The sequence below is a fragment of the Rattus norvegicus genome, chromosome 7, assembly GCF_036323735.1.
Source record: "Rattus norvegicus strain BN/NHsdMcwi chromosome 7, GRCr8, whole genome shotgun sequence".
Classification (NCBI taxonomy): Eukaryota; Metazoa; Chordata; class Mammalia; order Rodentia; family Muridae; genus Rattus; species Rattus norvegicus.
In genome coordinates this window covers 76,452,993-76,525,081 of record NC_086025.1, presented here as the reverse complement: position 1 = coordinate 76,525,081, position 72,089 = coordinate 76,452,993, and the positions used below count along the sequence as shown (strand labels likewise).

Below are 72,089 nucleotides of genomic sequence, written 5' to 3'. Positions count from 1 at the left end.
AAGGAAACAGGAACTGAAGTTCTCCAGGGTAGACATAACAGAAAGTCAGTGTCTCGGGGCATTCAAAAGATTTTTAAAACAAATGTATCCAAGCTTACTGTGTTAAGGAGAATTTTCTTCACCATGACTAATACCCGGCACAAACAACTCAAAGGGAAGGAATTATTTTGGCTCACAGTTGCAGAGGTCTCTATTCACAGTCCCTGACTCATTTCTCTGTTGCTTTACTGAGACAGTACATCATGGCAGAAGGGCATAGTGCAAGAGAACTTCTCAGCCCTCAACAGCCCGGGAACCAAGAGAATATAGTGTGCTGGTGAGTTCCTCCTTTCCATTTTATTCCGTCTGGGTTCCCACCCCATTAGATAATGTCATTCACATTCAAGGTGCTCCCCTCCCCCACCTCAGACAATACACTCTGGAAACTGATTTGCAGACACACGGGGTGAACTTCACTAATCTCTTAATCCAGTTCAGTTGACATCAAGGTTAGGCATCTTAAGTCAACCTGATATCAAAAACCATGTTCTGCTGCCAAAGTCCTTAGTCCATCCATAATGTATTAGGCTAAGCTTCAGGAGTACCCAGAGTCATAGCAATTCCATTACTGCTCAGAAGTGCAAGTACAAAGCCTCCTCTGAACAATCAAAGCAAGCTAGTGTATCTATACACCTGCAAAATTTACAAAGGTAGCTAAGTGATTCCCACATACAGTGACATTGAGGGAACATCCCCACAATATCAAGACTACAACGGAGGTCAAATATTAAATTCTCTAGCCCCAGGTTAACAAGTGGCTTAGTGGGTAAAGACACCTGTCACAGAAGCTCACAGCCTGGGTCCAATTCACAGGACACACATAGCAGAAAAAATATCTCTTACAAGTTATCTTCTGATCTCCAATCCAAGCCTACTTCCCTATACACAAACTACAGAAAGATACTAAAAACCTTAAAAAAAAAAAAACAAATTCTGTACCTTCATGTTCAGTATTGGAGCGTGCGGTTGAATGATACAGGTTGTTATTGGCAGGTCAGGTGACCTCTCTCCTGTGCTGACCGCCTGCTGCTTACAGCTCTCCTTCACAGATATTTCACACTGCTCAAGCACTGGAATTACAGGTGTGTTCCATCGTGTGTAGCTTTTTAAAAACGTAAATGCTAGGCATCCAAACTGAGATCCTTATGCATCTTTGACAGCCATTCCTAGAACCTCAACTCAGCTTTTAGCTCAACACTTCTACCAGAATTTGGCTTTCTAAGCTCTCTTCATGTAACAGTTAAGGTGTGCCTTAATTTTTCCAAACTTTTCCCACAAACCACTTCAGAGGCTTCTCAACTATGTGGTTATACAGTCACAGAAAGACCTTACTTCTTGTAACAGGTTGTCTATGCTAAGTTGTCTCTTTGCTATTATGACAAAATACTGGACAGAAACAAAGATTCATTTTAGTTCAAAGACTTCAATCTAATGGTCCTTTCCTCTGTGTTTTCTGAACTTGGTGATACAGGACCTGTACTGCAGCAAAGCCTTTTAGCTAGGAAGCTGCCTTGGTTGGTTTTTCCTGAACGCTTGAGACAAGTAGAGTTATCTGGGAAGAGAAACCTCAGCTGAGAAATTGCCTCCAAAGAATGCCTGCAGGCAAGAGTATAGAGCATTTTCTTAGTTATTAACGTGGGAGGGGTCAGCTCACTGTGTGGTGTCAGTCCCGGGCAGGCAGTCCTAGGTTCTTTAAGCATGTAGGGCTAAGCAAATCATGAGAGGCAAGCCAGTAAGCAACGATCCTCGATGGCCTCTGCTTCAGTTCCTGAATCCTGATTTCTGCCTTGAGTTCCATCGGTGATGGAATGTGACCCAAGAGCTGTAAATCAAAATAAACCCTTTTCTTCCCGTGTTGCTTTAGGTAATGGTGTTTTACCACAGCAATAGAAATCCTGGCTGAAACAAAAGCAAAAGGAATATGCTTGTGATGAATAAATACTTTTTTAAACTCTAAACTCAATCTAATGGCTAGAACTTAAACAATAATTGTATGTTAGTTAAAAGTACTTTTCTGAATGTTTTTAATACATTATGTTTTGGTTTTCTAAGATATTTTAAAGAAATCATTCAAATTTCATCTTTATGATTCCAATTTAAAAGATGGATAGTATTTCATGTAGGTGAAAACTTAAAAGCCACATTCCTAAAGAAACTTTTGATAAATATGTATGCTGTCTATATTTTATTTCCTACTAAATGTTGTATCACTAAGGCAGTCACATACATGAATGAAAAATACTTTTTACTAGCCTGTGGTATCTCTCAATATAGCCAGTTCTTAAATTTTAATATTTGTAAAAATCTGCTGGTTTCCCTCCGTTTAATCCCTACATGTTCCCTTCTGTTGGCCTTTTTATTTCCACTTGGAGAGGTGTAATGAGAGAAGAAGAGTAGAAGAGGGGAGGAGTAAAGGCTGGCCATGAGCACTTGGAGGGAAGGGGTTGGGGGTTGGGGAGAGAAGGGATAGGGGAAGAGGGCAAGAGAGCAGAGAAGAGTAAGAGCAAGAGAGCTCCTGCTGTTGCCCTAGGTAGACTACGCCATGCACCCTTTCTCCATCACTTCAGGACTGCTTCAAGTTCATAATAAAAGACAATGTTACTCCAGAAGGTTTACTAAATTTCAATTGTGTACAAATTAACTATACATGGAACAGCAAAACATACAAGGAAGGCTTTCATAGTGTAACTATTTTTCTATTTCTTTTTTTAGATTCCTTTTTTAGATTCTTTTTTTAGATTTTTTTAGATTCTTTCTCTAGCCTTCAGATTATGCCCTGTGAACCACCCGACTATGTTGTCATTTGTGGAAATCTAATATTTATGAAATTCTTAAAAATGATCATCTTAAGACCTTTCTGACTAGAAGTCAACATCAGTCATGTACTACCAAGATCAGAATTTGGTATGCATTCTGGGTCAGACTCTACTATGCCTTGGGTATGCAAGTTAACAAGGAATGACACACAGCACTCAAAGTGTAAGACCCAATTCAAATGTGAAAGCAAGAAATGCATATTCATAATACCACAGAATGTGGCTTGCCTTGTTTCCAGGCTGAAATCTGTTTTGAGGACTGTGACTATCATACCACCTTCCGAGTTCTGTCCTTCCTGCTCATTTTGCACACAGAGCTCTGTAAATCACATTTCCTACATTGGTTTTCCTTTACAATTATTTTCTTCCAGTTCTCAAACCTGTAATGACCCTTACGAATCCAGTCCTTAACTCCCTGCACTACCCTCTCTGAATTAAAGTTTCCTTAGACTCTTATTTAAGAATTTTCCAGTCACAAGGTCCTAGAAGGTCATCATCTCACAAAAAGACAGTTGCATTTGTCTGAAAATGGACATGAAAGCCGATTTTTACATTCTCACTTACAAATGGGACACTTGACTAACTTGTAAGTGCTGCAGAGAAAACATGTGAAGAAATGTTCAACATCCATAGCCATTGGGGAAGGGCAAATCCGAATTATTTTGAGATTCCATCTTATGTCTGTCAGAACGTGATGGTCAACAACAATGACACAAATAGCAGCTTATGCTGGTGAGGATGTGGTGCAGGGAGAACATGCCTTCACTGCTGGTGAAAGTGGAAACTCATATAGCCACTACAGAAATCAATATTACTGTTCCTTAGAAAATTTGTAATCTGCCTACCTCAAAATCTAGTAATACCACTCTGGGGCATATACCAAAAAGATGCCCCGTCCTCCTACCACATGGACATCTCTCACTTATGTTCATCTTTCATAATAGCTAAAAACTGGAAACAACCCTCAAACAAATCATGGATAAAGAAAACGTGGTACATTTACACAATGGAGTATTACTCAGCTGTTAAAAAAAATGGCATTGTGAAACTAGCAGGCAAATGGCAGGAACTAGAAAAAAAATTATCCTGATCAAGGCAACCCAGGCCCAGAATGAGAAACAGGACATGTATTGAATTAGAGGTGAATATTAGCTGGTACGCACAGGATAATCACACTACAATCCACAGACCGAGAGAAGTTACAAAAAGAGCAGAGGTCTATGGGGGATACATGGATTTTCCTGGGAAGGAGAGCTAGAATAGATTTTGTGGATCTAGGAGCAGGTGGGGATGGGAACAAGAGAGATCAGGTTGGGTGGGAGGAACGGAGGGAGAGAGCACAGGGAGAGACAGGTGGAGGTGATGTGGAAATCTAGTGTACAGGAAACTTCCTGGAATTTATGTATCGAGGACTCGTAGTAATGGAGGTTATGGAACCCGAACTGGCCATCATTTGTACCCAGGCTAGGTTCTCAGTGGTGGGACTGGGACACCAACCCAGCTACAAAACCCATGATCCACTATCAGTACTGCCTGCAAAAATGCACAGGGACAATGGTGGCTCTGAGCTTGTGGGCGTGGCCAACCGATGAAAGGTCTAACTTGAAGTCCAAATCACTAGAGAGAGCTCGTTCCTGACACTGCATGGATGGCCTGGATTAGAAACTCAGAGATTAAAGGTGTAACCAAACGCAACTGGCAAAAATAAATATAAATAAATTAGTAAAAGGAAGGAAGGAAGGGAGAGAGAAAGGAGGGAAGGAAGGAAGGAAGGAAGGAAGGAAGGAAGGAAGGAAGGAAAGAAGGAAGGAAGGAAAGAAGGAAGGAAGGAAAGAAGGAAGGAAATGTTATAGATGGGTGGGTGCCTACTGATCATCAGAGAGGCTTCCTCGAGTAGTTGGTATGAGTAGATGCAGGAACCCACAGCCAAGCATTAGGTGGAGCTCCAGGAATCCTTGAAGAAGACGGGGAGGAAGCATTGTAGGAACCAGCGGGAGTGGGGACACCAGGAAAATGTGGCTCACAGAATCAACCAAGCAGTGCTCAAAAGAGGCTCACAGAGACTGAAGCAGCAATCATAGAAACAGCGGGGATCTGGATCAGGCCCTTTGCATACATGATGTGGTTGCTTGTTGGACTCCAAACATTGGGAGTGTAGGTATCTCTGACTTTTTCGCCTCTTGTAGGACCCTTTTCCTTCTACTAGTTTCCCTCATACACCCTTGATATGAAGGTTTTTACCTAGTCTTATTGTTTCTTGTTATGACATGTTTGATTGATATCACTGGGAGGCCTGTTCTTTTCTGAAGAGAAATAACTGAGCAGTGGATCTGGGGGTTGAGAAGAGGTTGGGGGCCAATGACTGGGAGGAATGGAAACCTATGAGAGGAGAGAATAAAGCAAAAAAAAAGTAAAAAACAAACAAACAAACAAACAAAAACATGGAGTTAAAAATAAAAGAAAGTGGGGTTGGGGATTTAGCTCAGTGGTAGAGCGCTTGCCTAGCAAGCGCAAGGCCCTGGGTTCGGTCCCCAGCTCCGAAAAAAAGAACCAAAAAAAAATAAAATAAAATAAAATAAAATAAAATAAAAATAAAAATAAAAGAAAATAAATGACCATCAAGGAATAAAGACAATTCCACCAAGTGCAACCATAGCCGGTGTGTGAGCCGAATCATCACCACTGGCCATCAGGAAGGCACGATCAGTACTGAGGTTTAAAGTATCTACTTCTGGTCTCTTAAAATGGGATGTATATGCCTCATCAGTGCTCAATGAAGGATGACACAAGAAAATGTTGAAATACATAAATGTGAAAAGTTTCTTCAAAATGATATTAGAACCGTTTTCTTGCCTGATCATAATTTTTGAAAGTATGTTACTACTTCTTTATGTAAAAGTGATGCTGATTAAATACTGTGGCGATTCTATCAAATTTGATTTAGATAGGAATAAATGCTGCTGCATATAGTACAATTGTGGAGATTTACTAATAAGTAAAACCTTTTTCTCTCACACCATCTTCACTGATCAAGGTTATCTAGAGGAAGAGAACACAGCGCATGCGTTAGAAAAGACAAGTTACTAAAATGGCTTACATGCTATGGGCTGGATGATCCAAAATGGCTGCACACTGGCAGGTTGATAACCCAGAAGCAGCTCAATGCACACAGTACATTTTGAAGGCCTGGGAGATCCCTGAAGAATCCAAGTTCTTCAGTCCACGGGAGAAGAAAGATTATGTATTTTGGTATCTGTGAAGGACGTCAGCTGCAGTAACAACAGTAGGATAGCTGTAGTCATCAACGAGAGGCAAAGCAGGAAGACGGTTTTCTCCTGCAACCTATCTTCTTTGTATGTGGGCTGAGGCTAGAAGGAGCTGCCCACTCTTGTAGAATGACTTCTTCCTCAGTAAACCTTCTTGGAAATTTCCCCTAGAGAAATACCCATAGAAATACCTTAGTGTATTTCAGATCCCATTAAATTGACAACACTAACCATTACGTCAAAATTTGAGAATAAAATACAGCAATTCTGAAAGGTTGTTTTTGCTAAAATATATTTATAACATGCCATGGAAAACCAGAAAATAAGCTTAAATTCTTGGGGTGTCAAAATCGTGCAATATTATGAAAGAGGTTATACATTCAAAAAGTTCAGAAATAACCATTTAATCAGTAGCATATAAAAGCAATTTCATGCAAGACTTTAAGATTCTTTTATTGTTTCAGGAAATGATACCTCATAATGTTCTATCACCCAAGATAACCACTACCAGATTTTATTGAGTACTGTCATGAAATTTTAAGTGTACTTTAAATGAGCAGAGATAAATACTTTTAATAAATAACTATGGTTATTTAAAATAAAAAATAGAAATAGAAGACAATATTAAAATTTAAATTAAATCTTCTCCTTAAACTATGGTCAGTAAAACAGTTTTTCCAAGATCAAGGGGAAAAATAAGAATTGATGTCACTTTTGAAATCATGTGTTTTATCTTTAAAAGAAAGCTTATCACATACTTAACATTCTCCTTAGATTCTCTTTAGATGTTATAGACTATAACAATAATCCCCAGTGATTTTAGCTGTATATTGCAAAAATGGTAGTAATAAAGATATCGTCCCACAAGTACATAATAGTAGATGAAAATTACACAGGTACTCCTTATACGTTTTAAAGTACATTGGAAATACCTGTTCTATACAAATGCTGTGCCTTATTCTTACTTTTCCACTGGCTTTATAAATGTTTTATTCTAGCAAGAAAGACATAAAACCTATCACTAAAATGTTTTGTTTTCTCCTCCTTATAATTGGGGTATGCCATGCAATGGTAGGACATGCTGGGAAGGTGACGTAGACTTTTAATCCAAGCACTTGGGAGACAGAGATTTAAGACAGCCCAGTCTACATAGCAAGTTCCAGGACAGGCAAGGCTATAGAGAAACCCTGTCTATAAAAAAAAAAAAGGACAGGTATAACGCTTTGCACATGGGATGCAAGTGCTCCCAAAACCTCCCATCCCCTTAGTTTCATCTTCATTAGAAGGGAAAGGGGTCTTCTTAGGGTGAAGTTTCACTGGCTGAGGCTTAAAGTTATATCTCATTTGCATGGAGAGACATTCCAGAAAATCGGTCCTGTAATTTTGCCAAAGATTATATGGCATTCTTCAGGTAGAAGATTGTGGGGTCAGACTCCACAGGTCAGGTGGAGAAGAGGTAGACTTGCTAAGAAAAAGGAGTACTCCATTCTCTGCCGGGCTCAGGAAAGCTGTTCCCACATGGTACTCTACCACCTCAGTATCTAGGTGCAACAACGTTCTATCACCCTTTTTGCACATATGTATCACCATATCTGGGACATGAAACATTGTAAGTACATGCTGTCTCAAATACTACAAACATTAAAATTAAAAAAGTATATAAAATTACAATGAACATAGTTTATATACCTAAACATTAGTTCTTTATATTAAGGACCCATATTAAAGTGTTTCTATATGCTTGACAGTTCTTGGGATGCCTGATGAGAGTCTGATGATGATCAAGCAGGACAATGTAGTACACTTGTACTACACTTGTTTTACACTTGTTTTACACTTGTAAAACTGGATTGAACTACAGTGTGTGATAAATCTAAAACAAACACTAGAATTAATTTTAAGAAAAAATGGTAGACACTAATAAATTAACTGTCATTTCGGACCTTGGTACTTTTATCATACCTGAAGACAGAATTTTTAAATTAGTTCATTTACACTTTCAGTTGCAGTTGGGTGATATAGTAACATGCCTGTAATCCCAGCACTGGGAGGTTGAGGGAAAAGGATCAAGCATTCAGAGTTAGGTTTGGTGATAGGGAAACTCTGTCTCAAAAATCTGAAAAAAAAAATCCCACTTGTTTTAAGTAAATGATCCATTATATGATATTGATGATTCCTCTTCAATAAACAAACAAAATCCAGACTTTCGACATGGGCTAAGTCCCCCATATTAAAATTCCAATTAAAAGCAAGTGCCCCGTCAGCTGACAGAGTGCAGCGTTCTTGGTCTTCTGGAGTTTTATATTACTATAAAAGCCTGCCATATGTATAGAGCAAGAGAACACGACTGCAGCTACGTTTTGTGTTCTTGGAATGAATAGACGCAAGTAACAAGAAGCTTCAGCTCGACTGCCAAGAAGTCAAGTTTAATTTGCTTTCTTTTCCCTTCTCTTCAACTGGCTGAAATGCAAGTTCCACTGCAAATGCAACAACCAGCAAACACAGATGCCATCATAAATATATATTGTGCCAAGCAGAAAACCCTACACTGACAAACAACAGAGCTCCCATGGCAACTGCAAGATACTCTGGGCCGCATAAAGGCATAAGGCAATATTTTAAATAAAATGTATGTATCCTCTAGAACTGAAAAGTAAGTTTGAGATTTTTTTAAAAGCCACTGACATTTACTGTAACTTGGTGGATAATTTTTCTGTCTGGTTCATATTCTTAGCAGATTGGGAAATTTCATAAATCTTTCACTCTGAATTTCTGCAAAATGTAGCTGCTGTCAAGAAGTTCATGCCGGGTTTTAAGCAAAATTTGTCATAATCAATTAAAAATAAACCGAGCATACAACTTTCAAATGTTGCTAATTAAATTCACAGTCTGATAACCTCACTTTGAGGGCTGAGAAGCTTAGCACTTCTTTGATACTCCTTGAGGACATCAGTTGGCATGGAGACAAAATAGGAAGTCAGCACACTTTCCTAAGCATTCTCTTCAGGACAAGTATGTGTTAGAGGAGCAGGGAAATTGAAACAAGAGACAATTCTTACTGGGAGTTTTTGCTCTAGTTGGTAGAAAACAGAGATACAGAGCACCAGAGAACGAAAGCGCTGTCTCAGAAAGCAACCGGAACCCAGTGTGGCCATCTTGTAAGCAACATCATTTGCCTCAAACATTCCAATCGCAAAGTAAAAAGCTGTAGTTGTTACAAGTGCAATTTGTCAGAACTATTGAGTAATAGGGATTTTTTTTTCAAAGATAGGAATGAGGATTTTGGTAGTTGTAAGTAGCTTAAGTTTCTAATTTTAAAGTTTTTTAATAGTTGTTGATGAAATCTTTATCACAATCTCTAATAAATATCAATGCTTTCTCTCTTTTAGCACTGCCCAGTTGAGCAGCCTAGAGAACGCTGAGCTCCCGGTGGGTGTTTTTGGTGGTGGTGATCGCACTGCTTACCACAGCCAGAGTTCTCTGGATTCACAAATGAAAGAACACACACAGCCTTTATATTTTGATATGCCATGACCAGCTCAATGACTGGGCATTTCCAAACCTCCCCGCAACTAGCACACACTCCGCACTAGTGTTCCTGAGTGAATACTTTCTAAATCTTTATTTAATCTTTGCTGTCCAGTTTTCCTTCTGGGCAGCCCTCCCATGGGGCTGCTTTCCCTTTGTGCCTACATTGCTGGATGATTTCTCTCCAGAAGCTCTTAAATCTGATCTGTTTCTGTGTCGTGGCGATTCTCTTTCTCTCTTCTACATTTCTTGCCCGAGAATCCTAAAATTCCCACTGCTTTCATTCTGCCCAGCTATTGGCTGTTGGCGCTTTATTGATTAATCAAAAACCAACTGGGGAAGGGGACCCTCAGCATGTGGAGATGCAGATTCCTGTGTGATCTGGGGAGCCGAATTAAGACAAAGCATTGAATTGGAACCAATCCCCAACACTTCATTTCTATGAAGTACTCCTTAAGTTTGTTTTCCCCCCCAGGTCAATGAGCATATCATGTCTGCCTGCACATTGGCTACTTTTCTCATTGCTGTGAAAATTCAAAGAAAGGTTGTTTTGTTTATTTTTTTTATGCACATGTTTTAGAAATGAATACAGTCCATCATAGCAAAGGCATGCCAGCTACGTGAGGTGACATTGCTTAAACAGTTAGGAAGCAGAGGATGGTGAGGAAGTGGATCGTGTGTGGAACCTCAAGCTCTGCTGCAGTGATGCACTTCCTCCAGGGAGGCCCCCACTACAGGACCAAGGACTTCTAAAGCAGCAGCAGCAGCAACTGGACACCAAGCATTCAAACACATGAGCCTATGGGTGCTATTCTAAATTTAAAGCACAATAATACTTGAAAAGCCACAGGGATCAGATCACAGAGTTTTAAATTTACATTTGTATAAGCATTTGAAAATGTTTCCTACTGGAATACAGGCTAATGAACATCCAAAATGCAAATTTCCATCATCAAACCTTATTCAATGACTACACCCTCATTAATACAATTACATTTATAAATTCATTGAACACACAGGATAAACGATGCTGTGCTTGTTAGACATACACATATGTATTGTTTTATGCACAATATTTAACTAATAATCATACATTAAAATTAATCCTAAGTTTATTGAACCAGGCTTTAAAACTTGTAACTCTGGAACTTAATTTGTTATTTGTTACAAGTGGGCATATTAAGTGAATTGCTGAATGTGAGATAATTAAATAAGAAAAATATCCATCAGACATATAACAACTTTAGGAAAGTTTGATGTCACAAAGCTAGAGCACATATATAACAGTGTTCCACAATTATTTTAACCTCTGGCATGATTTGAATAAAACATGACCACATTTTGTAGTATAAAATAACACCAACTGCCCCTAAATGAACTGCCTTGTCGATCCTCAGTGGGAGAGGATGGGACAAGTCCTGCAGTGACTTGATGTGCAGGGGGTTAAGAGAACACAGAGAGGGGGACTTCCTCTTCTCAGAAGAAAAGGGAAAGGTGGAATGGGGGTAGGACTTGTGTGAGGGGATTCTTGGAGGGAGCAAGGGCTGATACGGGGTTGTAAAGTGAATAAATTTAACAAGAACAACAACAACAACAATAATAATAAATAACACTAACCTAGCCTGTGGGGTCTAAAACTTAAAAATGTAAACACTAGGTGGCAGACTTCTACAGGCTTGTGAAAGAAAAAGTATAGAACTTAACAAGAAAAGCCTTATTGTTATTTCAAATCAATGACTGCTAAATTATAAATTTTAACTAATCAACTAAAATTTATATTGTCAATATATTAATTATAGAATAATGCTATTAACCTAAGTTAATGCTACAAAATATGCTACATAATTGTTAATATTTCCTTGTAGGAAGCTAAAGAATATGATCAAGAATTCCCTCCTCAAAATGAAATTCATTCCACACCTTTAACTGCCCTATCTTAAAACAATTGGAGTCATATGGAATACACTTCATTACTCACTATATTTAAATGACTCTACATATTCACAAAGCAGTATTATAGTCCAGGTGGCGGTCAGACACACTGACCAGAGCTCCTGACACAGGAGGTGTGTTTGTTACCCAGTCTTGATTGCTACTGGTGGTCAATTATTTGTTACTACTTAGAAGGTACTATTTGGAGGTCTTTTTAGTAAGACAGATATACTCATGTGTGTGTGTGTGTGTGTGTGTGTGTGTGTGTGTGTGTGTGTGTGTGTGTGTGTAGTAATATATATGTATCAACATTTTGTTACTACCCTGATTCCCCTCATTAAAATTTAATTATGAAAATGATAGGCATCTGTATTCCAGTAGTTTGTTTTAAGTCACTGAGGAGTTACCAAACAATGGGGCTGTATTATCTCTGATCCTCTCTGACCTACTAAGAATGACAGGTAGGCCAGGAAACTGAAATTAGATCCAAAATCAGCTGTCATTTGAGCCGAGCATTTGAAACCAGTGGTTCCTTCTGACCACTCTGGAGACCTTCACTTTGATTTCCAATTGATGTGGACAGCCGACACTGAAACAAGCAGTTTCACAAGATGTGACTCACTCACCTTTTGCCTAAAGGGCACTTGAAAAGAACTTCAAATCACAAAGCACACTCAATACTGTATCTCACCTTAGATGGACAGTTCTTCAAATTTCTAATTCATTCTGTTTGTTATGTATTTTTACTTGACTGTTACATGTAGAGGTTTCCCTAACAGCAACTTTCTTGCTAGAGGACTGTCTCCAAAGTTATATGGCAGTCATTTGTAAAAGTAGAGAATTTTTCAATCTAAAAATCTTAAAAATGAATTTTATAAACCAGAGAGATAGCTCTGCAGTTAAGAATACTGGTGGCTCTTCCAGAGGACCAGGGTTTGATACCCAGCACCCAAGTGGCAGCTCATAACTATCTGTAACTCCAGTTCCAGGGAATCCCATGCCTTCTTTAGGCTTCCTTGGGCCCCACATATGTACACAGTGCACAGACGATAATGCAGGCAAAGTACCCATATACATAAGATTTTCAAATGAATTTTCAAATGAATTTTAAATTCTTACAATTTTTAAATACTTCTTATAACAGAGATACAAATATCATACTAGAATTCACTCATTTTTTAAATGAAGGTGACTTCTAATTTAGTTTTTGAGGGGTGTTCAAATCTGTTATAAACTATAGAAGAACAATGGCTGAAGAACTTGATGTTTTTGTTTCCTGCTGTGCCACTGTGTGTGTGGCTACTTTATAAATGCCTAATTCTTCTTATGCTATTGAGGGAAATTAACACAAATTAAAATAAACTAATCTCAACTTCTGAGAAATTAAAGTGCTAAAGTTACTTAAAAGTGATAAACTTTTTAAATTTTTAAAAAAACTGCTCCAAAATATAAAATACATATATTTCATTTCTTTATGATACTACCTGGGGGCAAGGTTTGTAGTGAAAAAAGTTTGAGTTAAAAAAAAAAAAGATACAAAGCAAAAAGAGAAAAACATAATCCAATGAACAATAACATAGAAGTTTAAGCAGCAGAGAATGTAACAACCCGGTCTCCACAGCAGAGTGTCTCCATTGTCCAACAACCAATTAGTGTAACAATGGTGTTCCAATTTTAGTGGCTCTCAAGATTACCATTCAGCTATACTAAAACACAAGTTGCTGGAATCAGGGTGTAGCTCACTTGATAAAGTATTTGCCTAAGTATGTGTTCAAGGTCAAGGCCCTGGATTTATCCCCACCTAATTCCTCCAAATAAAACCACATTAAACTACTGGACTGCATTTCTCATTTAGTAGATTAATGTACTAGGGTCCCTTCTGCATTCTAACCAGTTCCGCAGTAACTACAGATAGAACTAGGAATCATTAACTAAAGCCTGTTAAAGCAGATTAGATTTTGGAAGTGACTTCCCTTGCTATTTCTTTTTCTGGGCAAGGAAGTGAAGATGTGAGGTTACTCCAGTTCTGCAGTCTATTTTACTGCTATACCTAACTGTGAATGCGTTTTCCTATGTGTACTGGGTACTGAATGCAGGGACTTGCCCACGTTAGGCAAGCAATACAGCAGCTACAGAACAGTGCCACCCTCAGACCCCATTTTGTGACGGAAGTAAGGTCTTACTAGGTTGTTTAGGCTGGTCTCAAACACAAGCTTCTCCCACTTTCACTTTTAGAATGTTATTTACCTAATTCACTAACATATATATGCATATGTTATATGCATAGACACATGCTGGGACATCTATAACTGTTCAGTCTCTGAATTTATATGGCCCATTTTGAGTTGTTTCTATAAAGCAGGTTTGAGGACAGATGCTTTTGCTGTTGTTTTTATTGACTGTCTATAACTGTTCCAGCATATTTTAAGTTGCTCCAAAACACCCCTCCATTGTTTCCAATGGTACTGTCAAAAGTCAAATGTCCATCCAGCTATGGGTCTATTTCCTGGTTGTGCTTTCCCACCGATCTTCATCCTGAGACCCAAAGAGTCCTGCTCACTGCGGCCTTATATCTTAACACCTAGCATCTGCTCACTGCGGCCTTAGATCTTAACACCTAGCATCTGCTCACTGCGGCCTTAGATCTTAACACCTAGCATCTCCACCCCTCAATTCCCTTGTCTTTCCATGCTAACGTTCCTCCACAGCGACGCCTTTTCATATACTGCGGGCTCTTCTCTTAGCCTATAGTAAATGGAGAAACTTGACAGAAATTACAGTAAATCTATAGAACCACTTTGAGAAAATACTGTTAATATGTTAAGGCCTTCAATCCACAAAAATGATTTTTTTTACCTACATTTTATTATCACGAGTTATATTCATCAAAAGTTCCTCTTTTGCTTAGCTAAAGGAAAGAGTTAATTGGGGTACTGACCTTGCCGAATTCATGTACGAGTTCAGTACATTTCATTTCGGAGGCCACCTAAAATTTTTTCTGTGGACAATCTTTTTAGTGGAAAGATGTAATTCTTTCTTTCTTTTCAACATAAGCCTTTTATTTCCTTTTTCTATTCTGTTACATGGCATAAATGAAGAAAAATTGTCTTTGCTCCCTATCTTACAGAGAATGCATGCAGTATTTTGTGTTAAGTTGCTATTGATTCTGCTCATCAAGTAGGGAAAGTTTTGTTTCTGAGGCTTTATTCTGAATCATAAATGAAAACTGAAGTTTGCCAAATGCCTTCTTCTATATTGATCTAGTATTTTTCTATTTTGATAAAATATGATTTTGTTTTTTATTTATTTATTTATATTTTTTAATTGGTTTTCAAATACTGAATCAGCCTTACAGTTCTAATACGGCTTGTACTCATGCTCTGTATCTGTCACAGATACGAATTCTGTCACTATCTGAAAACAGCTCTCTGTAAATAAAGAAGAAACAGAAATTATTGTGTTCTTAAGTTGAAATTTATAAATTACTACTATTAACAACATACTTAAAGTTGTTGGTAGGAAGTTACTCTAAAAATACCTTAAAAAGATAAAAGGAAACCAGATAGCAGCTACAGAAAGAAATAACTTACTACACAAATACAACTTCAGAAGTACATTCGTATTTAGTGACTGGTGAGATCAGAGGGAGAAAAAGTAGAGGTACAATGTGCAGACACGAGGTTCTTTATGGCGAACATAAATGCTTCATGATGCTGAAGACGCAGTTAGTAGTTCTGTATATACAAATGTATATCTTTATGCTAACAGAACAGTGGTGAATGGTGAAAAATTATCTTCACATGGGCAGAGTTAGCTCACAGAAGACTGCGAATTCCTGCTCATGGCTCATGAGCTTATAAGATGAAAATATCTATAACATGAAAGATTAAATAAAACATCCAAACCAATTGGCTGGTACAAAGAAGTATGTAAAAGGCAGCTGATGGTGAAGATGTTGTCAGTATTTTCCCTAGCCCCTCGCAGACGGGAAATGCAGTCCTGGACAGACAGCTGCCTGGGCTTCGTGTTCACTCTTCTGTACCTATGGAGACAAGCAAAGCCCTGCTGAAGGCGGAGGACTGACCATGCATCAAAGAAACGGACAAGAAACCTTAGGAAAGAGCTGACTCCACAAGAACAGTAAGATTTTATTTCTAAAGAGAGTTTAGATTTTTCCTTCCCCCCAAAAAACTAAGGAGATTCCAGTGATAACAATGTCCTCAATATTTCTATGACCCTAACTATATTATATGTAATTCACAACTAAAGTTTTAATAAACAATGTGTAAAAGGGTTAATTCTAAGTGTGTTGCCCATTATTACCTTTGAAGTATTTTATGGATTAAAAATGTCTACAATAAACAAAAATTTCACAGTGTTATCATCAATTTTAAAAGATGACATAATTTAAGCAAATTATTTATTAATAATTTATTATTAGAACAATTTGAAAGAATAAAAATCCAAACAGTCCTCTGAAATGTACAATAAAATTCAGCCTGGCATTGTAAAATACTCAATGTTTCCACAAACTATATATTTTATGTTTCTCCACACCAATGAGAACTTAGGTAACAAATGAGTTCTTCAACACACGAGTTACGTATGACAAAAGGAACTGGAATTTTCGTCCATGAGTTTACTCAAGCATGGTTTATTTAATAAGGTGTGGGGTGATCGATGAGGATGGAAATACAATCAATAGGTCTTCAATCTCTGTCCCACGGACACCTCCATCTTCCCGCTTACGCCCAGCACAAGGCAAGTTGAGGTTTATTTAGACACATTCTTTACAATGACCCCTTCAGAAAAAATTAGAATACAAATAGCACTAGGCAGTCAGTAAATTAAGTCACAGGCCAAGAAGTTCAACTGTGCAGTTTTGAAATCTAACGTCAGAGAGTTCCTGAAACCTTAAGACTGAGTGATCTGCAATGTCTCCAACATGTCTTCAACTGCCTTAAGAGAGGATTTGGTTTCCTTCTTACTTCGACCTGCAAACTAATTAAAAAGAAAAAAAAAAAAACAGCTCAATTAGGCTCAATTTCATTGCAAAGTTTAAACATCACACCTCAGCTTCATATTGCTGATGAAAACAGTATTTATCATCATGTGAAATGACATGTGCTTTACAGTATGAGCAAACTCTAAGTTTTATGGATATATGTGCATGAGGGTTTCAACGTCAGTTGAAGTGTACAGATATTTCACTACATACCTGGGCAGTTTAAGCGGATTTTAATTGGCACGATAACCTACAAAAGCTTAGATTTTAAAACTACCCTAGGTTCAGACTCCAAAACCTTTCTGAAGTACTAAATAACTTAGATGAAGTTTAAACACATACATAGAGGAATAGAGTTGATATATACCCTGTAAATGGATGTGTGGAATTTCAAACAAGGTGCAGCAAGTACCTTATTTAAACATTTAAAAGTAAAAATGTACATACTTTGAACATTATTTAGAATAGTTCACATTTTTTAAGATTTCAGATTTGTTAAGTTAGCTGGATGATACACTTCTTGCCTACTAAGTTCTAATTTATTTTATAAAACTAATTGGAATTAAATTTTATAATGAAAACAAAAAATAGTATATCAAGTCCTAGGTTTGTGTTTACAAAAGCAAATTCATAGCATATTAACTTCAGAACTCACACACTGGGGAATGAGTGCTGACTCCCCCATGCTGACTTCCAAATGAGCTTTCTAACTGTGCTGACAGTCACCATCATTTGCATCAGGTCTGACTGAACACAACAGATTTGCCCAATAAGTAAATGTTCCCTGTGAGTGTGGGGGAAAGTCTATTAATCTGTAGGACTTATTTTCCCATGGTTTAGGTATTGATTAAAATGTGGTATTAGCAACATCTAGTATTCCTAGTTAACACATTTTCCAGCAACTGTCTTATGACAGTAAGTACTTAACATCTGATTTACCACGTGTTTCTTTTCTTTCGTAATCAACTGAATGTGGCAAATGACGTGTTCAGAAGACGGAATGAGAGCAGAGACTAAGGAGCACAGGCTTCATGACTGGTAACCTCCTCTGACCTGCCTACACGTAGCACAGTAAATCCCACAGCATTAGGTGTTATAGCACAGAGTCTATTTGACAGAGGAGATAATACAAGAGCATCCTAGAGACAGGGAGGAAATGCAAGGCACCAGCCTGTCATAGGCATCACAGCTTAAAGGACAGAGACATTAGAAATAGCAGTGCTGTTTATGGATTAGGGTAACAATATCATATTTAAACCTTTAAAACTTCTGTTAGCGATTAAGGAGTACAAAGAAGGTATGCTTCTCATGCGATGACCCAGTTGATAAATTTACCTTATGGGATTTACCAGAATAGAAATTTACCACTGCTTACTCAGTATAAGCAGGAATGGCTCTAATCAAATAATTTGTGGATTAATTTTGAGGATAAGCTTTGATGCTTTGATGGGTTTGGGGCAAGGGTATATAATAGGGTACCACACAGTAATAATTATTTTAATTAAAGTACAAAGTAAAAATGAAATTTGTGAAGCCTTAAAATCCATTTTTAAATATAGGACTTTTAACTTTACAGGAAATACACTTTTAGAAGTAAAAGTCTGATTTTTCATAATTAACTAATTAAAAGTATGCAGGCTAGTGACACTGCTATTGACAACAGTTGCAATTTGGGATAAGCCAAGCTAGCTTGTCAGAACACATTGAAAAAAGTGCAAATATAAATTTATCATTTCAAATTCTTTCTGACATGCAATTATTTCTGTCTATTCCAGAATTATATGGCAAATGAACTGATTAAGCCAGGATCTCATTTTTTTCTCAAATCATAATTTAGTTTTCCATTTTCCAAAAGAATAATAGACCCACATCTACAGTTATATAATAACATATGGATCGCTGACAGGCAAATTTAACAGTGCAAGGAAGAAGTGCTGATCTGGAGACAGTCAGTAAGCAAACTCTTCCCGAACGCTAAATCGATGGCTGCTCTAGTCAACATGCTAGACCAAGTTTCCAATTAAAGAGCAGGCAGTGGTCACATTTTGTTTCATTAAGTGGAAGCAAAGAAAATCTGATGCTAAAACCTCATTTTATCAAATTTATAAACATTTTTAAAAGGTTGCAGTACAGATATAAGTGAGTTTTATGCTTTACACTAGGTTTATATGCCTAGATACATATTCCTAAATTTTCAAATGCATCTTAAAATTTATCTGGTTACAAAAATGTGAGTCTATAAGCTATACTTCTGATAGCATTCACAAATTTTGTGTTTATCAATTATACCTGGTTGAACAAACTAATCATGCCTGTATTGTGAATCTTAAAAATATAACAACAAAACTCACCAGAAAGAAAAGAAAAATAAGTAAACAAGAAAAAGCATCATTCTCCAATTTACTGGTGTATTAGTTATCCAGGAGGAGTGAGAAACTGAGCCAGACATGGAGACGTGTACATGGAGACGTGTGCATGGAGACGTGTACATGGAGACATGTAAAGAGCACTGTGGAGCCTGAGTCAGGAGGACTGAAACACAGTCAAGGCCGCAGTCTGTTTTACCAGGCCAGTTACAGGTACAATGGAAATCCAGACACCCCAACTCCAACAAAAACGGAAGCAGAACAGACCTCCACCTCACAGGGCACTCACCGGGCACTCACGGGCACTCACCAGGCACTCACGGGCACTCACCGGGCACTCACGGGCACTCACAGGGCACTCACGGGCACTCACCGGGCACTCACGGGCACTCACCGGGCACTCACAGGGCACTCACCGGGCACTCACGGGGCACTCACAGGGCACTCACCGGGCACTCACGGGGCACTCACCGGGCACTCACCAGGCACTCACGGGCACTCACAGGGCACTCACGGGCACTCACTGGGCACTCACAGGGCACTCACCGGGCACTCACGGGGCACTCACGGGGCACTCACCGGGCACTCACGGGCACTCACGGGGCACTCACCGGGCACTCACGGGGCACTCACGGGGCACTCACGGGCACTCACGGGGCACTCACCGGGCACTCACGGGCACTCACAGGGCACTCACGGGCACTCACAGGGCACTCACAGGGCACTCACTGGGCACTCACCGGGCACTCACCGGGCACTCACCGGGCACTCACAGGGCACTCACTGGGCACTCACCGGGCACTCACCGGGCACTCACTGGGCGCTATGGAGCTTACTATGGAGCCTGCAGAGCCAAACCCAGAACCTCACACACACAAGCAATGCTCTCAGAGCTCTTTGTACAAAACAGTGAGACTCACAACACTTTATAAAAAAAAAAAAAACACAAAACAAATCTATTAACAAAATAAATATGAGAAGGAGATACTAAACTGAAGGGAGAGGGTCAGAGAGAGGACAGAGGAGGAAGGGATAAGATGAATGTTGAAGCAAGGGCAAATGACACCAAGAGCAGGGTTTAGGTCTATGAACAATGGTTTAAAACACCAAAATGTCAATTGGTGAGGTGGGTCTCACAAAGTAGGGGACAGATGTTTGTTTTAGAAATGTAGGGACTTTCTATAACTGAAAAGATGGTGCAGGAAACCCAAAGAAATCAGATTCTTTAGTTTAATTATCATAGAGTATTTTACATCTAAAATGAAGAAACAAGTAGGGCCGGATATGATATCAATTACTTACATGAGATTATAACTGAAAAAGGTTAGAATTATGATAGTACCTGTCTTTATGAGAGGCATCATATTGTGATTTTAGAATAGCAACCTTGAAGGAATTAGAGTTCCTGAGTTGACAAAAGATGCCATTTAACCAGTATGTCAACTGAGAAGATTAATCTTTCTGTACTTTTGATTTCTACATTTGTAAAACAGGACATATAGGTCGATGGTATATAATTTATCAAAGCTATATAGGCAGTCTATGTCATAGTCATACCTAGAACCCAGAAAATATAGATCTACCATTTCTGATTAAAAAAAAAACACTAGATATCCATAGGGGTAAAAACTGATCCTACTTTGATTATAAATAAATTTTTCCTACTGAATAGGAATCTTAAGTGGGAAACAAAAAATGTAAGAGTCTCACTCTTGACCTTGTAGTATCCACAGATTTCTCATATACAGACTAAAAGCCATACAGAAAAGGATTAATGAATTTGAACACATTTAACTTTAGAAGATCTACGTTTTAAACTGACTTCAAAGAGAAAATAAGCACTTAGAAATATTTGCCATAAATACATTCAAAACATGGATCAAAAATTAAAAGTTATATGAACAGATAGACAGACTGTATGAAAGAAAATATCTAAGTATACAAGAAAAGATATCTAAGTACACAAGAAATGTATGAACATTTTCAACCTCACTGCACATTAGGGAAATACAATATAACTACATGAAGTAACACCAGGCACACACCAGAACATCTATTGGTAAGAAGACAATTCTCTAAAAGTACAAATGGAGTAAAAACTGATATAGAAAACTATCCTCCCTAATAAATAAACATATTTTAAATCAGTGTTACCAAGTGTATACATACACCAGATGTACACATGAACTAAGACCAAAAATTAAAATTAAGTGTCCAATCAATCATTCCTAATAGCCTTAAGCAAGACATAAACTACATATTAGCAATTAGTAAGTAAGAGACTCAGTCCAACCAGAATGATGAAACTGCAAATTTAAGTAAGGGAGGCCTTAAACCTAGCAGTGATCCAAACAGAAAAGACAAAGCAAATACAGTGTGGTTCTATAACCTGGGAGGGATTAACCAGGCCTCCTGAAAAGGGCAGGAGTAATCGTTGGGAGGACCTACTGAGATGTAATGTCTGCTTACTAGCCTAATACACGTATTCTGTGTTGTTTATTGACAATCCTATTCACAACTTACGTTCTTCTTTCCACATACAAAGTAATTTAATAATAGCTGATTTTAAAAATGTATTCGTGCTATGGCAAAAGATCAATTTCTCAGTAGCTTGTTGTTTCTAATAAAAACCTAAACATACTCATACACTGTACATACTACTAGTTCATGTTATTATATTGGTCGTATCTTTAAAACACACACACACACACATACACATACACACACACACACACACACACACACACACACACACACACACACACACACACACACCAGATATAAGCCATGCCAAACTGCATTTGATGAAACACACAGTAGCTATTTATAAGCATTTTGAGTTGTAATATGCTAACAGAACTAAGATTTTCTATAATATATAATATACATAAATAAAGGTTATTTTCATAATTAGGGGGCACAGCATTTTTAATGGCCCCAATCTTCTCCAACCAAGGAATCCTAAAACAACATGAAAACCAAATGAACAGAAGAGAATACCAGCCCTCTAATGACATCTTTCAAAAACTCCATCATAAGCAATTTTCTAAACATTCCAGTGTGATCATGTGGCCAGCGGCAGGCAGCAGGATTGCAAAATACAACTGGCTCTAGGTTGAGGCAGAGGAGAAGTGAGTAGATGACTCCTTATATTAAATCAAAGCTGAAAAATTATGAACAGATCTGAAGTGATGAATTTACAAACAGCCAAAAACAAACACCTTGCAAAGTATCTTCCCAGCCTTCAAGTCATAGGCACATCTGAAAAGTGTATGTAAACGTAATTAGGCAAACTGAACTATATAGAAGACCTCAAACTAGCAGCCAATACTTCTGTTTGGAAGCATAAATGCTTCAAAGCATAAAGAAAATACTAACACCCAAAACCAAACTGCATAGGACAGAAACATGGAACAGGAGGAAGAAATGGTCCAAGGAAGCTAAGGAGGAACTAACAGCACAGGAAATGTACCACAGCTCAGAGCTGCACCAGAGGACTCCAGGCCTACAGAACTCAGTGGAGTGCAACTGAAGACCACAGTCAGAAAATCCAAGTCAGGCAGGCTTAACTGGGACAAACAACAGACAGATACACTGAGCAGTGATAAAGGAGTTCTCAGCAACAAAGAGAGAAGGACACAGTAAGGCCAGAAAAGCTACCTTATCACATCTCCGTGGTCCATCCCACACACAATTCCCAGTAGCCCAGAATCTCACTCAGTGTGCAAAAAGAAAAAGAATGTGAAAAACACTACAGCATATTATTGTGTTAAAATGACAGAATTACAGAAAAAGGAGAAAGAAAAAGAGTAAATGGCAAGAAAGGCAAAGGAATGCATTTATAATTGGAGTCTTGAAAGAGGAAAAAACCATATTGCTAAAACTATCTCTTCTCACCAGGACTAAATCCTAGAAACAACTGTTCTGTGTGTTTAGAAATAGTGATCCTAAAACAAAGTATGTTACATATTGACTTTAAGATAAGGAAAAACTTCCTTTGGACAACCAAGCAAAACTCTAAACCACTTGTGAAAGTTGGGGCTGCATTAGGTTTCTGGACAACATTCTAATTGAAAGCCATTGGGAAAATATGGTTAAAATATGTAAGTAAATGTTAGGCAAACAACGTATAAACTGCCAAAGGGTTTTATAAATATAAGTGTGTGAAAAATATACAAGCAGGTATTTTTCTCATGAACAAATTTCCCATGAAAACGTCCCCTGAAAAAATAAAATTCCCCTAGAAAGGAGCTCCAGAACACTAACAAATAGAGAGGTGTGAGAAGGTGCTGGAAGCTCGGTGGTGCACACACAGAGCAGGCTTCAGGATAAAGTCTGCTTAGTTGGCCTTTAGGCCTTTCTCTTTATTTCCTGAAGTATATCTGATCAAAATACACTCTCAATTCCAATGTGCTTCTAAGCTGCATCTTCTAGTTTAACATCTGGATTTATAATTTTTTCCTATTTAACAAATGAGATATACAAATTAAAATTAATTATATCATCAAACTAATAGATGGCTTTGTGGGAAAAGCTCATAAAAGCAACATTTGTTAAAGGCCTAAGGCATTAGAAAAAATTTCCAGTAACAGACATTTAAATTTGTACTTTACAAAGATCAAAGTGACAAAGAAATACATCCAGTAATATACATAACAAAATTGCCAATACTAACCTGATAAGCCCTGTTTATTTGATTAGCAGCCCAACCAGCATATCTGATGTTGTCTTTTTTCATCTTTGCACTTGCTTTTGGATTAGAAGCAATATGACTTGCAGACTATAACAACAACAAACAAGAAACATCAAAAGTAAAACTTCTCTAGTTAAGATCATAAAAGCATGAGTCATGGCTGGGTGTAGGGAATTGATAACAAGTTTTAACACTAAAGCAAAACAATTTTAAAGTAAAAATGCTAAATGAAATTAATGCTCTAAACTTAAAATATAAGTTAAATGTAGCATAGTCCAAAATAACAAGACAGAGAATATTTTGAAAGTGTGTCTAAACCACTTACTATCAACGTCAGCTCTTAAAGCTAACACCGCTATCCACTACGGAAAGACACTTTATATACAACAAAGCATTTTACTCAGGTTACTGTTATTTCTTGCTACTGAAGAATAGCAAATTTCTAATATTATAAACTATTAACAGAGAGATCTCAAAAACAATTTAGCACAAATTCCAATATTAACAGATAAAACAATATTCAGGCTGATAGAAATAATCTAACTTGAACCAAACAAGTTAATGGCAGTCTCTGAAATAAAGAGGATATTTATCTTTTCCTGACTTGTCTTTACACTACACCAAGCGCTTTCCAGTTATATTCTAAACCCAGAATAGTCACAACAATTTCATCAACCTTTAGAAACGATATACTTTAATCAGAAATCCTTAGTCCAAGATCTAGTAAACAACCTATAAACCTCCAAAATAAGAGGCTGATTTTAAATATAAGCTTATATTTCTGAGAAAAGGAAGGATGAACTTTGGTCATATTCCCAAAGATACCCTGTCCTTATAAGGATCTGTCTAGGAGATGTAGGAAAGGTTAAGGTTTTCTTTTATGCCTGGTATTCCTCAGTCTTTCTGCTCTCCCCTCTCTACCCAGTAGGTTATCTGTATTCTTGTAGCAATTTCTGCACCTCTATGAAATATTATCACATTTTTGTTATGAACTTAGAAATGCAGTGGCTGAAAAAATGAATAGTCAACTTCTGGGATTCCAGCTAAATATAGTAGCATTACACTCAGCCTTGGGGAAATTAATTATATCTGCATCTCAGTTGTACCATTTGTAAATTTCAATTAGTAACTGGAGATTTTATGTAAGTGGCTGATGTGAATGACTACTGATGTAAAATGAAAACTAGGACTCAGAGCAATAAGGGGGCAGTTGTTAGTAATCACTGCCATGGGGTTTTTAGATGGTTGTTTGATTTAGTAAATACTGCTAACAACAGTACATCTCCAAGCCACTGGTACTGTTTTGGACAGAATCAAAGAAAATATCCTTTGCATTTTTTTGTAGGCATATTTTAATCTTATTTCTTTACTAAAAATTATCGTATTTGTTTCTTCCTACTGCTGCACTTTCAAATAATTCTCTATCGCTGGCTTCAACAAGAAGACATCCATAAAAGAGTCCATAAAAAAAAAAAAAAAAAACAGACCAGTAAAATATGGTCAACACTAATTAGACTCAGTATATCTGTAAAAAGAATATATGAATTTGAGAGAGGAAGGTGGGGGGGGGCAGAGCAAAGGTGGAAAGTAGAAAATGAATTTTATAAGAACATTACATCCATGTTTGAAATTCTCAAAAGATAAATATTCAAAAGTAAGCAAGAAAAAGAAAAGGTAAACCACAATTTCAAAGAACTACGGGACCCGTTTATTTCCCTAGCCTTTCTGATTGCAAGCATGTGCTCATTTTAGAAATAGTCTAAAGCTCTGCGAATTGTCCTGCTTCCCCTAGCTCTTGTTAATTGATTTTTCTAAGCTCTTTGTGAGGCATGCATAAATGACAACTACTTAATCTCACAAATAATTTCCAAACTGCTTTTTCACATTTTTAAAGGTTTAAAATTTGATATACTAGATATTTTACTTTTTAATGCTTTTTATTGACATAACTTAAAATATCTTTTATACTGGGCACAAATCCCAAGTATTTTATATTGTTTAATTCTGATATACCAAATATATCAAAATTGAAATGTCAAAAGGCAAGAATGTACTAAAATCACAATTACAGCATTTTTTACCTTCTTGTCATAATTAAATATGTTCATCAACAGAATACAAATGCAAGCAGGGAGAGATTGGAAGGACAGTTAAATGCATTTTAAATGACAGACTCCGTAAAGTGATGTTGAACACACACATCAACTCACCATGTAAAGCCCAAACAGAGCTCTCATGTTTCTGTTGTTGAGTTTCAGTGCCTGTGCAAAATACTTTCTTGAAAGCTCCAGGTTTTCAAGTCCACCTTGGGTGTATTTGACCTGTTAAAAGTTGCAGATTGCTGAAACCTGTTTATTTTACTACTTTGAAATGTAGCATGTTCCATCATACATAGGCATTATGTAATGAGAACAGAAATTCTCTAAACAAATGCTAACATGCTAAAAGAGTTCACATTAAGGAAGTTAATCTAAAATGTAAAACACACCCTTGCTCTTACTGAACTATTCTCTCCTATGAACATTAAGATTTCTGAGTAGTTGTTATAACCAAAATGTTATCACACTAAAAAGCAGAGCACAATCTTCCTATCAATAGCCTTGCTGTTACACAGCACTGTATTTTCTATTACATGTACTATATATCTAGACCTTGACAGAAATTCTCTATTTTACATGTACACTTTAAAAATGAGAGCAATCACCTTTTTATATTCTTTTATAATGACATTTGTAACGTTATAGCATTCAGTTATACTGCGATTCTTAATAGTGTACAAATTAAACACATATTTCCAATATGTCATCATTCTAGTTTCCTAGTATATTTAAAAACTATCATCTTTATAAGTGTCTCATAAACAATTAAATATTGACAATTATGATGTAATTGATTCAAAATTAGGAAAGAAACACAGATATACATGAAACCGACAAATACCATAATAAATTACAACAAATTTCAGTTTATCTAAACTTTTAATTGAAAAGTATGTTATTTCAAAACTTCCATGGTTTAGCTTGTATCCCCTAACCGCTCACTAGGTAGGCTTGTCTAACGTGACGAACACACAGTAATATACAAGAGAAGGCAGCAAAGTTCGACCCCAGTGTCCTTGCTGCCATACTTACCTCTGCGTACTGTTGACAGTACAAGTGGTTATGTGGATTTGTCATCATCAGCTCCTCTAAGCAAAAGGCTGCTTTGGCATAGCTGCAAAATATTAATGGTATATATTTATTTTAAGTCATAAGTTTTCATAAACACACCTTAAAATAAATGTAAAACCTCAGTGAGATTAGACATTTTATTTCTAAAACTATTTAAACAGATTTTAAGCATTTGTTGATTCAAAATATTAATAACATCAAAATTTTTATTGAAATAATAAATCAATCTATGTCAAGATCCCAAAGTAATCTATGACTACTCAATGGGTATTCCTTTGCTAAAAGTGTGTTTACCAAGGCACCCACACATTAGTAACATAGGCTCCGACCCTGAGAGCTCTAAACTTCTATAAATCCACTGATCATTCAATATTAATGTTTAAATTGAGTAGCAGAAAGAAATACAGTATTTAATGAAATCGTATCTAATTTCTACAGTCTTCATAGTCTGTATCAATATGTTCTACTGTAACAGTTTCTCATTAAGTTTATATTCAAATCAGAATTAGGTATGTGTTTCTGAAGCTATCAATAAGAGATGAAGTTAGTTCTGGTGTGCCCTCCACTATTAATAACTCAAGTGCTGCTGAAAACACATGAGCTCTGCCAGAAGGACCGTCCTAAAGTAGCTTTTAGAACGTGTGATTATAATTTGCCTTAATATATTTTTTATGCTTAGGTCTACGTTCTCATCCTCATTGTTTACAGAAAACCCTGAAGATGCTTAGACACTGCAAGATTTATTCCCAGTGAGGTAGTGACCCTCCTCAGTGGCACAAGGTTAAGTAAAGTTATTTTTAGTATTTGTTAGTAATATCTGAATATTAACACTACATATCTTTCTGATATATATAGAATCTAAATCCACACCTACCTACGGAATAATATGTAAATTCTATAAAGTACTCATTATGCATCCTGCACTACTCAAAGTATTTTTAAGTATATCAACCAATTTTATCTTACCAAAATCCTAAGAGTAGAAAATTAATTTTATAATTCCTGAGCAGAGAACAGAGCCACAGAGAAGTCAACTATAACCCAGGCTGTCCCACTGCAGAGAGCCGCCATATAACCACTACCTGTCTTGCCTTCATAGTTCCACACACACCAAAAACCTATGTCAACATAGTAATGAAATTGTCAATGGGTACAACAAAAAAACCCACAAAGACATCAAGGAACCAAATTCATCCCAGAAACTTGCAAAAAATCATATTTTAGATTTCTGGAGGATCTTACATACAGATTCCCATCCAACATCTGCAGCTTTTTAGCACTTCTTATTTTTATGCCTAAAATTTAGCATTTGTTCTTTCAAAGGTATCCATTCAATAAGTAGCTGAGTGAATGAATGAATAAATACAAATCTAAAACAAACCCATGAATGACACATTTAATATCTACTCATTTAAAAGATGAGGAGAAAGCAGCTTCTATCTTAAACATTCAATAGTCTCCCTTTACCTACAATGCTACCAAAAGTTCAAATTAACTTTAAGATGAAATGTCGTTAAGAGATTTAAATGGGTTTAACCACACTCTAGTTCTGATGAAGCATAAAACAAGGTAAACCAGGGAACACTGAAGGTAGATGGGTGGAATCAGAAGTAAATTTTGTCATGTCTTTGCTTTACTGGAATTTCTAAAGTTTTCTATATTAGGTATTTCTTTACATTGAACAAAAAGATTTCCTTTTCAAAATTTAAAATGCTTTTATAGTCACAGAAAACTTTGAAAGGTATAAAGAAATTGTAAGTGATTGCCTTGTGTTTCTTAAAAAACAAAAATCTAATGTTAGTATTGTAATATGTGCTGAAAACCCATTTTCTATTGACTTATATGTGGTCTTACATGCCTGAGAGAAACCTGAACATAGGTAAGTGTGTGTGTGTGTGTGTGTGTGTGTGTGTGTGTATGTGTGTGTGTTTATTTATTTACTCTGAAATCAATTCAGGAAACAGATCCCTTACCGTAAGAAGAGACTCTGGCAAAATCTGACAGAAAGAAAAAATGGTTCTCAAATGTAAAATGTCTTTCACTATATATCAATTATGGCTTTTATTCAATATACCATTTTCAGTAAAATTATGAATGTGATCTCCTTTTGTATAGTCTTTGGTGTATAGACTTTTGAAAAGGCAACATACAAATGTCTTCGTTCTATTTTATTTCTGGTGTCATCTGTGTGTAGTGAGTCCAAAGTTAACTATTAACACAAATAAGAAAATGTGCATGGGAATCCAATTCCATCCTTTGAAAATGAAGGAAAGATACGTGTTATGGACTTCAGATTTAGAGCTAAGAGGGTAAAGAAGTAAGCTGTCCCACATTACATGGAGGTTGGCACTAATGCTGTGATATCTGCAAACCTCCACCAGGACTCAGCACTAATCCTTTCACACTGGGATTTCCTCTTGTCACTACAGCAATAAAAAAGCTAACAAAAACATTAAATATCCAATAACCAAGCTCCTACAGCATTCAACATTCTTGATTACACTTCGTTTTTAGCCCAGGCAACAGAACGCTTCAGCTCTGGAAGAGTTGATTCTCTTAGTACTAAGGCTAATAAATGCATACAATTGACTGAATTTTTAAACAGCAGGGAACATAATACTCTTTGTGTATGAGAACAATTTGACCTCCAAAATTCACAATCTTGTTTCCCCCAAAGTAATAGCTTAGGAAAAGGCCTTTCAGATTCCAAAGAATCCCATTTCTATTTGAAAGAAAACCTTATTTCCTGAACAAAAATAATTTACTTAAACCAAAAGACCCAGTTAAAAGATATTCACATATTATAACTAGCAATTTTTATTTATTATTTTTAATTTATTTGATCTTTTAATTAGTTCTTCATCTAAAACGACAAATGTTTGTCTTATTTCCAATCTTCTGGAAACGAGTCTATTGAACTTTACAATTTCATTCTTAAAATTCTGTGTGTTTTTAACAACTTACTCATGCTCATTAATATAAAGTTCTGCAAGTTCATGCCAGGCTTCTTGGTCTCCAACGAACCTGATATGAGGAAAAGAGTATGTGTAAATGTTCTATAAATGAACACTAGAAAATCAAATGCAAATTCCATTTTAATTAAAAAAGATTTATCAGAATAACAAAACACAATCCTCTTGTAAAACACTCACTGTTCCAGATACTCATTCAGCTCCCGAATGGCCTCCACATTTTTCCCCTGGGCTTTTCGAATGGCAATCTTACGCTTTCTGGCAGCCTATGGGTTGACATTAATAAAGGATTAGGTCCTCACGATTTTTTGTAAAGAAAGTAATTTGACTGTGCAAATTATTATCTCAATGCCAATGAAATTCCATTGTAGAAGAACTGCTTTAGAGAGAGTTTATAAACATACCCATGACATCCCACTGGGGAATTCAGACATTCCTCCAACAATCACACACGCTTTACTTTTGATGCATGCAAAACGTATGCATCATTTCATCCAAATAAATAACCATCCAAAGTCCTCTAATTACAAGCCAGCAGGGAATCCTAATCTCTACCCACCCTAATGTTCTTTACTCTGCCTCATTCGCGGGATCAGTATATTAAGAGGCAGTGGAGATTAGGGCGAAAAGAAAATTACACAATTGACACTTGAATGTCATTATACAAATCTGGCTTCTGACAACTTTTTTCACAATTTTAAGAGAAAAACAAATTACTTATAAACCTTTAAAAAATAAAATAGGTGTTAATAAAAATACTTTATAATAAAATTGCTTAAAACTTATATTTTAAAGTTATAAAAATGATAAATATAGAAATTAATGTTAATAATTTATACATTCTTCAAATAACTATTAGATAACTTGTTTATCAGGTACTGTGCCAGATAATGAAATAATAAAGATTAAAAAGGATGCAAATCATTCTTTATAGGAGTAATCTCATGAGAAATATACATTTAGTACAATTTTAATATAGTAAGAGCAATGAGAGATATATCTAGGATGTCAAAGCCGACGGGAAGAGATCCCAATAAGCTATGGCACCATGAGAGGAGCGAAAGGAAAAGCAGCCATGAGAATCCAGGTGAAGATAGCCACACTGGAAGAGAAAAGGTAAAAGGAGGCATCGCAACATAGCAAGTCAAGGAGCTCACGTGGGGAACTGCACCACGGAAAGACAAATAAGCACAAGTAAAAGAAACATCACCACCACCACGTGACTCAAGTTCAAGACCACAGTGAGCTGCTAGGATCAGACAGCACTGTGTATAAAGAATTACACACGCACCAGCTCTAACTCTGTGAAATTCAAATAAAGGATACACAAAATAACATATGACTTGGGTCAGTGACCTTATATTATGAACATAATTTATTGCTTTATGGAATATACGCTCTACAAGACAAAGACAGAAAAGGAAAAGGGTAAAAGCCTCTTTAAACTAAGAGTTACACATAGTGGGATGGAAGGAAGCCCATTGGTTTGGTTCTGAAAAAAGGAGAAAAATTGGAAGAGAATCACTATCAAGCCTAAGAGAAAGCCAACAATACTTTACTAATGAAATATTTAAAAAATATATCTTGATTATTCAGCTAACCCTAAAAGCTACCCCCACAAAGCCACAAAGTAGGTACATTCAATTGTTTAGTTTTTTCTCAGTGGGTGACTGGGAAGATTTGCTTTATTATGTAAAACAAAAGCATCAAAATAATTATAAAATTTAGAAAAATCTCAAAAAATTCACAGGTTAAAGCTTTAAGAGTAAGTCAAGCCCTAAGGCCACTAGAACTGGGAGGGGGATAAAACCTGAAGTATAAAAAAAAGATTAAATAAAATTTTTTAAAAAAGAATATTACACAGTGGAAACCTTATCTCAAGTACTGAAAGGATTGCATGACCCAACTCATTCTCTCTCATTTTCGTCCCCTACCCCTGCCCCCAACCCCATCTCTCTGCTATTGATTGACTGACTGATTGATTGATTGATTGATTGAGACAAGAGTCTCATTATCCAGCTCAGGTTAGCACTGAATTCATCCTCCTGTCTCATTCTACCACGTCCTAGCATTATGGGACTGTATTACCAAGTCCGGATAAGACACTGATTTCTTCAAGGAGATAAATAACTTTAAATTAAATAATCTAGCATTATTTGAAGTACAGATAAATTTGAAATAAAATTTAGTCTATTTTTTCATACCACTATTTCCTCCACATGCAGTATTAATAGGGTGGAAAGTCTAGTTTTGAAATTAAAATGTCAAGTTGACTCTCAACTGTGACTTATCAACTTTTCTTACCTGCTCTGAATCTAGCTACCTCCACTTTTCTCCAACAGCCAACACAAAGCAACCATCAGAGTATGAGTACATAAAAGGCCACTTTACTCCAGCTTTTGTCTGTGAGTAACAGCTAAGCCTTATACTACAGCCTCTAGTAAGACCTTGAAACTACACAGACTTGCTTTGTTCATTTATACCTTGACCCAATCCTTATAGGATCAGCACAAACAAAGTATAATATGATTATGCAACTAGAGTGAAAACTTGCTGAAAATATTGAAATAATAAAACTACAAATTACATTGTGAAAGAACAGATAAGAACAGCAAATAATACACCTAGAATTATGGTGAAGATGCTCATGAAAGATGTCCTGAAAACACCTCATGATACTGCAACTGGTCTTCTCAGTTACCTGACCACAAAAACATCTGTACTATTAACCGCACTAATGTTTTTCACCAAGTGCACAGTAGTTTGTAAAGCTGTAGAGTGATCCCAGGAAAATTAATTTTATTTTTTATTTTTTAATTATTCATTTGTTGGGATTATAATTATAAAACACACACACACACACACACACACACACACACACACACACATCTTCATCTCTGGTCAAAATGGATTGAAGATACAAGATTTAGTTTCCTGACTGAAAACAGCCAAAGGATTTGACTAAATATATCAAACAAGTATTTAAGTATTTTTAATGTACAGAAAGACTCAGGTAATAGAAAACAGATCCCTGTCCTGGCTATCTATCTCAAGAGTTGTAAGCCTGTTAGGTTCAGATAGAGAAGGCAGAGTGAGACCAGGGGAATGAATGCCTGAGCTCAAGGGAGCACACACACTTTCCAGGAAGATCAAAGAGTCCAGTGCATGAGACACAGTGGGCAGAGAGACGCAGGAGGAGGATGCGCAGCTGCAGGGGCTCCAGGACGCAGTCAGCTTTGCACTGCTTAGTACACATCGGTGAGGAAACAAAGCTCAGGCAGGCAGAAAACTAAAGGAAGATCTACAGCAGGTAGTATTAACACTCAAGCAGACTCGTAGTCTAAAATGTTCATTCATAATCTTTCTGTATGTTCTGCTTGTGCCATTTCTCATCCGGAGAGACATAACTTTCTGAATATACCCAAACTTTTATTTGGGTAAATGTTAGTAGAAGTCAACTGAAGTCTTAAAATCTGTTCTCTATCTTCTAAATGATTTCAATATCTGGATTAAAATTTCTATTATAAAATAGGAAATTTCAAAACATACTCTTTTTTCCATGGAATAACAAAGGAAAAGCTATTCAAGTCTTAAAATGTTGCCATTGGTTTTAACTTTTAAGTAGAGAATATGAGATGTGAAATCCTCAGTCATTGTAATCATGGTTTCACAGAGGAAGAGGGAAACTGAAGCTCCAGAGTCAGTGTGCTCACTCCCACTGAACAATGGGCGTGGGTCACTGGGAGAGCATGCAGATACACAGGAAGACAGAAAGCTGCCTCACACATTTTACAACTGGAAAGAACCTGGAAATGGGCAGTGATAATTAAATCTCTTCATTTTATAAAAACAAAGCTCGTCTCAAGCTACCCAGCAACGCTTAAGGCTCCTGGACACGTTCACTCTGCTTCCCAGCAGCTTCGTGTGCAGGGGACACTTACCATTCTGCTGTCCATTACAATTCACAAAATCTAACTCAATCGATACATCTTCAGAGAGCCACAGTAACTGTGTAGGTTTTGAGTGATTACCAAGCACAGAATAAGGTTCAAACAGGTTTCTCTTGGATTTTGGATTTTAATCAGAGCACATAAAAAAGTGTGTAAAGGGGAGGGTGCTGTTAGTTTTCCTATCATGACTTCACTAGTATAAAATTCACTAGAAACTATTCTTAGAAAATAGGAAGGGATAAAATAAAAGCAAGTGGTTTGCCTTCCTACATACTCTACAGTAGTGATTACAGTCTAGTTGAATGACATTTACAGAATGGGATTTTTGTCAGTAGGACAAAGTGGAATCCCAGATCTCTTCACTGCCATGGCCTTTTTGATTATGATCATGGGCTGCCTCTGACCTCAAACTACCACTCCAGAATCTGTGACTTATGAACTGCAAGATGTTGGTGAGGTCTCTTAACTTCCTTATGATCTAGCCCTCTCATAAATATAGTAACATCTGATAAAAATCATAGGACTACAGTGATATTATCAGAAGACACGTAAATGCTCAGCTCCATGAGGACTCATAGCAAATTTTCAAGAAACACTACATTTCACCTTTAGTCTCCTTAACTCCATTTCTTCCCGCCATATGTAGGCACTTATTACACCTTTGTTTAGTAAAAAGTTATGACATTACTCTAAGTTAATGGTAGGGTAGAAAATATAACACTAGCTACATATATATATATATATATATATATATATATATATATATATATATATACATGCCTTACTTACAACAGAATTAACAAAACCAGATCACATTAAATAAGTAATATCGTCTTTCAATCAATTGTAACACCTAAATTTTTGTCCTCATAAAAAGTAGAATTTCAGGAGTGAAAAAAATGACTCAGTATTTAGGTATAACTGTTGCTTTTCAAGAAGACTTGAGTTCAGTTCCCAGCACCCACATCCGGTGGCTCACAGCCACCTGTTAACTCCAGCTACAGTGATCTGATGCATCTGGACTCTGCAGGTACTTACGTACACACGTACCTTTAAGAATTTTAGCCTATACTAACTCCAATAATGTATCCCTTAACCTAAATCAATATTCTGAATTAACAATCAGGAAACTTTATTAAATACAATAATAATTCTGAAGAAACTATGTACAGTAGTGGAAACAATCCTACTAACAATACAACAGAACACAAACAATTCACTCTACTGCTGAAAAATGAATAAACTGGCCAACAAAACATCCTGTATCTGATTCCGATTGTTTTTGTTTTTGTTTTTCAGGAACCAAATAAATAAGGTTCATTACCTGGTTTCAGAGAATTGACTTTACTAGGCTAAATCTGTTTAGCAAATATAATATACATACTTCCACATCCTCATTAGGGCATATAGGATATTTTCATGTAAGTTCTCAAATAACAGGGGAACTAAACACAGGAAAGCCAGCCTAGGAAATAAACAGGGTGTGAACAGAAATGTTCCTGTGAGTTATTTTCAATTCAGACAACATGGAATCTATATATAGGCATAGCTTTACTTGTGTATATTCCCCAAACCTGGGAAGCTGACACAGGAAGACTGAAGGTCCAAGGTCACCCAGGGCCAAAAGTGACCTCCAAGTTAGCCTATTTTACTGTGCTTAAGAGTTTTATGACAACTTGACATAACCAAGTCATCAGTAAGGAGGGAGCCTCAATTGAGAAAACGCCTCCCTAAGATCAGGCTGTGGTTAAGCCTACAATGGCAGTTTCTTAGTGATGGATGGGGAGGTCCCAGCCTACTGTAGGTGAGGCCACTCCTGGGCTGGTGGTTCTGGGTTCTTTAAGAAAGATGGCTGAAGGAGTCATGAGGATCAAGACAGTGAGTAGCACTCCTTCATGGTCTCTGCATCAGCTCCTGCCTTCAAGTTTCTACCTTATATTGAGGCCTATCCTGACTCCTTTCAATGATGACAGTAAAATAAAAGTATAAATCAAACTCTTGCCTTCTGTCTTAGTTCGAGTTTTATTGCTATGAACAGACACCATGACCAATGTAAGTTTTATAAAGGACAACATTTAATTGGGGCTGGCTTACTGGTTCAGAGGTTCAGTCCATTATCATCAAGGCAGGAACATGGCAACATCCCAGTAGGCATGGCACAGGAGGAACTGAGAGTTCTACATCTTCATCTGAAGGAGGCCAGGAACAGACTGAGCATCCTCAGACAGCTAGGAGGAGGATCTCCAAGCCCACCCCCACAGTGACACACAAGGCCACACCTGGGCCAAGCATATGTAAACTATCACACCTCCCCACGTTGCTTTTAGTCATGGTGTTTGATTACAGCAATGATCGACCTAACTGGGACAGTTAGGTAGAGAACCTGTCTAAAAGAAACAAACACCACACACACACACACACACACACACACACACACACACACACTCTCACTTACACACACACACACATACACACACACACACACACATACACACACACACACACACACACATACTGCTTTAAATTTTAAGACTATGAATAAATCTTCATCAACCTAGTTACATATCTTCTAAAAACTTATACATGATTGAGTTAAGCATTAGCACATTTTGTGGAAGACATTACACATTTTTAAAAATAGACTGCTTGCAGAGAAATAACCTCTAGAAATGGATTACCATATTACACCCAGTAAAATACAATTTACAACTCCCCAAACTCTACATTTGGAAGACAGAGAGGCAATATAAAACTTAAGTACTTGATCAAAGATAAACACATGAGCATACATGCACACGTGCATGCAGAGGGACAGTCACATGCATGCTTCTTGCCTGGGCTTTAAAAGAAACCTTTCTTAACACAAACTAGAATAAATCAAGAGTGCACCTAAGGGGAGGAGGACATGATGTTCTTTTTGTTCTTTTCGTGTATCATTTTTTACTATTTATAGTTTTTAATGTGAGTATCCAAAACTTAAAAAAAAAATTAAATAAAAATTAGGTAGTATCCCTTTTCACCACCACTTCTCAAAAGTCTGAAACGTAATTGTAATCATATTCTTCCCTTCCCTGAGGAAGCCTTGTATTTAATAATGTGAAATCTTACGCCATTCACTTGGCACTGAATATCTTTCTCCAAATCACTGTCTTTGTTTTATTTAAGCCACATTCATTCTTTACAGCCTCTGAAAGTCAAAACTCATATAGAACATCACAAAAGAATCAAATTTAATCAATCCATTTCAAGAGTCAAAGATATTTGTCACGTAATGAAGCCTCTTGAGAGGCAGAGACAAGGCAACACTGCATCTAATGTGCCCTCTGTCTGGCAATAAGTGCAAACATTCCACGGTTTTGAAGGAATAATGATTGTGTGTGAATGAGGTGAATCTTTAAAACTAGATGTACAGATCCATCTCTTCATTGAACACAGAAGCACAAGACAAAAGGGCCAAATAAGTATTAGACAATGAAGAACTTACACCTTTGAGGTTATGCCCCAAATTTGCTTTATAAGACACAATACAGCAAGTCAACCATTTAATGCTAAAATGTAGTCTTCTACTAGATACGTTAATTTTAATTCTTGAATAGTTTTATGTCCTCCCCAACAATGCCTAGTATACTGACTCCTAAGAGTAAAAGATCAGAGCTGGGTTTTATTGCCACGACATGAGAAATACTCAAGAGATATCTGGGAAAGGAGGAGCTTGGGAATATCTGATAATATTTCAAGAAACCTGAATGCATTCACCTTGTTTAACATGCCTATATAATGGGATTTACTTAGTGTCACCTCACCTATACTCTGAAAGAAAATAGTTGGATTTCTCTTTTAACCAGCCTTAAAAGCCACAAAAATACATAAAATATAAAAAGCAAGACAAAGATAGCCATATTAAATGATAAACTACCAACTCTTTCTTGCATGTGGCCTGGGAGATGAAAACCATGGCTTCACAGGTATTTATCACTAAGCTACATCCTCAGTCCTTGCCTTTAAGTGAAGTAATTTATTAAAAATATCCCCACTTAGACTAAAGCAGAAGTAACATGTTTGATTCCACAAAAGTGAATTATTCACCAGTCATATTAACTTATATGTGAAAAGCAAAGGAAACTTAGAAACTTGATTTTACTTTTTTCAACATATAGCTAAATGGCAAAGGAAGCCAGGACATTCGTAAATGAATTAAGTACTCATAAAAGTACTTTAGCAATAAAAAAGTGGTACATTATAATTTATGCTATTTTATGAACATGGGTGTTTTGTCTGCATGCCATACATGTCTGTATATCATGTGTACGTCTGGTGCCGGTAGAAGCCAGAAGAGGGCATCAGATCCCCTAGAACTGGAATTACAGCCTGTTGTGAGCCATTACATGGCACTGGGAATTAAAAGTTCTCTACAAGGGCAGTCAGTGCTCTTAACCACTGTGACTCTCTCTGATCCTAAGAGGTACTTTTTAAATTAACTTTTTCTAAAGCAGATGGCAAGCCATTAAGATAGTTAAAATTAGAAAATTATTTAAAAATCAATTTTTACTCTTTATAGTAATAGAATCTAGACAAACTAGTAGTTGTTACTCTCGTTTTGTGTTTTTACAATAGGTGGGCTTATCATGATCTCAGCTTTTACCTCTACTTTCTAGATTCTGAGAACCATCATGGAATAATGAAATCTTTCCATTCAAATACCTACAATAACAATAAACAACAAACCAAACACAAAGCAAAACTCCTTACAAGTTTTTCCTAAGAAGATTTTCCTAAGAAAACATTAAAAGTGGAGTGTAGCATAAACATATCAACTGCTGGAACACTGACAGCAAAGGAGGAAGCAGAAAAGACGTTTATGATCAATGCCTCTACAATGTGCTTTCGGAATACATTTATTTTAATTGTATAATTACTGTATCATAATTACTTTCCATTATTTATTATCGAATCATATATTATTAAATAATTTCCATGTTAACATTAGCAATTATGTAAGTTGAATTGATACCATTGTTGAATTACTTTTAGATCTATCATAAAATCTTTAAAAATACATCACATGATTTTTTTAAATAGTAATTTTTAAAGATATGTTTGCCAAACAGAAACATTTTAATTTACTTTATATGAACATAACAATTTTTCTTTTTATAAAAATTGTTTAAAAATTCCAAAAGTAGGGGCTAGAGAGATGACTCAGCCACTAATAGTACTGGTTTCTCTTCCAGAGGACCCAGGTTTAATTCCTAACACCACAGAGTGGCTCACAACCATCTACAACTCTAGTACTAAGGGATCTCATATTCTCTATTTGCCTCCACAGTCATTGAACACCAACTATGTACAGATTTACATGTGAGCAAACCACCCATACCCATAAAAATAAATCAATTTTAAAACATTTTTTTAATTCTAACAATCTGTTCCTGCTGCAGTCACATATGCACAAGGAAATTTAGAAAGACATAACAATGTATTATCTACAACTGCCCTGGAGCTTTCCATTTAGTCAGACAAGCTATGATGTCAGCATATTAAATTAAACATCGCCACATTTAAAAAGACAACTGGGAAATTTTAAAACAAGTAGTTATTTACATTGATTTTTAATTCAAGTAGTAAATAAGAAATCCCCCAAAATGGAATAGATGCATTAATACCATCTAACAATTACTGAGATGACTTCTTTCATTTTGAATTATGATAACCAAAAAGGATGTGCACACACTAAATGGTACTGCATAGGCTTCATAACATTAGAGAGAGAGAGCCTTGCCTGGCTTTTACATAAGCATAGTCTGCCCTCCCCAAGCTTTAACTAACCTACTTTTTAAATAAAAGTCAACTCTAACTAAAGAGCGACAAATGTCTTGAAAGTAAAAGTGATTTGCCTAATCTATATAAAAGAAAAAGAAACATTCTGGCTCCATGAATAGCTATTTAGTATTTCCTCAACTATTTCATTTTACTCTTATATCAAACATTAAATCACCCTTAGGACAATGCACAAACTTACAGTATTAGTTGGATCTTCTTGCAAAATCCGATCATACAGTTGTATAGCATCATCATATCTATTTAAAAAGAAAGATATACCAAGAACCATTACCTTAAATGTCATAATACAGAAACATATTAATTAGGGCTTTAACTCATTTATAACCATTATGCAAGTCTCCGTATTTTCATTTAGTGATAAAAGTATATTTAGTCTATATTTTTAGAAAACAAAAATCATAAAGTATATACAGGAAAACCTTCCACAAAAGCCATTAATTCTATATACATACAATGATAAAACTAGAAACCAAGGCTAAAGGATACTTTTTTGGTGTGTGTGAGGGGGAGGGGGATTAAGGAGGAAGGAGTTGGTTTTTGGTTTTTTGTTGTTTGTTTGTTTTTGTTTTTTTTTGAGTTTTGTGACTGTGGCACTAAAGTCATAAACTACAGCAGGGAACACAGAAACACAATGCATGAAGGTAGAAAACAGGCCATCAGCTACATCTTGGAAGTTTTTTAACCCATCCTCTATGTTCTGCTACTATTAATAACAATAGTGTAAGAGGCTCAAAAACTGTTCTTCATTAGACTACAGTCAAATAGAATGTTTTTACAGATAAGTCCAAGGGTGGTTCCTGTTTATTTCTTAATAACCTAAAATGCTTTCTTCATATTTTCAGTAGAGCATATTAGTACATAACCTTTAACTGCTTGTTATCTCTAGCTTCAATCCTAGCCCAAAACTCTATCTCACCTCACACTGCTGCCACATCAATTCTTAACTCTCCTGCACTTCTCTACAGATGTGCTCCTAATGCCTCAACACAGGTCCAAATGCGTCCCCACCTACAATTCAATTGAAACAAACCATCTCTTCTCTAGATTTCTAGGTTAAATGTATTTTTCAAAACAGATTTATTTTTCTAAAAGGTTAAAAATATATGGTCTATTGTGAAGGGTATCAACACCCTAGTCACAATCGTCACAAATAACATAAAATACCTCAGTGTGACTCTAACCAAGCAAGTGAAATATCTGTATAACAAGAACTTCAAGTCTCTGAATAAACAAATTAAAGAAGTTCTCAAAAATGGACAGATCTCATGATCATGGATTGGCATAATTAATATTATAAAAATGGCCATCTTGCCAAAAGCAATCTATAGATTCAATGCAATCCCCACCAAAATTCCAACTCAATTCTTTATAGAGTTAAAAAAGGCAATATGTAAATTCATCTGGAATAACAAAAAACACAGGATATCGAAAACTATCCTCAAAAATAAAAGAACTTTTGGGGAAATCACCATCCCTGACTTCCAGCAGTATCACAGAACAATAGTGATTAAAACCTGTGAGAGACAGGCAGGTAGATCAATGGAATAGAATTGAAGACCCAGAAATGAACCCATACACCTATCGTCACTTGATATTTGACGAAAGAGCTAAAACCATCCAGTGGAAAAAAAGATAGCATTTTCAACAAATGGTGCTGGTTCAACAGTAGGTCAGCATGTAGAAGAATGCAGATCAATCCATTCTTATCGCTCTGTACAAAGCTCAAGTCCAGGTGGATGAAGGACCTCCATATAAAACCAAATACACTCAAAGAATGAAAGCAAAGGTGGGGAAGACCTTCAAACACATGGGCACAAGGGAAAATTTCCTGAACAGAACAACAATGGCTTATGCTCTAAGATAAAAAATCAACAATGGGACCTCATAAATTGTAAAGCTTCTGTAAGGCAAAGGACACTGCCATTAGGACAAAATGGCAACCAACAGATTGGGAAAAGATCTTTACCAATCCTACATCCGATAGAGGGCTAATATCCTACATATACAAAGAATTCAAGAAGTTAAACTCCAAAGAATCAAATAACCCTATTAAAAAATGGGGTGCAGAGCTTGGGGTACAGAGCTAACAAAGAATTCTCAGCTGAGGAATATCTAATGGCTGAGAAGCACCTAAAGAAATGTTCAACCTGGGTTGGGGATTTAGCTCAGTGGTAGAGCACTTGCCTAGGAAGCACAAGGCCCTGGGTTCGGTCCCCAACTCCGAAAAAAAGAACCAAAAAAAAAAAAAAAAAAAAAAGAAATGTTCAACCTCCTTAGTCATCAGGGAAATGCAAATCAAAACAACCCTGAGATTCCACCTCATACCAATCAGAATGGCTAAGATAAAAAACTCAGGTGACAACAGATACTGGCAAGGATGTGGAGAAAGAAGAACACTCCTCCATTGTTGGTGGGATTGCAGACTGGTACAACCACTCTGGAAATCAGTCTGGAGGTTCTTCAAAAAATTGGACATTGCACTACCTGAGGACCCAGCTATACCACTCCTGGGCATATGCCCAAAAGATGCTCCAACATATATCAAAGACACATGGCTCTACTATGTCCATAGAAGCCTTATTTATAATAGCCAGAAACTGGAAAGAACCCAGATGTCCTTTAACAGAGGAGTGGATACAGAAAATGTGGTACATCTACACAATGGAATATTACTCAGCTATTAAAAACAAAGACTTCATGAAATTCATAGGCATATAGATGGAACTAGAAAATATCACCCTGAAAAAGATAACCCAATGACAAAAAACACACATGGTATACACTCACTTTTAAGTGGATATTACCCCACAGACCACATGAAGCTCAAGAAGGATAACCAAACTGCGGATGGTTCAGTCCTTTTTAAAGGGGGTAACAAAAATATTCATAGGAGGAGATATGGAGACAAAGTTTGGAGCAGAGACTGAAGGAATGGCCATTCAGAACCTGCCCCACCTGGGGATCCAGCTCACATACATACACCCACCAAACCCATACAATATTGCTGATGCCAAGAAGTGCATGCTGATAGGAATCTGATATAGCTGTCTGCTGAGAGGCTCGGCCAGAGTGAGACAAATACATAAGCAGATGCTTACAGCCAACCACTGAACTGAGAATGGGGCCCCACTAGAGGAATTGAAGGATTGAAGGAGCTGAAGCGATTTACAACCGTATAACAACAATACCAACCAACCAGAGCTCCCAGGGACTAAACCACCATCCAAAGAATACACATGGTCAGACCCATGGCTCCGGCTGCATATGTAGCAGACGATGGTCTTGTTGGGCACTAATGGGAGGAGAAGACCTTGGTCCTGCCAAGGCTGGACCCCCAGTATATGGGAAGGTCAGGTCAGGGAGGTAGAATGGGGTGGGTGGTTGGGTAGGAGAACACCCTCATAGAAGATGGGGGAGGGGCAGATGGGATAGGGGATTTGTGGATGGGAAACCAGGAAAGGGGATAACATTTGAAATATAAATAAAAAATCTAATAAAAAAGATGAAAAAAATATGCTCTAAATGATGATCATGCATTTCATGTACTTTGAGAGTATATGCATAAGTATGTGTATGTTTCCCTCAAAGCCTAGGAAGTTGACAATATCCTTTCTTAGAGGAACAAAGCTCAGAAGTCTTAATATTGACTTGTCAAGTCAAAAACAGAAAATGTGGAAAATGAATTATACTTTATGCCAAACGTTGCTTCCTAGAAGTGTGGGTGGGGTTTGTATCGAGAAGCGCTCTGATGTCAAACAGAGCTCAGGAGCATCAACGATGCACTATAGAAACGGCTTCCGCATCTGCCCATGCAATTACACTGTTCACTAACCATGTTTACCTTTCCATAGCTTCAAACCGCATTCCCGTTAACCGCTTAACTCTGTGACTACCAGGGAATTGTCTTCTTAACTCCTGAAGACAAAACTGAAAACATAACAAGTTAAACGAAACAATGACTTGAGCAACTGCAGTTCTATCTCATAAGTAATCCATTAAAAATGGTCTAACCAGTTTCTACTGTGCCCCAAAGTATGTAGTTTTATTTACTGTTTTATTGGTACGGGTATTTTATTCATTTTCTTTGTGTGCATGATACTAGAGAGTGAACCTAGAACCTTCTGGAAGCTAGCCAAGCATCCTACTACTGAGGTACAACCTTGGCCTTGTACTTAAAGAAGCATTCAAAACTTGCCATAGAAAGCACTCAGTACGTGTCCCACAGTAAACCTTAACTACACATTAATTTATAACTCATAAAACAAATATAGGGTAAAATATAATTAGTTTAAATACTTACCAATGCCAAGTCATCCCGACCATAGTCTAGGGCTGCAATCATCACCTGCTCATATATGATCCAAACTACACATATAAGATAGGAAAAACACCTGAATTTAATGTAGAAATTTCCCAAACAGAAATTAATAAATTCTTCTACTTTCAAATATTTTAGGGACATTGCTTATTACTGAGAATTATTAATTATATCACTTTTAGAAATAAAATACTTTTAGAATTTATTTTTATTTTTGTTTTTAATTTATTTTATTCACAATTATTTTTAACATTTTTATTACTTATTATTTATTTTTTATTTTTAAATTATTTTAGAAATAAAAATTCTTATGTTTTGCAGGCAAATGGATGGAACTAGAAAATATTATTCTGAGTGAGGTAACTCAGACCCAAAAGGACATGCATGGTATCTTAGCAGAAAAAAGCACAGAATGCCCAGCATACAATCCACAGAACTCAAAAAGGTTAGCAAGCTGAAAGGCCCAAGTGAGGACGCCTCAGTCCCACTAGGGAGGGAGAAGAAAGCAATCACAGGAGGGGAAAGGAAAGGAAGGTCCTGGGTGGAAAGGGAACCGGGAGCGGAAGAGGGGAACATGATCTGGTATTGGGTGAGGGAAAGGGACTGAAGCCCTGAGGTCAGCAGAAAAAATGGAAACAGGTGACCTCAGGAGGTAGGAGGTGGGGGGACCCTCCAGAATGTACCAGAGACTGGGGAAGAAGAGACTCTCAGGACTCAAAGGGAGGAACCTTAAATGAGATGCCCTGCAGTGGGGAGTGGAAACTTATAGAGCCCACCTCCAGCAGAAAGACAGGGGATCAAGTGAGGGTTGGCTTTGCCACCCATAGTCAAAAGCTCTTACCCATAATTTTTCCTGTCTGAAAGAACTGCAGGGACCCATAATTTTTCCTGTCTGAAAGAACTGCAGTGACAAGAGTCTGAGGAATAGGAGGTCCAGTGACAGGTCTAAAGTGAGCTCCAGCTCAAGGGGAGGCCTCAAGGCCTGACACCACTACTGAGCTTATGGAGTTCTGACAAAAAGGAGCCAATCATGACTGCCCTCCGGAAGACCCAACAAGCAGCTGAAAGAGTCAGATGTAGATATCTACACCCAACCAATGGACAGAAGCTGCTGACCCCTGTGGTTGAATTGGAGCAAAGCTGAAAGAAGCTGGGGAGGAAGGCGACCCTGCAGGAGGACCAGCAGTCTCAATTAACCTGGACCCCAGAGATCTCTCAGACACTGCATCACCAAGCAGGCAGCGTACACCAGCTGAGATGAGGCCTCCAACACATGTACAGCAGAGGACTCCTGAGTCTGGGTTCAATCAGAGAAGATGGACCTAACCCTCAAGAGACTGGAGGCCCCAGGAAGTTTAGAGATCTGGTAGGGTGGAGGTAGGAAGGACATACTTGTGGAGACGGAGGCAGGGGTTGGGAGGGGGGATAAGGGGTGTAGAACAGTCAGAAGTCAGAGGGTGGACCAGGAGGGCAGGAGGGGGATAAAAATCTGGGGTGTAAAAAGAAAAAAAAGATTAAATAAAAGAAAATAAAAAAGATAATGTATACATTCAACATCCCCCAAAATTCTTAAGTTTAGACTTATACATACTAAATTCTAAAATTCTCTAGGAAATACATTTTGACCACATTAGAATGTCATTCTGAAATCTACAGTGGCCAAACATTTACCAGCTTCGTGAGCCTTTCAAACAGAAGTGCGTGTTTAATGGTTTAACTACAGTGGTGATTTGAGTAAGATTGTCCTCCACAGTTTCTGGCACTTGAAGACTTGGCTGCCAGTTGTCTAGGGAGGTCTAAGAGATACGGCCTTGCTAGAGAAGTCCCTCTCTAGGGCAGGATTTGAGGTTTCAAAGCCTCTGCTTCATGACTACTGACCAAGAAGTGAGTCTCCAGCCACTTCTTGCTGCTCCTGCCACCATTACAGACTCTAACCTAGAACCATAAATCCAAATAAACTGTTGTAGCTCCAGCTTCTGTTGCTGTGATGAAGACCATGGCTAACAGCAATCTGGGGAAGAAGGGTTTACGTGCTCTAACAGCTTTAAACTTATCATCCAAGAAAGTGAGAGCAGAAACCAAGGCAGAGGCAACGGAAGAGTGCTGCTTATGGACTTGCTCAACCTGCCTTCCTTTACAACCCACGACCACCAGCCCAGAGGTAGCCTCGCCCACAGTGAACTGGGTTCTCCCATATATATCATCAGTCAAGAAAATGCTCCAGGGGCTTGCCCAGAGGACAATCTGGTGGGGACATTTTCTCAGTTGAGGTTCTTATTTCATAAAGACTCTAGCCTGTTTCAAGTTGACATAAAACTAGCCAGCTCAGACTTTTCTATTAGCTGTCACAGTAATGTTCTGTATCACAGCAATAGAAAAGTTAATGGATATAAGTACCAACAACTGTAAACTAAATTATAGTACCTCCTTAAAGTACCATTCATCATATCTCCTGCAACAAAGGAGTGATGTAACTAACTAGTAAGTAAAATGTTAATAAAGACCCTTAAAGATGAATAATCATGAATATGACATGCTGAGCCTGCACAAATAACCGAAAACTTACTGTCGTCCCCAAGCTTAGATGCATAATCATTAATTAATTCTTCTCCAACTTCCATAATTTGTTCACTATTTCTTGAATTTTCTTCTCGCCATTTTCTCATTTTATCTCGCATTTCTAAAAAAAGTAATATTCAAGTTCTTTACACATATACATATATAAACATATGAGAGATGTCAAAATACTGACTAAATGAAATCAACTATTTACATAACGAAGTGAACTCCAACTTCTAGGCAAGTCTGTGATATCACAACCATCTTTAATTGTAAAGAACATCATGCCACAGGTCTGCTACATGCACTGTATCACTTTGGGCAACAGTAGGTCTTAGTTGGAGAGCTGAAGGCAAATACAGACTACTTTCTAGAGTTTGGTAAAAGTCAGAGATCATTTTCTAAATAGTAAAAAAAAGCATACTATTATATTGAGATATCTCAATATATTCAATGTATTCTTATAATTTGCTTATGGATATAGAAATTTTCAATAATTTTCATAAACTAAGCTATTAACAACTAAAGGATATTAACCTCACATTTCCTTCATACTACACTGCTAAGCTAAGAAGTAAATAACGAAAGAATTACAACAAAGGAAGTGTTTAAATGAACTTAGTAGACAACAAGAGTAATGTTAGTAAGATCAATTGTATTGTTAGCTGCATAAGACAGGAGAACAACTCTGCAAATTACAAGTCAACAGGAAATTTTGGGATAAGAACTCTACTGTGGTATGAATGCCTCTCCCTACGTTCAGGAATTGGAAATCTGATTCTGAATACAACCAGACTGTGGTGGAACCTTTAAGGTGTTCTCAGATCCTATGGCTTTTGTCCTACTGAATGGATCAATATCCGTATCACAGGAGTGGGCTGAGAGGAGTATTAGTTATCACAGGTGGGTTATTTACAACAGAAGAGGGTTCCTGGTTTTTTTTTCTTTTTAAAGAAAAACCCCTTATGTTTTGCCTGTACACAAACTTTTGTCCTTCCCCGGGAGTTGAGAACCAGAATGCCTTCCCCATAACCACTGGCCGAAAATAGGTAGGTAAATACATAAATAATGAAATAAAAATCCCAGTCTGAAGAACTAAGATCTGAGTATAATGAAAACCAAACCCAAAGTATTTTAAAAGCATGTTTAAACTGGTTCCTTTTACATAACAGGCTAAATGTTTATGATTCTTCAAGTTAATTAAATAAATACTTAACTAAAAATCCAAGACCTTAAGTGGTGACGGGCCTATGGAAGGCAATCAGTGCCCTCACGAGATGTAAGAGACTCTGTCTTCTCTGCTTTCTGCCATTAGCTGTCTATCCTCACTAGACACCGTATCTGCCAGGAGCTGCCTCTCTACTTCCTATCCTCCAGAACCGTATAGAAGGAAAGAATTTATGGTTTAAGATGTAAATTGTGATGTATTTGCTGTATTGGCCTGAACTAAAACACATAGCTTAGGTAAAACTAAGTATCTACCTGAGAGCATACATCTTTCCTATTTTACCTGTACACACCTATCAAGAGAACATACCTGAGAGCATACATCTTCCTTATTTTACCTGTACACACCTATCAAGAGTGCAAATGCAATACTCAAGCTGCTGCACTGCAAGTCTCAACACTGACACTTTATACCTGGGTATCTGCTGAGTTAATCACTTTGCATTTCAACATTCTCATCTACCAAATGGAGATAAAAAATAATACTTGTATAACTTGGCTACTGTAGTGAGCATTATTAATTGTGTGTGCTGAAAACAGAATTTTTGCTCAGTTTTATGCATATTGCTATTTTGATGATTCTTCCTCAGTCAGTCACTATTATAACTGCAAACACTATCTTGTTCTGACTACGGTATCTCTAGCTTGCTCTGCACTTTGCATTTATATCAGAAAATTTAAACTTGACAAGAAACTACAACCTTAAGGCCAAATTTGTAGCCAATTGTTTTGCTAGCAAACTTTTATTAGAACCTACGTTTGGGGAGGTTTTGTTTTTCTATGCTGCAATGATACAAGAAGAGACAATACAAGCCAAATAACACACAAAAGCTGCTGACATTTAGAACATTTAGATAGAAGTACTATCTGGTTATTCTTTATTAAAAAAAAATATATGCTGATGCTTGGCTCCATACAAGATTCAGAAAGAGCAAAGGATCTAGTGAGAGGACTAGTATTAAATCACCTTTGCCTCATCAACCTGAAGGTGGTGATTCGGGACTTATCATTAAACATTTCTACCACTTTGGTTATTACATACACAGGATTACAAGTTTCACAGGTCTCTCATGAAACTTAAATACAGCAAAACCGAGAGTTCATGTTTGAACAGTGCTGTGGTTTGGATTTTTGTTTTGCTTCTAAGCCGATTTCGATTACTATTAAAAGATCATGCACCCGTGCACTCCTCATAGGCTTTACCAATCTTTCATTCAACCTCATTCACATGTTGCCCTCATTTATGTAGTCTGCATTTAGGACTCCTACTGTCAAGTAATTTACAGAAAACATTCTAGTAAACATAAAGCACCACAAAGGGTTTGGCTACCTTAAGGAAGTAAAATAAGGGAATTTGGGGAGCATTCCTCCCTTGAGTGTACTTTTCTTTTTAAGCTGTTCCCCAAAGGCAGTACACTCTTCAAATCCAAGCTCACTTTATTACATACTATATATGTAATCTATTCACCACTCTCTGTACCTGCTATTAACTACTGTCTTTCTACACGGGGTAATATCAATAAAAGAGGTTACAAGGGGCTATCCTGTTCATCTTTCCCTAAAGACTAAGTCTCACTGTGCCAAGACACCTGGACCTCGAGAGATAAGGAAATAGCCTGCCTCCTACTCTGCTTCGTTTATACGAAACACCTTTCTCCTGTATTTCCTCCATTCCAATACACATTCTCAAAGACCACTTATAGACTCAGGTATATGAATCAGTATATATCTTTTAGCAATTATTCATAGTATCACAAATTTGGATCACCAAATCACAGTTACAGGACAATGAAATTGCCTTAGCTCTTAATGGATGGGGTGGGTACTAAATTTGAAGGCAAAAAGTAAGTTATTTAAGTGTACAGAAAATTCAGTAGAAGTGTTCTCCCAATTATGTATGGCAGTGACCTAGTGAGGTATGAAGTCAATCTAGTGCATTCCAGCACTTGGCAGCAAATGGATGCAGAGAACTTATTAAAAGAACAGTGTGAAAAGAATGAAGTAAACCTAGGGGAATTCTATTAAGAAGCAAAAGCGAGGGGCTGGGGAGAAAGACAGTGCTTGCTGCAGAAGGATGGATAAAGACCTCAGTTCCAATCCCTAGAACCCTTGCAAAAATATGAACATGGTGACACCCCCCTAAGTTATGGGAACACAGGTGGATCCTGGAGACCCACTGGCCCATCAGTCCAGCCAATCAGTGAGCTCAAGATGTAGTGAGACAAGCTGTTTTGAAAACTTAAGTAGAATCCAATAGACAAACACCCAGCAGGAACTTATGGTATCTACATGCATACACACATATATCATACACACATATACATACAAAAAGATACAAAATCAAAATCTTGCATAGAGGGCATTACCTGTAATGGCAAGTATAACAGAAATGTATAAAATATAAACATTTGAATTGGCAAAGTGTCTTCCTAAAGACCTTAAAGAAAAAGTAAGACATAGAAACCAAACTGTTGATACATATACAACACAGTCCCTGCTCCTCAGGCTCAGAGAAAATCCTGGAAAGGGGACAGGAAAGGTAAGAGTCAGCAGATCATAATGTCAGCTGTAAGACTGTATCTTCTAGATATGAGAAGCTGCATCCAGGAAATGTCACAACTGTGGTTTCTTAAGGGATGAAGTAAAAAAGAGGAATACAAACAAAATTCTCTGTAACATTTTTAAAAACTCATTTCATGTCTATTATATGCTAGGCACTGCCCAAGGCACGCTATCGAGCCATGCCTACACACATATCTCAAGAAACTTCGCTATTTTCCTTACGAGTCTAAATTCTCTTTCCTGCCTCCAATTTTTAAATATATTTTACATAACAAATGCTTTCAACAGGTCTTACAAAGTAGTCTTTCATTCTATTCATTAATATCATTTGAGACTTAAAAGAGTGTTAAACTTACTAAAGTCTTTTATATATACATTCCTATTACAAGAATTACAGGGGCTAAGTAGCTAAGAGCTCTTGTGGGGTAAGAGTCCTTGCTTAGCAAGCATAAGAACCTGAGTTGAATCCTTTGCAAAACATAAAAAAGGCCTGCTTGGCTCTAACCCCAGCACTAGGAAGGGGTTTGGGGAGGAGATATTGGTCACTGGGGGTTGCTGTCTAGTAGCCTGGCTTCAGGTTCAGTGAGAAACCCTGCCTCAAATAAATAAGGTAGAGAATGTACAGCAAGACACAGCTTCCTCTTCTGGCCTCTTTGTGCCTATGCATACCTACACTCTCATGTATGACATGTAACAAACACTACACAGAGACACAGACATTTACACAAACACACAGACACACCCATACATACACACACTATAGTGTTCTTTGGACCCATTTATGATGGCGATGGAGTTCTTCAGGATACAGCTGGCACTGTCCACCACATCTAAACAAAACTCCTAAGACAGGTTTTCAGGAAAATTAAGACTTCAGTTTACAAAAATAAGGAAACCGTGTTCTAGCCACTGAAGTGCCTAGACTAGAAAGCAAGAAAAGAGCGTGGACAACTTAGTGTTGGTTATTAATACTTTCAATAGTTCAATAATCAATAATTCAAGTTTCTTCCCTGTGTCAAGCACTAGTTACATAACAGTGAGCACAGTTGGCCTAGTTTCTTTCATTCTAACACAGAAAAAAATTTGAGGTAACATAAGCAAGAAAGTACTTCAATAGTAAGAAAACACATGATCCAGGAGCAGGTTTTGTTCAATTCAGTTGCTTGGGGTTTTCATTTTCTTGTTTTCCCTCTTTCCTTCTTTTGTAAATATGGTGGCAGGGGTAAGAAGATGCATGCTTAAGGGTCCTGCAATACGTAACTTTAGAGCATGATCCTGAGAGGCTAACATTTAAGAGTGAGGAAGGAGTGAGACTGTGAGGAGAGAACACTGTTGGTGGAAGGAATTGCTTGTGCTCCTAAGACAATTGCCTGACAATTTAGGCAATCTAGACAAGACAAGCTGAGCCAGCTCACAGAGTTGGCACCGGCAGTGGCTCTAGACAGATCTTTCAGCAGAGTGACATAATACTATCACCCAACAACAAAATCTTTTCGCTCAGGTTAAGAGCTTATCGACCACTTTAAAATAATTTCTTCTTTCATTGCTCAACAAATTTGCACAGCAGTAACTATTCGAAATCTAGTGATATCACTACACTTTAGAATGCCCACAGGAAAGGACGAAGCTATACAGAATGATTTTGTTTGCCAGCAGTGACATAATCCTTGTCCCTTGATTGTACACATTAATAGACCTTAAAAGCTATCCTTTACACACCGTCATAATATCACTTTTCAACAATCATGAAGTATTTATAACATTTAAAACACCCACTAACCTATCAACTTTACCACTGAAGAGTACGTGCTGACACGTACCTTTTAAAAATGAATTGACAGATTTGTTGTTCCATTAAACTATAAACTCTTTGAAGGTTGGAGCTGTGTATTACTTAACATACAGAAGAACTAGCACTTATATTTCTCTATCAATATAAAATCTTTTGCTCCTTAAAGTATTTCAGACACTTACTCACGATCAAACAATTCACGAAAATTTCACAAAAAAAAAAAAAAATCCCACAAAAGCATACAGTGGGCAAATTAGCTACTCCAATACACTGTACTGTGTCAACTTTTGGGAATATGGACTGTCCATGGACAGAAATTGCATGTTTTTAAAAAACTCATTTATTTTCTTAAGTATGACTCCCACCAACGTTTTTTGAAAGAGGTAACAGTTCACACAGAACTGATCCAAGATTTGAATATTTTATTTAAAGACTCTCCACTCTTGGTCAATCAGACAGGAAAAGTCGATCATATGTGAATCAAATTAACCAGTTACATTCTCCTTCAGTAAATGAATTGGCAGAAAGTAAGTAGGAAGCTATGCTGTGTGTGCTTTAAGTAGGTTTGACCAATGAATTTAAAAGGGGAAGGCATTCGAAACCCAGTTCTGAAAAGAGAACAAAATAGAAAGTGCATATTGAACCACATTTGTTTATGGATCTCCCACACACCTTGTCTATACAATTTACAAACACTTAGCACAGGCCTCACTGGACCTATCTCTTGGTTTCAAACAAGAGTCAACACACAAATCCCGCCTCAACCACGCCTCCCAGAAACCACATGCTGTGTGACAGTCGCAACCCCGTGTTCCTCTCGCCTCTTAAACAGAAGATGACAGAACCGGTGCACAGAGAGGCAGGTGGGACGGTGTACGGACCGGCAAAAGCGACAGGGTACGTCGCAGACCGTGGCTGGGCCCAGGAAGGAACCAGCCCCAGTCTCCACTAGGTTCAACCAGTTCAGGGAGAGCTGCCCGGCCGAGGACACAACGGGGCACGAATCTCTCCGGGGACTCTGGGTACTTCTGAACCATATCCCAGGGCTTTGGGTCTTCCTGCACCCTCCCCGCCCAACATTACCTTCCCAAGTCACATCGTAACGCTCAGTGACCTTCGCCATCTTCCTAGAACCTAGAGGCAGCGGGGAGAGAGGGCGGGGAGACGCAGCACGTCACCCGCTACCGGGCAATGGCAAATGACGAAACCATTTTTTATTGGTCGATAGAAGGGAATGGGCGGAATCTTCCTCCCATTTCTACAGCTCTTACGGGAAAGAGGGAGGAGCCGAAGGGACGAGGCCGGGGGCGGAGTCTGAGGGCGGGGCCAGCGGTGAGCTGCGGGAGCTGCTGAGTAAGGAGTCTGTGACACAACTAATCTTAGTTGGGCTGAGGTAACTTAATCTTTTTCCTGAGATTTTATCAAATGTGATGCCGACTCAGGGTTTTCATTTTCCTTTACACAGGTATATTCATTCTATCATAGTCCTTAGTCTGTACTTTATCTTCAGAGACCCCTGAAACTCAACGTTTTAGTCAAATATTTGCCCACTCCCAACTTTCCTCTATACATCATGAAAGTGGCTTTCTGTGGTCTTTTAATGTTCAGCTAAATAGAACAACAAAGTTTTGTGAAAGATTTGAAGGAGCAACTGTTATTCTCCATTTCCATTATCATGTCCCCAGAGCCAAGGAATTTTATGTTCTCAAGACAGCTCGGCTGCAGACCTGCATCCATAGTTAATATCTGTCTTATATTTAATTTCATTATCCTTTCAGATGCAAGTCTAGATTGAAATCTCCATAAGAGCAGCCAATGTGTAAGTACGTATAAAGAACGAATAAAGAATAAAGACACTTCAGCGCCTAAACTTTGCTTCTGTTCACTCATCTGGGGAGAACTTCCCACCAAAAACTTACTTTGAAGAAAGACTGGCTCAAAGGTGAAATGGCTGAATTGCACATCCCCAACAATGTGTTTAGTATTTCTAATGAGTATTTTACTGTGTAAACAGAGGATTTGTAAGCTGGGGATGTATGAAAATATGACAGATCACCCATAGTTAGGGGTTAGTGAAGAAGAGGCAATAGAGTTGAGACTGAGAGACCTATATCCCACAGCCTAGCTGTTGAAGGGTTTTTGTTTCTTTGTTTTCCATATCCTTAATGAGATATCATTGACAAAAGGATAGATAGATAGATAGATAGATAGATAGATAGATAGATATAGATAGATATACAGTGTATAGCTTAATGATTTGAAATTATTACCCCAAATAATTAACTTATCCATCTCCTAAATAGTTACCATGTTGGAAGGTAGAAAACACCTAATAGCTTTTTATCAAAATACCAAATATATGATGCGATACTGTTGTTGACTAAAATCTCCATCTAAACAAAAATGTACGTCTTTGATCAGCATCTTTCCATTACCCACTCTTGGCAATTTTTAAGTGAGGCAGGGGAAGGGAAGAACTTGTTGCTATCTGCCAGCAATGAGCCTGAAAGGACAGAAAAGGAAACTTATAAACCTGGGTTAGATTCTGAATTATTTTCTCCTCTGACTAAGCAGACTTAAAAAATTATTTCATTCAAAAAATTTAAATGCTTCAGTCAAATTCATATTCGTGTTCTGATAAGACAGTGCTGTGTAGAATATTGCCCCATACTGTTTCTCTTTCTTGCTTTCTGTCCCTCCCTCTCTCTATTTATATATCTCTAGCAATCTATCTCTATGTCTATCCCCATCTCTCCTTTCCCCCTTTCTTTCTCTTTTCTTACACCAATTCCTGTTACTTTTCCATCTCTCAAAGCTCAAAGGCAGACCTACTTTACAACTTACCTCTTCATTTTAGTCTTCCATTAGCCAAATGTCCCACATGCCCCTCCCCTCATTTTTGCATTTACTGAATTACTCTAAGTCCTCTGTGGGCCCCTCTCCTCTACTTCCCATGTAACAATCCAATACTTATCACTAGTCACACTGCGATTGGTCCCTTTGCCTCCCTTCCACCCATACTAACATATCGGAGTACACGGTGCTTCCCACTTCAAGAACTATTATTTAATGTGCATATTTTATAGGCAATTTCTTTCTAATATTATCTACTGTTATTAAAATGGGTTAACTACTGAATAGTGACTTGTCATAGGCAATACTCAACCCTCAGGAGCAGCGTTAAGATTGAGCCTGGTGCCTGGAACACTAATCTAACACAGCACTGCATCACAGACGACCTCCAGTCCTAACCAACAATCTGACCCCAGATAGTCATATCCCAAAAGATAAACCTAAGAAACAAGAAAATTTAAGAAAACTTGATGCCATCAAAAGTTACCAACCTCATTTAGATGTCCTCTAGCAAAAACGACTAACATAGAAGTTCATATATAGGATTTTAAAAGTGATTTTAAGTGCATGATGACAGGAACCGGATATAAATGTCTCCTGAGAGACACAGCCAGAGCATGTCAAATACAGAGGCAAATGCTAGCAGCAAACCACTGAACTGAGAATGGGACCCCCTTTGGAGGAATTAGAGAAATGATTGAAAGAGCTGAAGGGGCTTGCAACCCCATATTAACAACAATGCTCCCAGGATAGATGGGGAGGGGAACACCCTTATAGAAGAAGGGAGTTCGGGGATGGGATGGGGGCTTATGTCTGGGAAACCCGGAAAGGAAATAACTTTTGAAATGTAAATTTAAAAATCCCATAAAAAATTGTAAAAAATTTAAATCTGTTACAACTCAAAATGAATTCGAGAATTATCCCAGAGGATACAGACAGCAAAATGAAATAAGGAAGTTCATCCATGTTGTTGAAACAGAATTTAGCAAGCAGATAAAATACTGGAAAAAATAAATACAGAATGATAATGGAAGTGAAAAATAAAATAGGTCAAATAAAATGTTAAGTGGATATCCTCACCAACTGAATGGATGTTATTGAAGATAAAATATAATGTCTGAAGATATGAAAAGAAAAATAAAGTCTTGGGTGAGTCAGTCTAAGTTGATGATAATTTTTGAATGAATGAACAGAAGATGTTAAAAACTATAGCAGTAGTTACATATTCTAAATATCCAAGAATAAGTATTCCATGCCAATGTCATAAAAATTTTAATGAAATCGTGGAAGATATTTTTTCAAATATAGTGAAAGGAAGCCTATCCAGATATAAGAGGCATGCATACAGAACAGCAAAGAAGCCTAAATCTACAGAATAGATACTACACTGAAAATGCAAAAGAGAAGAGCCAAGACACATAGATAACCAGGCTGGTAAGAAAAACTGCCAACATTTCAATCCATCAACTAAAGAAGGGTTGAAATCTAATGACATGATCATGTGTTTTTTTTTTCCTTTGAGTTTGTTTACATAGTGGATTTTGTTGATGGATTTCCCTATGTTAACCATCCCTGCATCTCTTGGATGAAGCCTACTGGATCATGATGGATGATGGTTTCGATGTGTTCTTGGATTCAGTTTGCAAGAATTTTATTGAATATTTTGGGTTCCTCAGAAAATTGGACATATTTCTACCTGAGGACCCAGCTATACCACTCCTGAACATATACCCAAATGATGCTCCAACATACAACAAAGACACATGCTCCACTACGTTGAAAGCAGCCTTATTTATAATAGCCAGAAGCTGGAAAGAACCCAGATGTCCTTCAACAGAGGAATGGATACAGAAAATGTGGTATATCTACACAGTGGAGTACTACTCAGCTATCAAAAACAATGACTTCATGAAATTCATAGGCAAATGGATAGAACTAGAAAAATAGCATACTGAGTGGGATAACCCAATCACACACAAAAAAAAAAATAACACATGGTATATACTCACTGATAAGTGGATATTAGCCTAAAAGCTCGAATTACCCAAGATACAATCCACCAACCACATGAAGCTCAAGAAGAAGGATGACCAAAGTGCAGATGCTTCAGTCCTTCTTAAAAGGGGGAACAAAAATATTCATAGGAGGGGATATGAAGACAAAGTTTGGAACAGAGACTGAAGGAATGGCCATTCAGAGCCTGCCTCACCTGGGGATCCAGCTCATATATATACAGCCACCAAAACTAGACAATATTGATGAAACCAAGAAGTGCATGCTGACAGGAGTCTAATATAGCCATCTCCTGAGAGACTCAGCCGGAGTGAGACAAATACAGAGGCAAATGCTAGCAGCATACCATTGAACTGAGCACTGGGTGCCTGTTGGAGGAGTTAGAGAAGGGATAGAAGGAACTGAAGGGGTTTGCAACCCCATAAGCACAACAATGCCAACCAATCAGAGCTCCCAGCGACTAAACCACTACCCAAAGACTAAACGTGGACAGACCCATGGCTCCAGCTGCATATGTAGCAGAGGATGGCTTTGTTGGGTACCAATGGGAGGAGAAGCCCTTGGTCCTTCCAAGGCTGGACTCCCCAGTGTAGGGGAATGTTGGGGAGGAGGGAATGGGAGGTGGTTAGGGAGGGGGAACACCCTTATAGAAGAAAGGGATGGGATGGGGCTTATGGACGGGAAACCATGAAAGGGAATAACATTGGAATATAAATTAATACACACACACATATGTGTGTGTATGTATACATATACATATATACAATATATATATGAAGGGCTTATATCTCTCAATCTTTAAAAGATTATAACTGTAAACCTTCTCTAATATACCCAGCAAATGCCTGCCATAATTCATGGTGAAAGAAAAGCTTACTATAATAAAAAGCAAGCTAAAGGAATTATTGACCACTAAAGTAGCCCAACAGAAATTAGTAGAATGAATACTCCACTCTGAAGAAAAAGATGAGCACAATAAAGAGATTACAGGAGGAAAAAATAATGCTGCAAATGCTATATCACACATTAAACAAGAGAACAAGGAATTCTCAAACACAAAAAGGTAAATAAAATGACAGGGAACAATACACACCTTTCAATCAAAACTCTAAAATTATGTGTCTTAATTCACACATCAAAAAAGACAGACTACCTATTTAGAAGACAGAATATTTTTGCTGCTTCAAGAAACATTTTACCACTAAATATAAATACTATCCTAGGGTGAAAAATAAACTTTTAAAAAGGAACGGAAAACAAATAGAACCAAGAAACAAACAATTGATCCTATTCTAATGTCTACAAAACCAAATACTGTCAAAAGACATAAAGAGGGTATCTTAATATTTTATTGCTATGAAGAGACACCATGATCATGGCAATTCATATAAAATAAAGCATGTAACTGGAGATTGCTTAAAGTTTCAGAATTTTAGCCCATTATCATCATGGTGGGGGAGTATGGTGGCATACAGGCAGTTATGATGTTGGACATAGCTGAAAGTTTTGCATCCAGATCCAGAGGAAGCAAGAAGAGAAAGCCAATGGGCATGGCTTGGGCTGTTGAAACCTCAGAGCCCACTCTCAGTGACCCATGCCACAACAATCCCAATGATGCTACACCTACTAATCCCTGTCAGGCAGTGCCACTCCATGGTGAGTAAGCATTCAAATATCTGGACTGAAAAAGGCCATTTTTATTGAAACCACCACATTTGCCTACAGTTAACCTACAGCCTAGATAAAGGACAAGATAGAAGAGGTATGTTCCCACTCCCCAGAGATACTTATCCTGATCTCTTATAAACATTATTTATATCTTTTCATTAACCTATTTTCACTATGGGACAGATAACTGTATAAAAAATAAGTAAGAAACAATGGATTTAAATAGCATCATGGATCAAATGGAGCTAATTAGAAACGTGCAGACCATTCCACTCATACACCAAACAATACACATTCTTCTCAGCACCACTGGAAACTTTCTCTAAAATAGATCATATGTTATGACACAAGGCATATCTCAACAAATATAGGAAAATTGAAACAACATTCTGTATTGCATCTGACCACAATGGAATTCAACAAAAGATGAAACGACAGACAATCTGCAAACCCATGGAAATTGAGCAACACCCTATTGAATGAAGAATAGAGTGGCGCAGATATCATTAAAGAAATTAAAATGTCTTAGAAACACATACCCAATCCAATAATATAAATTGAGGGAAGTTCAGAGAGGAAGGTTTATAGCTCTAAGTACCTATACAATAAAAATTCAGAGAAGTTGTAAGTAAACCACCAAATGTTGAACCTTAAAACATTGGAAAATCAAATTACATGGAGAGAAATGTGGAGCAATCCCATTAAAATCAGGGACAAGATAAGGCTGTCCACTCTTTCCCTACCTACTCAATATATTGTTTAAAGTTGTAGCTAGAGTAATAAGACAACAAAAGAATATCAAAGAGGATACAAATTGGAAAGGAAGAAGTCAACGTATCACTATTTGCAGATGATATGATAATCAACTTACAGAATTCTACCAGAGAGCTCTGACAGCTAATAAACAACTTCAGCAAAGTGGCTAGGTTCAAAATTAACTCAAAGAAGTCAGTAGCCCCTATCTGTAAAACGTGATAAATGGGCTGAGGAAGAAATTAGGAAACAATACCCTTCATAATAGTCACAAATAATATAAACTATCTTAATGTAACTCTAAAGATTTCCACCATATCACAAGGACACACTCCACAATATTCATAACAAACTTATTCTTAACACTTAGAAACTGGAAGCAACTCATATGTCCCTCAACTGAAGAATGGACACAGAAAATGTGGTTCACATAGACAATGGATACTATTCAGCTATTAAAACGAAAGACATCATGAATTTTGCAGGCAAATGGATGGAACTGAACATATCCTGAGTGAGGTAACCCAGATCCAAAAGGACATGCCTGGCAGAAGCCTAACAAGGCCGTCCTCTGAAAGGCTCTACCATCAGTTGACTGATACAGATGCAGATACTCAGAGCCAAGCATTGGATGGAGTTCAAGGACCTCTATGGAAGAATTAGGGGGAGGATTGAAGGGGATGGCAACTCCAAAGGAAGACCAACAGTGTCAAATAACGTGGAGCCTTAAGAGCTCCCAGAGACTGAGCCACCAACTTAGAAGCAAACAGGGCTGGGTCTGAGGCTCCCAGCACATGTGCAGCAGATTACTGCCCTGTCTGGCCTCAGTGAGAGAGGATAAACCTAATCCTTTAGAGGTTTGATGCCCCAGAGTGGGGCGGGAAAGGGAGGGACAGAAGTGCCCTCTAAGAGGTGAAGGGAGGAAAGAACTACTTTGATGGTGGAACCAGAAAGGGGCAACAATTGGAATTAAATAAAGAAAATATTAATAAAATGCAAAAAAGAAAAAAGAACAACACAATCAGTAAAGTTGTAGATGAAGAGAAATAATGAGGATCAAGGTTGAATTAGTAAAAGATAAATAATGTAATAAAACAAATCAGTGAAACAGTTGGGTTTTGAAAAGATAAATAAAATTCACAATTTTTTTACCCAATACAAGCACAAAAGAGAGATGATCTAAATAAATAAAAGTGGAGATAAAATAAAAACTAGAAGAATTAAAAATTACAACAGATACTGAGATAATTCCAAGAATCATGTGGATTTACATTAATAATATGTATTTCTTGAAATTGAAAAATCTAAAAAATGTGGGTGAATTTTATAACCTACCAAAATTAAACCAATATGAAGTGAATAACTTAAACACAACTCAACAACCAATGAAATAGAAACAGTAGTAAAAAGTTTTCCAACTTAAAATCTAGGACCATATGGATTCAGAATACAATTAAATTAGATCTTAAAGGAAGAAGTAACACCAATACTCCTAAAATTTTTCTGTATAATAGGAAAAAAAAACCACTTCCAAACCAGTATTATCCTGACAGAAAAACCAGATAAAAGTCTAAAGGAAAATAGAATTATAGACTAATCTCACTGCTGAACATTGACACAAAAATTCTCAACAAAGTACTTGCAAACTAAATTTAAGTATTTATCCAAATATCATTCAAGTTGGTGATGAAGCTGACTTCATTCCAGTGAAGCAGGGAAGGTTCACATACATAAATCAATAAATATTATTAACTATGTAAAAGGACTCAAGTACCAAAATCATATGATCACTTCAATTGATTCAGAAATAGCCCTATGACAAACCCAACATACATTCATGATATTTAAACATAATGAGCATTATCCACGACAAACCAATATTCACCCATATGAAAAGTAAGTGGGGAAATGATATAACATGAAGTACGTAGAAAGCGGCTTGGAGAGGTGGTTTAAGGGTTAGGGGCACTGACTACTTGTCCAGAGTACCTAGTCTGTCTCAGCACACATGGAATCTCATAACTCTGTGTGACTTCAGTTCCAGAGGATCAATTGTCCTCCTTGTCATTGCACATAATAGTGTGCAGACATATGTGCATACAGAAAACCCATACACATAAAAATAAAATCTGAGCTAAAGCATGGGATGAGAAAGAAACCTATAAAAGAACAAGAGGATACTTGGAGGAGGAAATGGGAGGGAAGGGAAGGTAAATATGAAATTTCTTTTGTTATTTCTTTTAGACACTTGTACATGTGTGATGTGTGGTTTGATCATATGCACCCCTCCCCCAACTCCTCCCAACTCTTCTAACCAGGAAAAACATCTCCCCGCACTTCGTATTTTGTTGAAGAAAATTATTATTAAAAAGGATACTTAGATCTTATTCATAGCCTCACCACTTGATAACTGGATGACTTTAAACATCAAAGATGCTCATATATTAAAAGCTAATAATACTTAAGCTAAAAGAAAACACTTGGGGGCTTAAAGATTGTAACATTGGTTGGATCTGTAATCAAATAAGAGACAGGAAAATATGAGACTATGTTTACGGGAAAGACTAACGTAGGGAGAAAGATCCTTCTCTGGTGCTTCCCAGAGCAGCACAGACACAAAGGGGAAAGGGGGAAAGTGCCTGCTTGTTACTTAAGAATACTTCTGTCCTGTCATTGTGTTGCTGCCATCCTCTGCTCCTGTTGGCTTTCCCACATGGACTGAAAACCAGTGCCTTTCCAGAACTACTCAGGTCTTCAGTAGTTACTAAGGCTACTGCTACAAAATCTGTTATATCCAGTTGCCTCCTAAATTCATGAACCTTCCAGGACTGTGTGCTTACTTGGCATACTCATTTAAAATATTAGCTAATGTTTAATCACAGTATATATCCCAATCAGACCTTAGGGTTCCTGATGCCACCTCGCTTAGACACATTGGTATTCCTCTTCACAGTTGACTAGACCACTAACTTGTTTGCAGAAGCTAAATGACAGCCAGCAAGAAAAAGTATGCTAAATTCCTTTTTAATACCTCCCCTACATCTACTCTGTCAGCAAATTCTACATTTCTCATCCCAAGCACTTCCCAAGTGACTTCTTAAATGCTTCAGCCTTAATCCAAGCCATCACCATCTCATGCCTGAGTAACTGGTATTTCATAACTAACTTTGTTTCATTCTGGTGTAAAAAAATGTTATTACATGAGACCTCAGATATTCTTTCTTGAAGCCCTTAACAAATAGTTTGCTGTAACACTGAAAATATGCTCAAAAGGATTCATGTGGATATATGGGGCTTTGTTTAATGTAACATACATACATCTCTTTTACTTACTGTTTTATCAATTCTTACCTGCTTCTGATTCTCATTCCCCTATGTGCTTTGAATATGGCATTTGCAAATATATTCCTAAGATGACCCTTTCTAGGATCTTTTGTCAATAGATCTTGGGGTTTTTTTTTAAGTGCAACTACCTATAGAGAAATCTTTTTTGACCACCCCATGAAAAAAATGGTTTCTAATGACTTAATGCCTATCATGATAACACACGTACTGTTAAACATTTTTCTCTTCTTATTTACTTTCTGTATTTTCTATTCTAATGAGGTCAACGCTCATACTTCAAAATATTCTAATGAGCATTGTATGTATTTCTTTGGGCCCTAAATAAAATGACATGTCCAAATTCTCACTACTAAGAGTAACAAAGCTGGATTATTCATATCGAGGTTATAGAGATGCTTTGCTAAATGACAAATATAAGCTGAATTATCTTAGATATACATTGTGTGGTGTGTGTGTGTGTGTGTGTGTGTGTGTGTGTGTGTGTGTGTGTGATGAAAGTAGATGGATTATTTATATCAAGCGTGGATAGGTTAAACATGGAAGACAAAGGAGGAACAAAACAGGGTAACGAGTGGAAAGACAGATGTTACAGGTTTTTTCTAGTATTTAGAATACAGATGTATGTCTCTACATAAACATATATAGATATATATCATCATATCTATGACATGAAAGTAGAAAATACACTATGCTTAGGGAGGCAGCAGTAGGAGAGACAAAGGAAAGTAGTTGAAAAATGACTGTGAACAAATATACTGCTATGTATATGTAAAAGTATAATAATGCAACCTGTTGTTGTGCATAACAATAATTAATAATAAGCATGAGAAATACAGTATCAAGAGAAATTTTATTACAAGTACTATTTCTTGAAGAAAGAAAAGTGATTTTTATAATCTATAACATTTTGCATTTCTATTAAAATTTCTACTTAGGCACACTCAGAAAAACTCTTGTCACATCAGTAACAGTAATTCTTTATTCCTTAATTCCACAAGCATAACTAAACTATTATAAATTTGCTGTTTTATATATTAGATTATAACCCTTAAAGTATATATATATACGTATATATATATATATATCTGTCTTATCTTCAACAATTCTACCTATAGATAATATTCTAAAAATTTTGCTTTCTACTTTCTTGTTGTTTGAAAATGTGTTTTTGTTTATTTAAATTAAGGGTTTTTACTTTATCTTATTGGTCTCTGGCACATAATCGTGATAAATATGAATAAAACACATAAATATCTGAGTATTTATTTATCATACCACCCTCATTATGAGTTAATGTGCCAGGCATGTTGTGAGGCAGTAGCCTCACATTTGATTATCTCAACACAATGGAAAACAACAAGTGATTAGCATCTATATTATCCATTTTAGGTAAAGCTATGTTTACTTTTTGTGTGTGTATAACTATTTTTTAAGTATTAAAATTATAATGACATAAGGAATCGGATTCTACCCTGGATCAGACAGAAATAACTTTGAATGAGCTCATGTTCTTTGAAATGGAATAAACTTTTTTATTATTTATCAAACTGGATCCAAAAGAGTTTTAAAGTGCACCAATTTTGCGGTTTATTTAATCAATTTTCTATCTGTAGATATCATGGACGACTAAAACAATTTCTTAAATTTAATAGTGTTTATGGCATTTATTCAGTGTTCATTATTTAATGGTACAGAGTGCTATTCTGTGTTAATTGATTTTGTAAGACTCATCTTCTCCCCAAATTATTTATGTAGAATTGATTTATTGATTTGTTCTTAGTCATAGTGAATTAAAGTGCCTCATGTTGCATAGCACAGTATATTTGCCAGAACAATTATCTATCAAAGTAAACTGCTCTCACTAAAACAGCCATATGTAGATTTATGATAGATTTTATAAGTCATTATATAATTCTTGATTAGTGGATCATAATCATTTATATTTATTTAAAATCATAATCCATTTGTATCTAAAAGAACAATTACTCCTTAATCTTCATTTCATTTCAATAAATTTTTCATTCTAACAAAATATTTGAAAGGAAATTTAGAGCATTATTTACCAAAATTCAGTTAGGCATAGAATTGTTGGAGGACTATACCAAACTGTTTTTTTTAAATACATTTCTAAAGGATTTTATGTAATTTAAAATGATCCTTTAAAACACAAAAGCCCAACTCCCTTTTCTGGCTGAACTATAAGATTTTGGGCACTTTTTACATTTTTGTGTTTTCTGTCACTTGCGATGTGTATAGATTTAAAAGCACTAGCCATAGATTTCATATCCAATTACTTCAGAAAGCAAAGAAGAGTCTCTGGGAATCGTTTTCAGTGAGGTCATCTCAGCCCTTTCACAGTAGAGTTCATGCTGGTGATTACCCCTCTGTGCCACAGTTGCGAGAGAGAGGAGAAAGTACATCCAGAAAGAACACCCCCAGAAACCTCTCCCACGTGCATCACAAATCAGAGCGGTTTCTTCTCTTTGAGATTTGTAACCGTACTTATGAGTCCACTTTCTCTAACAAGTTTTGTTTAATTTTCCCATAGTGCATATTCTATTTACAGACATGCATACATCTGTAAATGCAACAGGCCTTGTGTAAAATATAAAGTAAGAATATCCATTGTGAAAACTCAATATGAAGAAGTCCCTCAGTACCAGTACCATGACCAGGGTTCACTGGAGAACCCTGACTCTACTTTGCAAGAAACCATAGGTTCATAACTTGAAAAAAATGACCATAAAAGTACTTATTTCAGTGAACATTAAATATTAGTTTATGCATATGCTAATAATTATGTGCTATTCTGTTCCAGATGTAATTTTCATTTTGGGGGTTGTCCCTCTCATAAGTGGGTTGGTAGCAACATTCTATCTACAAGTGACTAAATCATTCTCTAAGACCTATAATTGTGAGCTGTCCACCCTGGCCTCCAGCCACAAACCACTTACTTTACTGCTCCTCTTTTTCTTTCACTGATCACACTTTTGCCTAGAATTAGCTTAAAGGCCAATAACCACACTGAGCATAAAGTCTCATCTTTCAACTCATAAATCACATGCCATTTTGCTCATAAGAGAGCAATACTTAGTCAACTCCATAGATTTATTTAGGTAAAAGGCCAATTTCTTGGTAGAATGTTTCCAGAAAATGTGCCTACCTTCCAAGTCCATTTCATCAACCCCATGATACTTTACCACCTTCTCTCCTGAAAAAGACATGTGTTCAAGTTTTAGACATGTTTATGAAACATAATTTTCACTTAAAATTCTTTTTAATAAAATTATGAAGTAAAACGCTTTAAATACTACCACTTAATTCATATTGTTACCACTTCAGTAGGAATCAGTTTGCCGTGATAACATTAGAGTTTCCTTTTGGTGTTTGTAATTTTGGAATGTTTATTTTGAATCTTAAAATTATAGACTAGAACGTTTGACCTGCAAAGAAGAAAAACTTATGTAGTAAGGGCTTCCGTTTCTATAATTTTATAGTAATGGCCATATTTTTTAAATTTTAACTATAACTTCAATCTAATCATGAGTATCAAACAAACTGAAATAGAGAATCATCCATTAGTAACTAGTAGTGATCACAGGCATCAATAGACTTGCATTTTGTTCTTCAAAGCTTTTAGTTTAAAAACTGTTCTTAAGCATGTTGACAGATTCTAAAGTTATATATTTGGTGAACTCAAGATTGTAGGCTTACATTTATGAACTAGTTTATATGAATTCATTCCCAACTCTACAGACCATGCCAAATGTATATGGCTTCTGCAGATTCTGGGTATAGCAGTGGCTTGTCAGCACGCTGCTCTTCCACAGAGCACATTGTTAATCCCACTTCACACATTATACTTGTATAAATTTAGTAAACAATGTGTTTGCTGAGTCCTCGTCTCCTGACATGTGAACCAGTCATGATGACACTTGTCAATTATGACAAAAATTCTAAGTAACGAGCATACAATTCTTCATTCTGCATGGCGGCATTCTTTTTTGTTTAGTATTTGTAAATGTTTTCTGAGACAAGGTCGAATTGTGTAGTCCAGGCTAGCCTCGAAGACTCAGTCCTCCTACCTTAACTGAGATGCTGTGGTCACAGGTATGCACAACTCAGCTCAATAGCAATATTTTAAATGTTAGCTACATTTAATGTTAGTCGTTGAGTACCCTGTAAAGTCATCCTTCCTGATCACCGCATTTGCCTACAGATAACCTACAGCCTAGATAAAGGACAAGGGAGAAGAGGTAAGTTCCCACTCCCCAGACATACTTATCCTGATCTCTTATAAACATTATATATATGATTTTCAGTAAACTTTAACTCCTAATTGATGCTGTCATGTTATGTTCAACACTTCTGCTCAGAGATTCAGTGAGGATTTGTGGAAAAGCAGAAACCCCATCAGAACATTTATTTCATTTTATTTTTATGTTACCAATCTGGGGGCTTTTTGGACTAGTGGAGTTATAAGGAATTGGGTGTAGGGGAAAAGTGAAAATTTTGTCAACTTTCTTTTTACTCTCACGTTATTGTATATTAAAATTGCTCTTTGTAACACCAGAGGAATTCTAAGGATTCACTAGACAATTCCTGGAAAAGGAGTATATCTAAGTTCACCAGAAAACAGTGCCGACTTCCATCTGGAATGACCTCATAGCACATTTGCACTACTGCGAATAGAGTTTCTACATGATATTTGATATATAAATTGAGACAACAGGAAACAGCATTCACTGATTCTAGAACAACTTGTTATGGATAACTCTTCCAGTTAAATAGACTTGATTCTTACTCTTATTTTCTGTATCTTAAAACAAAGACTCTGAGAGTGTTGGCACATGGTTTCCAGCTGGGACTTGTTTAGATTTTTTCCTCTTTTCTGGGTAAATCTCTGAAGGAGTGAACGTGTTAGAGAGCAAGAGCTACTGTATCTTGGTTTATTTTAAAACCGTGTTTGGAGAAGGGTTGCTCCAGTCTAATCTAAGAAGAAAAATAAAATTATACTTTAAGTATCTCATGGCACAAATTTGTGGCAAACTTGATTTAAATATATGTCTTGTCTCATAATTCAATGAAATTGAATTTCTTAAAATTTACACTGGAGCAGAGAAAGCGGTGTACACATTATTCACGAGCATAAAGATGGCTCCAGGATCAAATAGTGAATATGCAGAAAAAATATTTTCATTAGAATGAGAACAGGCAGGGCTGTTATGGCTACAAATATGTGTGTGTGTAGGGACGTATTAACAAATGGAAAAGACAATAAAATTCAGCAACAGTGTTTCTATTTTAAATGCCACTTTTAAAAAAGAAACTGTGGGATAAATTACAGCAGTCCCTGGGAAAGCAGAGTCATTAAAATTAGGAGATGGAAAAGATTAAATCAGCGATGTGAGCTAAGCTAGACACTTGATGATACAGGGAACTCCCTTGTAAATCCCGCCTGCATGTAGTGCCTGTTGTAATAAATCAAATATGAGTGGCTCTATAATTACAGATAAATTACATATATACATATACATATATATATATATATTCTCTTTATTCTTATTCTACTTTCTGTTGCACTTCCTTGCTATCTTTATGGGGGAAAACATGTCTTACTATTCTCTTTATACTCAATTACAATTCTGTTAAAAGGAAATCATGTTATTGTCTGTTATAAAACAATTTTTCCTAACTAAACTTGCAACTTCAAAATAAGTAGCAAATCTAGGGATATTTTTGTATAGGGATAAAAATTGGACATGATGTATATTATAAATCTTTTGATACTAGGACCTCACAGTTATTTGTGTTTTATTACATAATGGGGTCGATTTTACTTTATCCCAATTATTTAAAAATATTTTTGACTCCATTTTCAAATGAATGACATGTATACTCAAGTTTATACTACGTGTTTTAATATATTGAGGAACTTCCTAATTTATATCTAAGAGAGAATTTAATAGTCCAAAGACACACACAGACACAAACACACAGACACACACACTAACTCAAGATGAATAAAAAGCACAAGAAAGCAGATTTGTATTGTATAGTTTTACAACATGAATTGGTCTTGTAAATTTTCATTTAGTTCATCATAGACTAATAAATCCTTACAAGTTTTGACATTCTAAAATACATTAGAAAATAAAAGGATGTGGATATCATTTTTGAATAGTGTTAATGACAATAGTTAAATAATTTTGAACTATCAGGAACTAAAATTGGTTTAGCACTCATGAAAATAGATGTAATTGGCAGCATATTATCAATGAATAAATACTCACGTGTCAACACAGGCAAGACTATCAAAACTAAGCTGCATGCTAAGCACAATTAAGTGAAAAACAACAGTTCAACCAGAGTGCACCAGTCAGATTTCATTTTAAGAGTAGTTATCTGCCTTTTCAGATTATAGTCACTTGAGATTAAGCTATATGAAACTAACTTGAGTTGAAAATTTGTCAAAACTTTAAAAAAAACTTTTTTAATATTTGAGAGAAAAAAGGTGTTTCTATTCAAAATTAAATTATTCACTGTAAAACTTGGGTACCTCTGATACTTTCCTTGTTTTTCCAGTGAACAAATATATATAGAGAATAGTGTTATTGACAAAATGTCATTAAGAAATAGAAACCCAAATGGAATCATGCAAATAAGGAATTGGACAAACATGTGGTGCAAATATGGATACATATTTGCCACAATCACTGTGCATAAAAGACTTTGCATCAGTTGGTTTCGTTGTTCAGGTGCAGCTGGTATGGCTGAGCATTGCCGCTCTTCAGATGCTTACCTGGCTCAACTTCTGGAATTATTGGTATTTAAAAACATAAGCTTGCCAGGCATAGTGGCACACAATGTTAATCTCAGAACCTCAAGAGGCAGGGGTAGTGGATCTCTGTGACTTTGAGGCAAGGAAGCATGGCCTACAAAGCAAGGTCAGGACATTCAGGACTCTGTTACACAGAGAAACCCTGTTTCAAAACAAAACAAACAACAACAAAACCCAAAACAAACAAACCAAAACAAACAAACATAGAAGCTCAGGGGAGTCTGACTATCCTATTGTATAGAAGGTAATCCCACATGCCGTAGAAGATCCTTGAAAAAATATCTGAAAATGTAGCACAATACCTAACACATGAGTAAGTCTTACGTGGATAAAATAACCGCTCTAATGAACTCATCATTTCTTGGACTGTTTTGGTTTCTTTTCCATTCATCATTCAGTTCTGGTTACAAGATGAACGAGCAAACTCTGTAATATTTGCTTAGTGACAGCTATAGATGACTGATGTAGATTTAAAAGCATCTCAAAAGAGCAGAGGCAATTTTTATTTGTTAGCTTTTTAATCTATACCAATCTATGTATTTTGTTATCAAATATGTAGACAGTTGCCTTGAATATTTAGCAAGAAATCAAAGAAGCCCAAAATCAAAGAAGCCTTCCCTCTACTTAGAAAATCATCAAGGAAACCCATGAAAAGTTCAAGTTCAGTGCGAGTATAGTCACATCTGTCTCTCCCATATCTTTCTATATGTAACCAGAAGTATTATCTCTTTACCCATTAAAATGCCAGTGATAAACTTACTAACATAAAATATTTTTTCTTCTGCCTTTTCCTTTAACATTCTTAACAATAAAAAGCCATGATACAAGTATCAAATGGTACAACTTTAATTCTTTTAATTATTTACAGCTTCAAAAGGAAATGAAGACAGTTGTCAGTAAGGGGACATAGATGATTCCTTCATGGCAGCAGACACACTAGTTCAGGGATTTTGTCTTCCAGGATGCACTCCTTCCGTCTCTCATCGTCCTAGTCTTGTTCCTTGTTGCTTGCACATGGAAAGATAAGAAATAGCTTCACATGCCTGATAATACAAATGTAATTTTAATCGCTTAATAATAAGTGAAGCAGTAACAATATAGATGTGAACTTCTGGAAGACGAACTCGGATACAAGGCCTTTTCTAATACCAGTGGCGATGAAGAGAAAATCCACAAGAACAGCTCACTTCACCTGGGACTCATTGTGTCCTAAAATGTTGGTCAGTTATGGTAATGTCTGGGAAAACAGAGCACAGAACTGGGCGGTTTCCTGTAATACCCTTGATTTAAAATCCCAGTGCAGACACATGAGAGAGTAACTCAAGTATGAAAAGAGAGATAGACATCCTGCTGTATGTTTTATACTTTACCATATCATTTAGCATTCCTGTCACTCATTCCACATTTATTTATTCTTCACGTGGTTGAAGTTGAGCTAGAGATTGAAAGAGACCATTTTGTCTACATCAAATGAGTTTAAATAGGACACTTCTTCATCAATGTGCCCTGTTTTTCCCATGAACTCTTTATTTCCCACAGTCTCTAAGATTATAATATCATATCAGGTATCCTCCTTACCAACACAGACACACACACACACACACACACACACACACACACACACACACACACATGCACACACATAAACACACAAAATTGGAGAATCTTAGGAGATTGCATAAAAATGGCCTTTTAGTAGCTGTATTTGGATTCTGTAAGTGACACACAGAAAAATTTCTTCTTAGAGAAAAAGTAATGATTCAGGTTCAGCATAGAAGACATGTTCTTACAAAGAGATTAAAAACAGGAAGTAACTGTCTTGAATCTTGATAGTGCTTCCTGTTCCAGCTCCATGCACCATTAGTTCCTTAAGATTTTCTCCATTAGTGCTCAACCAGTTTAAGTCTGTTTCTATTTCTTACAACCAATGGCTAAGGTGTGATATGAACTGATTCTTGTGTCCTTTTAATAATGTTCCATTTTATTTTTGAGATTATACTATAATTGCATCATTTCTTTCTTCGTTTTTCTCACTCTCAACCTTCTTGCTCTTTTTTCAAGGTCACAGGTCATTTTTTCATTAGTTTTTGAGATATATATGTATATATATATATGTATTTCTTATTGTAACCTGCTTAGTATGTATAATGTTCCTTGTATGCATGTATGCTTTAGAGATAAATATTTGGTATTGGATAACGGATTACATATTCTTTTCTGGGGAAGAATATTTCTCTCTCTTTCAGCATCCCTAAGTTGCCTCTAGTTCTTTCTGTAGAGACCTGTAGTCCCGCCACCCCCATCCACCAACTTTGGCATGTCTGTTGTTAGTATCTTTGTTCTGCATGTGTTTATGCAATCATGTTGATGACACTGTATGTGTGTAGCTACTAACATTATCAGGAAGCAACTGAGTTATTTGTCTTGGTCCATTTTTAAATTTTTATTAATATTCATGAATTAATGAAATCCATAAAATAAAAACATGGAATAATGCCCATGCTTCTGTACAAGCATGTGGGCTGGTAACAGCTTCTCACAGCCTGTTCATAGAAGTCAGAGAACAGCTTTCTAGAGTCA

The 72,089-nt window shown here is 36.8% G+C and overlaps 1 protein-coding gene across 1 annotated transcript; it reads right to left on the bottom strand.

Annotated features, from left to right (window-relative positions):
• Positions 1-16,215: 16,215 nt before the first annotated feature.
• Positions 16,216-53,183, bottom strand: Emc2 (ER membrane protein complex subunit 2). The gene is made up of 11 exons (NM_001113785.1): positions 53,120-53,183; positions 46,463-46,576; positions 43,879-43,943; positions 43,420-43,505; positions 39,757-39,814; positions 29,968-30,053; positions 29,780-29,839; positions 26,777-26,858; positions 25,856-25,966; positions 23,628-23,732; positions 16,216-16,582 (listed from the first exon to the last, which is right to left on the bottom strand). Exons 1-11 carry the CDS (start codon positions 53,157-53,159, stop codon positions 16,496-16,498), a joined length of 894 nt encoding a protein of 297 aa, NP_001107257.1. The 5' UTR covers positions 53,160-53,183; the 3' UTR covers positions 16,216-16,495.
• Positions 53,184-72,089: the final 18,906 nt, after the last annotated feature.

Coding starts and splice junctions, on each gene's coding strand:
- Emc2 (NM_001113785.1), bottom strand. CDS start 53,159: ATGGCGAAGGTCACTGAGCGTTACGATGTGACTTGGGAAG. Junction 39,815..43,419: donor CGGTTTGAAGCTATGGAAAG/GTAAACATGGTT, acceptor CTTTTTAAATAG/ATATGATGATGCTATACAAC. Junction 23,733..25,855: donor CTCTGTTTGGGCTTTACATG/GTGAGTTGATGT, acceptor TTGTTGTTATAG/TCTGCAAGTCATATTGCTTC.